General features: G+C 42.4%; 3 protein-coding genes across 4 annotated transcripts in view; all 3 read right to left on the bottom strand.

Annotated features, from left to right (window-relative positions):
* Positions 1–23,423, bottom strand: part of slc6a2 (solute carrier family 6 member 2) — a 26,120-nt gene extending 2,697 nt beyond the window's left edge. Inside the window, exons 1-14 of one of the 2 annotated variants that reach the window (XM_076286956.1) lie at positions 23,324–23,423; positions 22,389–22,877; positions 21,374–21,505; positions 20,888–21,116; positions 9,675–9,813; positions 8,776–8,910; positions 8,510–8,613; positions 6,605–6,729; positions 6,015–6,127; positions 5,372–5,500; positions 3,586–3,685; positions 2,697–2,797; positions 765–932; positions 268–339 (exon numbers count right to left, since the gene is read on the bottom strand). In XM_076286956.1, coding sequence (XP_076143071.1) covers positions 268–339; positions 765–932; positions 2,697–2,797; positions 3,586–3,685; positions 5,372–5,500; positions 6,015–6,127; positions 6,605–6,729; positions 8,510–8,613; positions 8,776–8,910; positions 9,675–9,813; positions 20,888–21,116; positions 21,374–21,505; positions 22,389–22,689 — 1,848 coding nt within the window. In that variant the 5' untranslated portion in view covers positions 22,690–22,877; positions 23,324–23,423. The remainder of the gene's footprint in view (positions 1–267; positions 340–764; positions 933–2,696; positions 2,798–3,585; positions 3,686–5,371; positions 5,501–6,014; positions 6,128–6,604; positions 6,730–8,509; positions 8,614–8,775; positions 8,911–9,674; positions 9,814–20,887; positions 21,117–21,373; positions 21,506–22,388; positions 22,878–23,323) is intronic. The other variant, XM_076286957.1, reaches the window with a different exon arrangement.
* Positions 23,424–30,864: 7,441 nt separating this feature from the next.
* lpcat2 (lysophosphatidylcholine acyltransferase 2) lies at positions 30,865–44,318 on the bottom strand. Its single transcript, XM_076286954.1, has 14 exons — positions 43,729–44,318; positions 43,199–43,341; positions 42,194–42,411; positions 41,812–41,924; positions 40,865–40,925; positions 35,596–35,654; positions 35,440–35,474; positions 34,968–35,022; positions 34,672–34,754; positions 34,088–34,213; positions 33,300–33,453; positions 32,960–33,058; positions 32,572–32,713; positions 30,865–32,168 (listed from the first exon to the last, which is right to left on the bottom strand). Exons 1-14 carry the CDS (start codon positions 43,837–43,839, stop codon positions 31,990–31,992), a joined length of 1,578 nt encoding a protein of 525 aa, XP_076143069.1. The 5' UTR covers positions 43,840–44,318; the 3' UTR covers positions 30,865–31,989.
* Positions 44,319–48,237: 3,919 nt separating this feature from the next.
* On the bottom strand, positions 48,238–60,950 carry mmp2 (matrix metallopeptidase 2). Its single transcript, XM_076286953.1, has 13 exons — positions 60,650–60,950; positions 59,997–60,223; positions 59,188–59,336; positions 58,222–58,350; positions 57,659–57,832; positions 56,936–57,109; positions 55,691–55,864; positions 55,234–55,389; positions 54,984–55,110; positions 51,444–51,580; positions 50,489–50,648; positions 50,195–50,304; positions 48,238–49,246 (listed from the first exon to the last, which is right to left on the bottom strand). The coding sequence occupies exons 1-13, from the start codon at positions 60,800–60,802 to the stop codon at positions 49,143–49,145; spliced, it is 1,974 nt and encodes a 657-aa protein (XP_076143068.1). The 5' UTR covers positions 60,803–60,950; the 3' UTR covers positions 48,238–49,142.
* Positions 60,951–72,089: the final 11,139 nt, after the last annotated feature.

Below are 72,089 nucleotides of genomic sequence, written 5' to 3'. Positions count from 1 at the left end.
CTGAATTCACCACCTTTACCCAGGATTATCTTAAAAATTCTTGTCAGAACAGGAAAACATGCATGACAACGGTATCAAAAGTGTAAGACTGAATGTACCTAATTTATATTCTTTAGCCTGAGCGTAATCTGAAACTGCAGCGCTAGTTTAAAACTAGCAAGTTTCAACGTAAAGTTTAAAACACCTTACACCTAAATTTACAGTACAATCAAACGCACACTCGACTAGTGCAACCAACTGGTGGCCATTTGATTTCATGCCTCTCACCGTAAACTGTCTGACATTCCCCTCTTTCACCAGGTGCTGTTCATGCTCTGGGGTCACACAGTAGGCTATCCTCTACAAGAACAAAAACCCATTACAGAAACAAGTTAACATGGCTGCAAAAGCAATATTGAATATGTATATGTTCGGCTCCAGTTAAAATCCAGCAGTTATTTGTGAGATTATGGCAACACGCACACACAGACACACATGCACACACACACACACACACACACAAACACACACACACACACACATACACATACACACACATAAATACAAAATCAACCAGGGAAATCTGCTTGTACAAAATGTGATATGGACCCTTTCAAGAGAGTTCCATTATCAGCATCATAGTTGGCCCCACAAGACTTCCTTTTTAACATTCCATATGTTATCTTAATGCAGAGGAAGTAGATTGGGGCCCAAATAGAACGTTCAAGCATTGTTTTTGTTTACCTTGTTGAAAGGGTCTATAAAAGTCCATAAAACATTCTTACCTCTTTGAAGCTCCCTGGAACACTAAGGAACTTATAAATGGCGTAGAGGGGTACAAACATCATAGATGACATGGCTATACTCCAGCCCACCACATTGGACCACCACGGAAATGTGTAGTCATCGTGTTTTAAGCCAGTAGATGTGACGATACTCGCAATGACCACGAACTGCAGAAGAAAATGTAAACAAAGAAAAACATTTAAACAGTTAATGTAGCCGTTTAAAATCAACATCTTTGTCAATGTATCCTTCAGACTACCACTTTGATTGAACTTCTTCCCTACTGCATTAACCTTTAATACTAATGAAATCAGGCTTGGGTATCGTTTGGGTTTTGTACGATGCCGGTGCTAAATCGATACTTTCAAAACTTTAGCGGTGCTTGAATGGGGGCTGAACCAATGCCTATGGTTGATTAAATTGCTTTTTTGATGGATAAGATGAAATTGAATATGAAATTCCATTGAGGATTAAACAAATTACAACCAATCATATGAACATATATCTGGTATAGAAAAATAAGTCCAGATGTTGTGGCCAAAATTGAATTCAAATATTCAAAAACTTGTGTGCAGTATTTGCATGTCTGGTCTACTTTCTGGGTATGCATTTATGTGGCAAGTAGTTAAGAACTACCCTAGTCCAACTTAAAAGAGCCCTGATCAAAAAGCAATTTTATGTAGTCAGTTTACATCACGTAAGTGAGATCATCTCACATGTGCAATCCCTTTCCCTTTCAGTTATTTAACCATTTAGCATACCACTTTAGCATACCACTTTAGCATACCACTTTTCAGATTGTAACAATGTATTATTTTGGACAGTGAGTGATACTACTATAGCATAGCAATTTATGTCTTGATATTGGTACTTTTGATATCATTATAATTACAGCCTTGTATTGATTGCGCTGAAGATATGTTGCAGTCTGCTGCAAACAATAGACATTTTATGGCTTAAATAAATACAGCATTAACATCTAGCAACATATTGATAAGCTAGCAAGCTAAATTAAACAGCAATACATGGGCTTCCTGGGAGCTTCCTGGATTGAGTAGGGCCATCTCAAAATTTCGCCTCAGAATTTTGACTTATTTTTAGACTGTTTTTTTTTTTTTTCAGGTGATCGAAATGGAACAATAACAATTTAGAACACCAGAGGGCAGATGAAAATAAACAGCTGAGCTCAGGATCCGCCTTGTTATTTGCCTTTCATGTTGGCACTGGTGCCATCTTGGGCACAGTACAGTCTCGGTACCCAACCCTAAATCAGATACTAAGGTTACTCCAGGAGGGCTACATCAATCCCTTGCCAGTTCCCCTTAACTTCAAAGTGAATATCAGAGGCCAACATATTTCAGTCTACTCAAGAAAACCTTAGGAATATCAAAAAGGTGAAAAAATATTTTGAGTGATGTCTAGGGATAAAATTTTCATTTTTTTGCTTTGCAAGACCTTACGTGAATCGGAAGCATGCATTAATCAGATTATGCATTATGCAGTTATCCATGTGATTTACCCCTGAGTATGTTCTGAATGAAGACCTTTGTTATGCACAAATGATAGGCATGTGTTCCTCTGCCCATCTGCTGAAGCAAGGTGCTTGCAATGCTATCAATGTGAACAATTGTACAAAATGTGCATGCTTTTTTGACATTCTATCAAACTGCCATTTGGTAGTTTTTATTAAATATATTTCTGTAAATTCATCAGAAATTGACTGTTTTTTTTGCATCTGTGCCCGTCTTTTAGAGTGTTAAATACATATACATAATGTATTTAGATACACATCGGTGCCACATTAGTGCCATGATGTCACATGTTGTTGACTCCACCTGATTTCCCCGACCATGGATTACTGTACCTCTTTACACCCCCCACCTCCCCCTCACACACACACACACCCAACACCCCCAACATCCTCTCCTCACCAGCAGAAAGGCCGGACTGACAAACTTCCAGCAGATCCTCCAGTAGAGACCTGGCTTGAAGCCCATCATGCGCTCGATATCCTCACTGAATCTGTCCACGCCTGAGGGGTAAACAAACAACAAGGGGTCCAGGCGTCATTTCCCTGAATGCCAGAGAGCCTTGGGAAAAGCACACTAAACACTTTCCAGCGTACTGTACCCTCGCTCTTGTGATTGCTCTTGTCTGTGCTTGATATCATCAGAACACTGTGTCACGACTTTCAAAAATTCTCATAAAGATCTTAAGAATCAGGACGTGCCATCATATTTTACGGAAAAACAGTCAGTTTAGTCCACTACTGTGTTTGTGTTTGTGTGTGTGTGTGTGTGTGTGTGTGTGTGTGTGTGTGTATGTGTGTGTGTGTGTGTGAGAGAAGTAGTCTGTGTGTATGCCATTGCTTTCCTGCTTGCACACATTGGCCTCCGTGTGTGCTTTCATCCAAAGGGCTTAGTTTGTGGTGAAATAAGGCGGGGGGGGGGGGGGCTTCTCCTCATCTCTCCTCTGCTCTATCAGAAATGCCAGCTGTAGCTTGGGGGCTCCGCTGTGACAGAGCCACAGGGCCGTGCGTGGGGCAAGAGCCCGGAGGGGGCCATGGAGAGGCAGGTTGGGCACCACTTGAGAGCCCAGATCAAGACCTGTGGCTGCTGGCATGAGCCATTAAAAGTCAAGGCTCTCAAGCAGCCATCTCAGCCTGCGTGTAGCTAAGTAAAAGAGACTAGGAGCGCAGAGCATAAAATGCTAGCAGTACAGTAAAGGCAGGGAATGACAATCGGGGTGGTCAGCTAGCATGATGGCATGAAACTAGGGGCTAAATATCAAACGGTGACAAAGGCAGAGGGTAGACCCTACCGTAAAACCATGAGACACCGATGGCCTCGATCAGTACTCCGAACAGGATGGAGGTCCCGGCAGCATACTTATCAAGCAGGGTGAACACGTAGATCCCTCCCTGCAGAGCAGAGAGATCTTAAAAGGCAGCAGTTCTTGGGCAACATCAATAAACAATCACATGGACCATTAACACGGAAGGGAAAACATTGGATTCTGATTACCCCGAGGTGAGGCTTTAAGGGCGAAAGTACGCCTCTGCAGCCGCAGATTTTTGTGCAGTGCAGATGTGTGCATGCATGGGTGCCTCCAAAGTATGCCAATCAAAAGAGTCAATGTGCACAAGTGTATATAGACACAGAATTACGTGGAGACCATGTCTGCAGAGATATAGTTTCCACTCAAGTGACCTGCAGGCAGGCCACTCTAGTGAACTAGTCATAGTGTCAAGTGTACTGCCTAGCAATGATTTATGGACTAAGTAAAATGTCAACATAACATATTGACGTGCTATTGAAAAACTTTTTTTTAATTTTTTTAACCACTAGGCAGGACAAGACAGTGCTGTGTGAGTTTAAGCCCTGTTAAAATGTGTTGTTTGTCCTGATGCAAAGTATTGCATAGAATCAAATTAATGCTTTAGTTCACAATATCAAACAGGACATGAAGGCATCAAGTCATCAAGTTTGCGGTCAAGCATCAAGTTTGAAATTTTGAACATTCCAAAAAGTATTTTCTGAAAGCATGTAGGGTTTACAGGTATAACATTCATAACACACAATGAAAACAGGGAATGATTTTAGAAAACCAATAAGGCCCTGAAGCTCAGACTAGGCTATACTATGAATCCGTGGGCAAAATGGATAGAGCTTGAGGCGAAGTAGATTTCTATCTTGGATATTCACAAAATTGCCTTTCCTCTCTGGCTCTATTGCTCAGTTAATACACTGACATCACGGTAGAACTGCACCGATCTGACGGTGAGTGCAGATAATTACTTCTTTCCACATTTGACCTCCTTTTTGGTGCCATCTACTGATACCACAATACTCGCTGTACTACTGAGATCTATTTACTCAGATACACTCACTTCTTACCAGTGTGATAAAAATCATACATGTAGATGTGAAAAGGACAGAGATCAGGTGTCACTGAGCTACCAACAAATCATTAAAGGAAGAAGGGTCATTACAGTGAGCTCAACACTATAGCCATATGCAGTGGGGTCTCCACACTTTTTTAAATATCTGTCTGTCTCTCCTGAACTTGCCTGGTGGAGAGAAAATCTTAAAGGGGTTTAATGGTCCTTAAGGGTGATGCATTGTACAGCAGAGCTATAGAACTTGCCTGGTGAAGAGGAAATCTTAAAGGGGTTTAATGCTCCTTGAGGGTGCAAGTGATGCATTGTGAAGCAAAGCTACAGCATATAGAGAAAGAAAACACAGTGCAAACCACCCAGTGTGTCACTCACTGATATTCCAACCCTTTTATTGGAAGGTTTCTCTTTTCCTGGAAGTAGAAATCTGGCTTGCACTGACTTAATTAGTTAGGCCTCCTAGAATGCAGAGTGTAATGTGGGGCAGGCAAATCCTACATTTGTTCAACCACATAATAGTGCTGCATTGTAGGTTACTTAAGAAACACTTCGGTGAACCATCACTCTTAGAGTTGTCTGTTGTTTGGACTATTTTGTGGTGTGTTCTGTGTTTTTTTTTTGGAAATTACCGTAAAGAAACAAAAGAGCTGACAAAATAGCTGACTAGAGATGATACACCCTGTTCCGTGGAGAGGGGGGGGGCACACTTACATTGGTAATACAGAGTAAGGCAATCAGGAAAGTTCCAAAAGCTGTGGCAAAAGTGAACAACTTGCGGTTCCTCTTAAGTATTTTGAAGTCATCGGAAAGGCCAGTGATGACTGCTTCCATGCCTCCCATCTACAAGAGACGAAGTGAACATAGGATTATTACACGCAAACACTGTCATAACACCCCACTTTTAGAGATAGTTATTTTTACGAGCACAAGTGTTAGACGTCAAGTTAGATCTGATGGCTGTGCCAAGGCTGTTTGAAATGTGCTTCTCTTGTGTGGATTTGCTCATCTTGTTTCTCCTCCATGTGCCTTGGATGTAAAAAAAGCCCCAAAGGAAAATGTTTTCTGTTCTGCTAGCTGTTGCACAATATTTCAGGGCCTGCTGCTGTTACCCTGCAGGACTTCTTACATCACTCACTAACACACACATTCTAATTCCACGAGCAGGTGTGTGTGAGAGACCAAAAAGTGTTTGTAGCCTAAGTGAGAGAATGATGGCAAAGGAAAGTCACATTTGAGTTCCACAACCTTGGCCAGTGGGGACACACACAGTATCTGAGACAACATCAAAGTAATATGGGATCAGTTGATATATTGCTAATAGCCGTTGTGATGTGTAGGCGGGAGTGAAACTTACTGAACTGTCAATGCCAAGGGTGAGGAGCATGATGAAGAATATAATGGCCCACAGGGTAGACAGGGGGAGAGTGGATATGGCCTCTGGGTAGATGATAAACACCAATCCTGGCCCTGTGGAGAGATGCACCTCAGCTTTATAAAAACAACTTAAGCAGTAAAGTCAGATAAAGCAGTAAAGTCAGCAAAGTAAAAAAAAAAACACAGAGAACGACACAGAAAGGGAAAAATAAGGTAAAACAAAACAAGGAAGAAGAATGTCTTCTATTTTTGTGTTTCAAAGGCAAATGTTTATAGTATTGTGGGGTTTGGGGGTTAGGGGAAGGGCGACACATGAAACACTTATATTATATTATTATATTTTGAGGCGAGCGCTAATCCTTTAGATTAATTTCTGCCACTGTGTTTGTCACAATCAATATCTAACAAGTCGTTGTAGGGAGAAGAACGTGGTCATTCTGGCATATGCTGGAGTGAAGGGGCACCACATCCAGTGGTGCTGGGGAGACAGTGAAGGTGGGCCAGTTGGATTAAACATTTTAAATATTACATACAGAGAATGAGATTGGGCGTCTGAATAAAAACACACACCGTCCGTGGCCACTTCTTTGATGTCCACGCCGTGTTTCTGTGCCATGTAGCCCAGCACTGAGAAGATGGCGAACCCTGAGAAGAAGCTGGTGACGCAGTTCACGGTGCTGGTCAGGAGAGCATCCCTGCGTAGAACACACAAAAGGAACACACAAATGCCCAGTAGTGTTAAGGGTAGTGTGTGCATCATTCAGGAAATAAAAATGCCAGATCACAGTATCATGGACAAGATGTTTCACGGCACAGTTGCTGAGGGAATAACAGATTGGATATATTCAACTTCATCTTTTTTTCCAGTTGTCTGACTGGATTGTAGCTTAGAGCCTGCTGTGTTGATATAAAACAGTCATAAATCAGTTTGTTTCATGTTTTTATTGAAACCTTGTCTTGGCTTGCTTCAAGCATCACATTGGATTGTCTAAAAAAAAAAGTGTGAGCGTAGTTTCTTTTTTGTTTGCAAACCCCCAGTGATTTTTTTCTGAAACCAAAGGGGAAATCAGGTTAACGAGGAGCTAGTCCTTCACCCCCTACCACGAGCCTTCACATCCAATTATAAGCACAGACTCTAGCTTCGCAGGCCGTCTCTGGATTAAGAGAGTGCAATGCCGCATTGACCTTGTCTGGCCCTGGGTGGATGTTGAAATCCATCCTCCCCGACTACTTAATGGCGCTCCTTCAGTGGCTCACTGGGGCCACTTCTGATGCACGTGACCCGAGAGGCACGTGAGTCGGGGGTTTTGACTGAAAGTGATCCGTAATTATCCAAACATTCAGCTGATTTACAGTGTCATGTGTCTATTTGGAATGTGTGGAGAAACAGTAAAAACTACAGGAGATGCTCTTCATGTTCTCTCACTCACTCTGGCCCTTTGAGAGAAGCCCGTCAGCTCTGAAACAGTTCTTTGTTTCTGTCTGTCTTTCCCAGCCGTCTCTAGGCAAAGACAATTATCTGTCCCAGTAGAGCTGTTTGTCACCAATCATATATAACCCGAAGCTATTTTCCTTTCCATATTGCAGTTTACCTGCACAGATGGCAAGACAAAAAGCACCTTTGATCATCACAAAGGACTTTCTTTGTTTTGGATACCCCACACTCCAGTGCAGGTCTTTCATTTTACGATGGATCTACACTGTAGATTCTACAGTATGCATTTGATGAACCGTGAGAGTATGTTACTGCCTGTGTTCAATTTTGCAAATTGACTGACAGTACCGGTGACCCCACAGCCAAGCTGTGCCTGAGTTCAGAGAGATTATCACTATGCTGTGCCTGCTATTTTTCACAAGCACATCTGGACTACTTAATATCCACATTAACCTGTTCAGCTTGATAAGAAACAGCAGGCCGCCCACGCTAATTACCAGTACTGAGCTGCTTCAGGAAGTATCTCGTCATGATATGCAAAGGAGAAGAGAAGAAGCGTCCCATTGTTTAAGTCAATAATGTTGCAGCTGTTTTTGGTGTTATGAAATATATAAAAGTATAAAAAAATAAATAATATAATGTAAATAGAAATAAAAATAAAATATGTACTAGAGCTCACTTATGTTTTTTAAAATAGAAGACACACATAACAACAAAGCTGGAGGTTTTTCCTTAATTTTTAGGCTACTTATCTTCATTACTTTATTGTTTGAGAGCCAAATTAAGAGATGTACCATCAGAATTTCTCAGGTTCTGAAATGGGAAATAAGGCCTCTCATTTTAGCTAGCTTCCTATGTGCAGTCCTTTGCAGTTAGCAAGGCTCAGTTGAGATACTACAAAACAATATAAAAAATGTTTCTCTTTTTTCATAAAATTATAGGTTTGGTTACCTTATTTATTTATACCAACAAGCTTCCTTACTGTGTAGTTAAAAATAGTTGATTATTTGATATACCCATGTTTACAAACAATATCTTACCTGTAACAGTTGTTGTCAAATTTGTTATAACTGGCAAATGCAATGAGAACTCCAAATCCTGCCCCCAAGGAGTAAAATATCTGAGTTGCAGCATCAATCCAGACCTACACCAGAATGAACACCAGGATAGAAGCAAAATGGTTAGTAATTCTCATTGTTTAATGTATGCCTCAACTTATTCCAAAGTCACATTTTACCATTCTATAAAATATTGTTCATATTTTACAACACTGTCCCAAAGAATTTAAGAAAAGGGAAAGTCTTACCGATGGTTTTTCTAACATCTTGAGGTCGATATGGAGGTAGCTATTGATGCCATTCATGGCCCCAGGTAGAGTAATGCCACGAATCAACAGCACAAACAGCACCACGTAGGGCATAGTGGCTGTGACATACACCACCTGGAAACAAGTATGAACAGGCATCTACTGAAAGGTAATACCATTAACCACACTGATGTACCAGTAAGCAATATTATTCAGAGGGGTAAAAATATTACAATTCTCCACTTGGATACTGAGTCAGTCATACAAGCATATCAGTATATACTTAGCCTGACATCTATATGGACAATATATAGACAGTCTTTTCACGTGTCTGGATATTTTTTACTGCTATGAGCACTCATCTTATATATAAGTATAACTATATATACTCTTTTGATCCTGTGAGGGAAATTTGGTCTCTGCATTTATCCCAATCTGTGAATTAGTGAAACACACTGCACACAGTGAACACACAGTGAGGTGAAGCACACACTAATCCCGGCGCAGTGAGCTGCCTGCAACAACAGCGGCGCTCGGGGAGCAGTGGGGGGTTGGGTGCCTTGCTCAAGGGCACTTCAGCCGTGGCCTACAGGTCAGGGTTCGAACCGGCAACCCTCCGGTTACAAGTCCGAAGTGCTAACCTTCTTGATGGTGCAGCCGGTTTAATTATTTTTTCAAACAATATTGGACTTCTCACATTAGAATCTAATGCTACAATCTCCCAATGACATGAAACAACAGCAACCCACGCCCTCCATAAGTCTGTAGCAGCACAAACCCCATGCATACTGTTCAGGGAGTTCACCTAAAGTACAAAGGAGTTTCTCCCTGAGCAACACTCTCCTCCGTGCCAAAGGCTGAATAATTTTTAATCCCCCCCCCCTCCCGTTGTACTCTACCTTTCCTGAGGACTTGACCCCCTTCCACAAGCTGAAGTAGAGGATGAAGACCACCACCACTAGGCACACAACGAGCTCCCAGCGTGGAGTTCCCAGGTCATGGATTCCTCGGCTCTGATAACTGCGAAGGACACCTCGCCTGCAGAACAAAAAACACGGGTGGTGTTAAGATTGGGTAACTGCGTTTTGTTCTTTACTGAGAACATCCAGATTTTCTTTGGAAGGACCGAACTCTGGGCCATGAAACAGGTTTACTCTACAACATGTTTTCTGTGAGTACGTTTATACAAATGGATAAGCAGCTCCATTTGAAATCAATTGGACATGCACAGATTTCACAAATTTCATATTCATCAAAATATTTTTGTCACAATTTAGGACAATGTATTATACACAAGTCAGACTACCAACCGTCATACACTTTCACACATTTATATGATTGAGTAGGTGTTAATTGCATATGTCAGGAAAATATGGATATTTATCAATATGCCAAAATATTTACTCTGGCAAGACAGAATGTTTTTGAATAATTTGTCGGCTTGAAGCACTTTTCCAGCCAAAGCAGTCTCAACAAACACCACCTAAGGCTGATAAAAGCCACCTGTTTAGTTCATATCTACAGCTTTCACAGTAACGGTGCAACTGTTGGACACTATTTTACATTATGTCTGACAGTTCTTGTGCAGGAGCTTTTTCAAACTTCTGTATGTTCTTCAGATAGAATATGTGCTATTCCCCTCAGCAAATTCAGTATAAACAAGCCATCTTTCTATTTTGTACATTTTAACAACTGAAATGCTGAAGTAATAATAAACAACAACATGATGGTATCTGTGTCTACTAATAATTTAGCCAGGGAATATTTATAACCTCATGAAATTCTTGTGGCCTATCTACCTTGCCTCCATTAAGCTCCTGTAGTGATTGAATGAAGGGTCAAAGGTTTAGTCATTTTATGGTGACATAAATTTAAGATCTTAGTGATCCTTGGGTGATAGATGGAGTCTCATCTTTCCTGCAATAAATATGGCTTCTCCTCAGTGATGTTTGCCAGGCCACTGCAGAGAATTTCAAGGCAACACCCTGCAACAACACACTGTGAGTGAACTCCCTAGACATTATCATTATATATATATAATTATAGACAACTTTTTAATACCGTGGCTCTTCACAACCACAGGCTCATCTGTTGTCTCTGGCATATACCGGTAAACATTTTAGCCTATTTTGGGGTGTTTGAGAAAAAAATGTCTTAAGCTATTATTATGTTGGATCCTCTCACACGAGTTACCTCTGTAATATCCCAACACTGAATCCGAAAGCTGAGAAAAAGAGAAAGCCTTTGTTTTTTCTGGTCCCTCAAGTTTGTCAGTGGAGTGCCTCTGCTCTGTTCAAAGTTAAGAGTCTTCCTATGATCAAATATTTCCACAATTTGGTCTGGTCATAGCAAACATCTGAATTATCTCTGGAAACATCTGTATTGTCATATGACTCTGAGTGTGCATGTCAGTAAACAGAAAACTTTCTAGAAGGTTTTGAACCCACACCAGACAGCTCATCTCTCAAATCACAGTGAAACCCACCAGCCCAGGGCTGAACAACATAAACCTCATGTTGAGAGCTCCACAGTCTCCCTCATACCACAGCCCACTGTAACAGTATATCCAGAGTCTTATCCAGAGTCTTATCCTCTTTAAAATGCGAAGCTGAGCTGTTTTGAACAGTCCCTCTCTCCAAAGCCAAGCCTTGAAACTCAACCTATTTGTTTAAGTGCAGCTGTTGAGGAAGCGTGTTACTTGACCGTCGGAGTGACACAGCCTAACATCTCCTCTCCCCATCCATTAATAGTTTCCCCATGAATGTGCCTAGCTGCGAGAGCTTAACACACCGTCTCGGTGATGGAGCGTGGTGATATAGTGGGCATTCCATTTAGATCTGATGAGCAGTGGAGTTACATAATGTTCCACGGTTCTGGAGACATTGAGCAGACTAGAAACACACACGCCATGAGATCTAAGCTTTCACACACGCCATGAGATCTAAGCTTTGGAGGAGCTGGTGGTTTAGCAGTCCAGCAGCCCCCCCCCCCCCCCCCTTCCCCGCCAAAAAAAAAGTTTTTTTTTTTTTTTTTCAACAAAAGGTTTCAGTTTCTCCCATCTTGATAATAACGTCACAGCTGTGAAGTCTAAAGGAAACGAGATAGATAACAGGCAATTGTAGATCGAGAGAACAGGAAACTCAAGGAACACTAGCCCTCCTGCCAAAAACAGATCCTTGCATCACATCATATCTTATCTGATATCTGCCCTATAAAGTGCATCCCATAGGACCTCAGTGTCACAGTGCCACAGTATGTGTCCCTCTCATCTCCCTCTACAAGAGGTCTTCTGGAGCTCCTCTTAGGTAATGTTTTGTTTGTTGTTGCTGACTGAAGCCATTATTTAAGTAATGTGTCACCATTAAAGTTCAGCCTTGATCTGAATAAGGGGGTGGAGGTGCACAGGGGCTTCATGGAAAGGCCGCACATTGCCTTTAAAATATTCTCACACTGACAGGAGAGCGATCCATTGTTATTGCAGTGTGATTTGTTTTTTAAGACACAGGTTAATGTGATCACAAGCCTGTTTGTTACACGAATTACAGACACTATCAATTTCCACAAAAGTGGCTTCTAATAGGACCAATCTTTTCTAATTCTGTACAAATGGTGATTGTAATGAAAGCCATCCATCATCCATCCACTAGCCATTCATAAAATCACACACAGATGCTTCAGCATGTAAAGAAGAACATTGTTTCTTTGTTTTAATCTCACAGAGCAGGACTTGTTTAAGTGGTCCTTGTGCAATCCCTGTGCACTGATTATATGGGCAGATTTATATTTTAACTAAGTGGTATAAGCAGCTTATTGGCTGGTAAAATTGAACTCATTTGTTCATGTTTCACTCTGCCCACGAGGCCGAAGCTGTCAGTTCGTGTTGGTTTGTAAGACTATAGGAAACCATGCCATGCCTACCAACCATGCCATGCTGAACATTTTGTTCTGAGCGTGTTGCGCCCTGATGCCTGAGATCTTAAGGGAAGTGAGAACAGTAGCTCATCACACATACTCCTAAGAACCTGCTGCAGATGATACTTGCTTATAGACCCTTTCAACAAGGTAATCAAAAACAATGCTTGAACATTCTATTTGGGCCCCAATCTACTTCCTCTGCATTAAGATAACATATGGAATGTTAAAAAGGAAGTCTTGTGGGGCCAACTATGATGCTGATAATGAAAATTCCATGAAAGGGTCTATTGAAAGGCTCCCTTCCTTAAGCATACAGCAACTTGTCATGCTTGCAGGTCTTTGTGGAAATATTAACAACTCAATTGTCCAAGGCAGCAGACAAAAGTACAAAAAAGTAACACTACAACTATAAACGTATTAGTGTGAACAATAGAGGTCCCCAAACACATTCCCCAAAAGGCTTCAGCAAAAAGACAAAGCATGACTCTGAGTGGATCCCTTTCCCTTTCTCCCTTTTTTCACCGTTTATTTGGCGAGCACCTTTACCAGGGGGGTGATAAATATGAATTACAATCTCAAATCCGCACCTGGCATTGCTCCAAGCATTGGAATAAGAGAGTGTGAGCGCTGCGTTCTGGAGGATAACACCTCCAAGAAAAAGCCTGTACCTCCAGATGGTCTCAATCAACATGGTCATTATGAATGTCAGGCTTAGGACATCTGTCTGAGAACAATACAAGCAACACGTTGCCACTTTTGATGCGTGCCTAAGTCACCGAAAAACAAAAACATATGGAATCAGACCTATTGGTGAGTCAATAATCTGTCAATAATCTCATAAAACTCTAAATCCCTTGTTGAATTAAGTATCTCAAAACTCCACATGCAGTTTTCTCCTCTTCTACCATACTTTTGGACACCACGTTCACATGTGAGGTCTGCCAGGAGGTTCAGTTAATCAACCAATTGTTTCTCCCTCACAGGCACCTGGCTGTCTATCTGACAGTCTACTCATCACATAATATGTTGCTCTTGACAGATCAGCTCCCACAGCGAAAGATTATTCCGTCGTTGTGTAGTTCTGTCCAGATAATGGGAGGAGACCCTCTGGACAGTTGCTTAGTCCAACCCTTAATCCAGATCTTCCTCAGGTCTGGGAAATAATGTTTCACACATAACCAGACGGAATAATTTTCACACACAATGCATATTCAACATGCTCTGGAAACCACTGGGGATCCCTCAGTAATATATCATTAGTAGGTAGATTGTATTCCTTTTCATGAGACACTGTGGGATAAGCTAATACTGTGGATAAACTGCTGATCACACATACGTCTTCCATAGTGATTAGAGAAGTTCTGTTGGAGTGACAGCATCCATAATTTATGAATCTATTCATGAGACTATGATTCGCTTCTATTCTCGCTGAGGGGAGTCTCCTGTGAAGATTCACAGGTGGTGGTCAAGGGAACTGGCAAGACAGCAAAGCTATAGCTGCCAACAGACTGTACATGGGCAAACTACGCTAACACACACACACACACACACATACACACACACACACACACACACAACCCAACACTCTATGAAACACTTATCTTCCATGTCTACTAAATACCAAAACAATAAGCAAATGATTCACATGAGCTATTTACTAGCTTGCAGTTCAGTGGTTTTAGACATCAGTGATTTAACCAAAACATTTACATAAAAATGGCATTCGCCATAATTGAAGTCTCCCAGACAACACTTGAGTTACATAATAAGGTACATAATAATGAAGTACTATGAAACATGAGCAGCTTGCATGCATTGCTGTAATGCATGTGTGGCTTCTTCTTAAAGCAACACCAAAGAGTTTTTTGCACCTCAAAATAATGTTTCCAAAATCGTTTCAGTGGTTCATCAACTTGTAACAGGGTGAACGGCACTCCTGCATTCGCTTTGCGGCCCTCTATCGGCTATAACCGCACTATGTAAGTTTGCCAGATTGGGTAGCGGGTCTGTAGTTCGATGGAATGAGACATAAGAAACTACAAATTTGACTTGCATCTGATGTCGCAATACATCGTACTTTCATAAATCGTGCAACATATTCTACCTTGTCTGTGGACATCGTTATTTGCAAAGCCAGTGCTGGATAAACAAATAGCGTGCTTGCGACAGAGGGAAAGTTCTTTGGTGTTGCTTTAATATACTTTTGTAAACAGCAGAATCACAACATAATGTGATTAAACTATAGGTCAGCTGTGAGCCAAACTGTGTAACTTGAGAGAATTCATGAACTCAGTCCTACACAGTTGGCAACTGTACCACGTTTTCTTCCTCTCTGTGGCCCACAGACCATAAATGCTGGGCACACGCATAGAGAAACTATTGCTTTATCATAAGCAGAAACATACACTGAAAAAACAACCATCACCAACAGCAACGGCATGTTACATAATCGATGTATTGGAAACACATTTCAAGTGCATCAACATTCCCAGTCTGTGTCTGAGAACATCAGATTGGATAGAACATGGTAATACTGGAAAATATTTTGTCCTTTATGTCCTCTTTCTCTCTCTATCTCTATCTCTCTCTCTCTTCACACACACACACACACACACACACACACACGTGACAGCACACTAATAGGGTGTTACTGTAAGCAGTACCTGTGATTTACGTTCTGTGGTTTTCAGACTTTCTAGTGAATACAAGGATGGACGTTACTTTTAAAAAAATATTGTTATCTTTAAAATAATGAATTTGAGCACTGACTACAATACTCAAATATAGACTAATTGCTTTGAAGAGTGCAGATGAAAGAGGACCAAATAAATGTTGTAAATGAGAATTAAAAGCCTAAATTAGTTATGAAGACAGATCAAACTATGTCAGGAAAATAATTGTGAAGGTATGCACACCAAATTTCAAAATCTTAACTTAAAGAAGAACTGTGCATTTTTTTTTTTTACCTTAACTGAACAGCTTCGGAGTAATTTTTTCGGGTTGAATAGTGGCTGTCTCACTTCCCCCTAGCGCCTGTGGGCAGAAAACCACCCTTGCAACTTTGAGCCGGCAGCCTCAGAGACAGAAAGTCTCGCAGCCTCGCGATGTAACAAATTGCTTTACTGCACTACACACATACACACCAGGCACCGGCTAGAACAAGGTAGCGATGGAGTTTCTCGGACGTTCGTCATGACAGAGCCAGCGGAAAGAAGCAGAAAGCGAGGAAGGAAAGAGGAAACGGCAGACTGACCGAGCGAGGAGTGTCGTAAATCATATACTCTGAAGCTGTAGGGGGAGCTCTGCAGAGAAACCTGCGAGCAAAAAGTGAGAAAACAGCGAAGAAATTGCCAAAACTGCATAGTTTTTCTTTAAGCATACCTTGAGATATTGAAATTATATTATATATATATATATTCACTAGGTGGCGCCACTCCATAAATGAGTAGAAACGAGTAAGGGCAATGCATCTCCTAGAATTCATTAAAATGTCTGAATTTTTGGCAAAAAGTTTTTAAGTTATTGCCCAAAGAAAGCTATCAGCCTACCTCTCTTCAGTGGGGGGACACAAACCTATCAGTCATGGGGGGATACAAGAATACCTTGTGCCATGTACATTGGTGAAGTACTGCAAGAAGAATGGGAGCAAACAAAAAACATAGCAGTGGTCATATAACTAAGTGGCATTGTTGGGGTAAGCAGGGCCCAGTCGCCTGGGCCCCCTGCACCTCATTAAGAGCTGCTGCTGTTGTGAGGCTGTGGAATGAATCCATCTGACTTCAGGGCTTGAGTGACACCCGCTGTGCTCTAGTGAGCCCTAGCTGCACTAGGACACTAACGGCCAGCCAGTGATATGACACTAATGAGCACGCATGAGGGGAGTCTGCGCCTGTCCTTGCAACAAGGCAGGGCGCCACTGATCGATGAACAGAGTGCGATAACCCTCCGTGGAAAATGGTGGCCGCAGCCACATGTTTTTCTAAGGCGGAGGACAAGAGATGAGATGACAAATCAGTGTGTCTACTCTGTATTGAGGGGGAGGCCCACTTCCCCCAAGGAGTGGAAGCTAGGCGGCGCGTGGGAGTTCATGCCAAGGGTACTCCTGAGGGGATTTAGGAGAGGCCAGCGTTTCGGCTGTGCAGGTTTGTTAGTCCTCTGCTTTTGGTAGCAGTGTGTCAATCATTGGTGCACAGTTGCTAACGGTGTGCCACTGAGTTGTAGTTGGAAGCTACTATGTTTATCTCTCACTCTGTTATTACTTTATAACTCTCTGAGCTCCCTAGATGTTTCCCTAAGCAAAGAAACTTTCCGTCTGGAAAGTGAAAGAGTTTTCTAGTACAGATGTAAACAGTGGAACGTTTACCAGAACACTTTGTTAGAATACAACTCAGTTCCACAAGGGTGTCCTTGGATAGTGACTAATCTAAAAACAACACATTGTCAGGAAAATAACTTTTGAACAGTTTGATTTGTTGTTACAAAATGTTTTATTATTAATCTACTGAAAATAGAAGTGAACTGTTTACTAGACACTTTTAAGTTAGCTTCACAGCCAGGGTACATTATACATCTAAGCGCTTTACTTAACTAAACACATCTATTGGTTAAGAATCTGGATGATCTAAATGTCCACCCTTTATTAGATGATACAGCTAATTCTTGACCAACCATAAGCAACAGTTCAGCGTTAATAGAATTCATAAGAACATAGGTTCTTCTTACATCATATACTAATGGGTGTACAAGCTGTAACCCTAAAAAACTCTGTAACCCTAAAAAACCCTAAAAAATCACTGACTTATCAAATGACACTGCCATCTTAGGTTTCATGAGGAAGGACAGCACAATTTCAGAGTATTATTGAGAAATTAATCGCCTGGTGTGATGATAACCATCTGGAGGTGAATATCAAAAAGACCTAGAGTTTAGCCCTATAGGACTGGTGGACGTACAGGCCTGTGGTCATCAACAACGAATCTCCCAGATCTCTCCCAGATGATGTGGTGCTTTTATTGATACTGTAAGTCACTCACTTAGAGCATGTATGTTGAAATTCTCTGTAGCAGACTGCAATCATGTCTGCAGATCTTGCAACGACTTTTTTAGATGGTGTTCAAAATGTATGTCTTTTAGTCTTTTATCGGGTGGTCTTTGTGTGCCTGAATGGTTGGTGACCTCTCTGTGCAACTGATGAATTTAAAACTAGTTTGACTACGTAGAAGATAAGAGGAGTAACACAGCATCCACCGTATCTACATGTGAACAGCACTTTGTAACTTTGTTTTGAAAAGTGCTATATAAATAAAGATTATTATTATTATTATTATTATTATTATTATTATTATTATTAAGGCTAGTCATGAAAATAATAGGCTCATTCGACTTGATGCGCAGATATGGCTAAATGTGATTCATTCTGGACTAAACTAAATGAATGCTTGCATTGTGCAAAATTCTAGCAAGGATCACATTCAGCCAGGTCTGCACAGGGTTGCATGAAGCTGAATGAGCCTAATAACTTAGCCATCCCTCAACTTGCAGCCATATACCATCTACTGCCATCAGGGAGAAGGTTTAAAACATTACATTGTCCTTTGCATAGATCTAATAAAATGTTAATCCTATACTTCAGTAAAACCTTTAAGTGGCAGCAGGTGTAATTAGGTGGAGTCCATGAGGAAACCACCAAACCTATTTTACTTATTCAATCAATGATTGCTAATTTTCCAGTTGTAATGGCTCTCTGTAATATTTCTGCATTATACTGTAAGTATTTGACATCACTGTGCTTTTGTTGTCATTTTAGTGTTTGTGTTGATGATCATGTTCTTATATATGTTTCTTGATCACTCTAAAAATGTCTTGCCTTGACTTTTCTTTTTGCTGAGTGTTTTTTTTTTTAATGTATTCAGCCTTTTTGTTTTCAGTATGTCTACAACATTGTACGTTCCCAACGTCTGAAGACTGACCGTTTCTAAAGTAATCCGTACAGAACCAAGAAGCCCGCGTGCCTCATTTGGTGTCAGCGAGTTTTTTTCCAATCATTCTTTTAAGCAGAGGAGTGAGGGAGTCTAGGGCTCAGGCCTTCACTTTTAAATAGAAAAGAACATAAACAGGATATGTAGGGCACATATACCTGTTTTAAAAGATCCCGTAACGTACAGTGGGAGGACATTTCAGCATGCCCTGTGCATAAACAGAATGTGCCTTGAATGCAGGAGAGAGGTCGGCAAGAATGTGGCACTTTTATCTCCGGCAGGACCGGCTATGACGTACCAGTCTCTGGGAGTTTTGTTTATGGCTGACGGTTTGCACATCAGCTGAGAGATAAGGCTCACGCATTGTCCTTCTTGTTTCACTGACTTCCTCAGGGCTGCAGAAGCAATCTTCACACAGACTCTGGGAGAGAGCTCCCTGACTTTGAAGTGCAAACGGGTGCCTTTTTTGGTGACTTCAAAAGCAGGAACTAAGCTTCTTTGCCTTTATGCACTAGTGCTATCGGTTATGAGTGGATTTAAAGAATATGTTGGGTGCAGCACAAAAGTTTTTAGTCATAGTGACCCAGTTAATGTGCCAACACATTGGTCATGTTTGCAGCTATGACTTCTGTTGCACATGCCTTCTATGTAACAAAGTCTACTGGACAGTTGTAAGTGAGAAGTTTTCCTCTTTTTCATTGTTCCTGTCCATAGTTAAACTTAAACTTATTAATGGCATCAACAACTCAATCTAAGATATGCCTAAAGGTGTAATAGACAGTAGAGTGGTGTTTATGGAATACTCAAACTGTGGTACTGAATGGGAAGCGATTGATGTCTCATCGAAATGAACATGCACATTATCAAAATATTTTTTATATACTCTTTTGATCCCGTGAGGGAAATTTGGTCTCTGCATTTATCCCAATCCGTGAATTAGTGAAACACACTCAGCACACAGTGAACACACACTAATCCCGGCGCAGTGAGCTGCCTGCAACAACAGCGGCGCTCGGGGAGCAGTGAGGGGTTAGGTGCCTTGCTCAAGGGCACTTCAGCCGTGCCTACTGGTCGGGTTCGAACCAGCAACCCTCTGGTTACAAGTCCGAAGCGCTAACCAGTAGGCCACGGCTGCCCCAATTACCATTTAATTACCATGCCAAGTTTTTTAGGTATTGAGTTTATGTCTTTGTGTAAAATATTGTGCCTTTGTACACCCTGAGGGAAAAAACAGGCAATTGTATTCTAATAATATATATATGTTTAGTAGTAATACATAATACATTTGTTATCAAACTCTTTCAGTGATCATTATGTGTAGATGAATCTTTGAGAATATGCACAGGCTTTCCACATCAGCATCCTCATTTTAGACAAACCAGCACATCTAGTACTGAATGAACACTGTCTCCCATGGACCCGAATCCTTGCGAATACAAATAAGTAGAAGTTAAAACAAGCAACACCGAGACAACTTCCTTTTGCTAAAAACATAAATGATACCATGCAAGAATAACAGACAGGAGGAAGAAACCAGGGAGGAAGGAGTCCTCATAATAAACTCACAATATGAAGCATCCTCAGCGGAGAGAGGACATGTGGAATCACAGGAGTGAGAAAGGGTGGTCTATATTATACATCCACAGAGAGCCCACGCTCATCTACACAATCATCCGCTCACAAATCTATTGCATTTCACTCTGGCTGACTCCCAACGGACCAAGATAGAATGAAATGCTGTCAAGCTATTTCTGGTCAAGCAGTTAGCACCCAGAATAATTCTTGCCATTGTGCTGTGCTGAAGCCCTTCACCAAATGTCAGACGTCACTGTCAAAGCGAGACAATTGGCAGTGACGACAACATATCTAAACAAGAGTAGGATGGAGGAAAGGGATGGTGTTAGCAGGTTTCGCAAGTTTACAGTGATTGGTGTTTCGGAATCTGGCGCTTGGGTCCTGAAATATATAACCTCTTGCAGGCTTTTGTTCTTTTGTATGTTTGATTGACTTGGTGTGTTTATGTGATGATTAAATCAAAGCTTTCAGGAAGAGTTCATTTTTGTAATTCAACACAATATTTAAAAATAGCAGGCAGGGGAGGATACTCCTTTTAGGAACAATCCTTTCTTTTCCTCAAGTGTACAGTGGATATTTCTTCAAAACCCTTCAATGATTTAAACAACTAGTGCATACAGGTTGTGCATACAGGTTGTACTTACTCGTAGAATTCAGCTGCCGGCGTGAGCTTGGATTTGGCGTAAGTCCCCGGGACAGAACCATTGAGGTACATTGAGTCTGTGCAGTTGGCACTGTTCCACGGATGTCCACAGTGTTGCCAAGGCAGTTCAGAGGTGCAGGATGAGAACAGATAGTATAGAGACCAGGCTATGATGACATTATAGTAGAAGCCCACATACAAGGCAATGAGGATGACAGTGTAGCCGACACCTAAAAAGACATAAAGAAACGCAATGTAGAGTTAAACTGCAGTGATACCCATGTACATATTAAGATAGGATAATACTGCACTGTTTGGCTTTCAATGGTCAAACCTAATGGTTTAGCTTTTAGTGGTACCTGCTAAATTATGCTTGTCATCACACCAGTTAATTTCTTCTGTGTAACACAACACTTCAAACCTTCTGAGGACACACTGCAAAAAAGTGCAGAGGAAGCTTTCTGGTAATGTGTGTTTAACACCTCACCTTTGAACACTGGGCAAATCTTCCACACTGTAGCGGCGCCTTGTCTGTTATACTGTCCCAGAGCGAGCTCCATGTAAAACAGAGGCATTCCGGCAATGAACAGGAAAAGAGTGTATGGGATCAAAAAGGCCCCTGGAGGGTGAATGAGGAAACAAATGATTTCAGAATTTTGCCAGACCGAGGTGCACGCACAAAAGAGGCAGAACTGCACAGTAACTGCATAACTACTGTGCTCCGCATCCCAGTAAGGGAACAAGACAAATAAAGTGACATTAAAGGTATATACACTTTATTTGCAGTGTACATTATATTTGGTCAAGTCTATCGGCATCCATATCAATTGAACATTTGGATATTCATTATATAAAGACTACAGTAAATGATTCAATACGTTTTCAATGTTTGAAGGATTTTGATTTTCAGCTGCCAATCAGTAACATCTTGAGTTGGAGACTGTCTGTGTGGAAGATTGTCAGAGAAGCAAGCCCTTTTATTCATTAAGAGGTTAAGAATTAGCACACAGTTGGAGTTAACACAAAACTAGGACATATGGTAAACATACTGATATGATAACATAGACTAACTCATATATGGCCAACTTATTTGCACCTAATGCTATGCACATTAAACTACGGTTCATTCATTGTCTGTCTTCAAACGAGCACTTAAATGTGTTCACTTTTGGTCAGGTTGGCACATAGTTATTATAGTTACTGTAGACGTCTCATTCGTTTATGTAACAGTTTCCTAACTTTGCGTGCAAATCCTCTTATCCTTTATTACACCAATATTTCTGGCGTATAAATTGTTGTTGCCACAATACCGGTACGGTGTTGTTCTTTTGACCCACATAAATAATTTGTGTGTTCAGGCTTTATTTCTACGACCATCTCATTATATAACTGGTACGCGTATTAATTACAGTTTTTTCTAGAGAATAATAGTGTTAATGCTAATAAACAGGTATTGGAACTTTTACGCAGGGTATTATCTAAATTGCATACACTCCACTCACCTCCGCCGTTTCTGTAGCACAGATAGGGGAATCTCCAAACATTGGCCAAGTCCACAGCAAAGCCAATGACCGACAAGAGAAAGTCTAATTTCTTGCCCCATGTTTCCCTGTTCACATCCCTTTCGGCGAGCGCAGATGGACAGTCACGGGGGGTTGGGGTTTCGATGATGGAGGAGTTGGTGTATTGGACCCCATTCTGATCCTTCACCAGGATTAGTTCAACTTCTTTCTTTTCCACATTGTACGGTTTCAAGGGGGCGACAGATGAGGACTTGTGCTCGGGCATGACTTGGATGTTCATCTTCTTGGCAACTTGAACCCCGGCGGCCTCGTGCTTTCACAGCCCCGAGGAAGAAGCAAAGTTGATGCGGGTGCCGCCGCCGCCGCTGCGCGCCCGGATGAAGATGATGCTAATGATGAGGAATCACTGTCTCCACTTAAGCAGTTAATTTCCTCGTGAACTGGAGTGGTGTCCGCCGCTTTCATCAGCTAAGGAGATTGATTAAGCATATTTAGATGAAACAAAAAAATCGTCATGTCATCATACAATAACTATTGGCGAAAGTCTTGTTGAATTTCCCCAAACACATCTTATTTGAAAAAAGAAAAACCGTCATAAATTGTAAATGTTTGCCCATTGAAATATATAGACTACTAAGTATCAACACGAGGTGAAAAGCAAAAGCGGAGGTTAAACAAGGTAGGCTACCCTATGCTAAAAACTTCTGAATCAGCAGCGCGTCTGTCCGCTGCAACTTTTCACGACTGTCGCCTCAGTGCGCTGCTTCAGCTCTGCTGATTAAGCTTGACGTTCAAACTTACCAGTTCTACTAAAACTAAAGAATAACATTGACAAAGCCGAGAATTAACAGAAGCACACTGGAGGTCTTGCAAGCATGGCGACATATAGCATGCCTTTAGCGCGTTGTAGTTACCACGAGTAGGAGAGAAATCCATACTTGTGAACCTGACGGTACCTCTCCATGACCCGCTTCTGTTGCTGTCCAGATGGGTGTGAGAGACTGCCCATTCTGATAGAACTTTAAGACTCGCCTTCCTAAAGGCTGGAGGCAAAGTAAATTGCGAGCATTTAAATCCACATCCTCTCCTTCCACGTGATATTTCATAATTTAACATTTTGATTTGCTTTCACCCAGAGTGCGCAGACCACTGCATCTGATAGACAGAAGCAAGTAGGAGCACAGTACTGTAGCTCTTGGCTACAGCAGTCTATGAGGCTGCTGGAATCTACGGTACAATGTCATATACACTGCTCATTTCACAAATATCTGAGATTTGGACTTCCCAAATACATGGTAGCAAAGACACAGCAAAAAGGCTATTTGTCAACATTTAATTCATCATCCAAGGGGCGCTAAAATGAAACTGGACGCAGTGCTTTGGTTTAGGGTGCACAATATTGTGCACAAATTGTCCAGCAGTAAACCACATGAAAATTCACAGGTAGGTAGGTCGCAGCGCAGTGTAAAATGCAGACTGTTGACTTAAATCAGTGCTAGCACATGTGTGCTGAAGAAGTTTAGGAAAACACAGTTATTTTTTTTCTACTTTAATTACCTGTTTCTTCTCTTCTCCTAAACAGATTGAATTATGTTTTTCTAAGAATCTGTAAAAGCATTGTGTTCTATGTGTAATCGAGTTGTGAGTCAGCTTTAGCCATAGGCAGTGATTTCTATTAGATATTGTGGATCAGTTCATCCCATTAAAGTCAATGAATGTCCTCTTAAGGCTCCCCAGTGCTTCTTTTATAAAACCTTAAAAGGCGTGCTTTGGGTGTTTTGTTGATACTTTCGTGAAGATTGAATAATAAATGTAATGTTATAACAAGGAACAAGGTTATATGGGTAATATATATTATCATTAGTGTATTTACTCCATGTGAGGCTACATTTCAGGAAGTTGCCAGGTGGACTCTGGAGGTGACCCAAACAGGGGGCCACTGGCTTCTTCAAACAAACTCCTCACCGTGCAAAAGCTTTGTATAGTGACCTACAAACAGTACATATTGCTCCTATACAGCTTGTCCACAGTAGAATGAGGTTGCCATTGTAAGTCATCAGACTATGCCCTTGTCCACTAACTACTCTGGGATTTGGGAATTTGAGGGTCTCTCAGAGGCAGTGTTCATCTAGAAGATGGATAGAGATGATGACTGCGTAATGTATCAGCCTCGCCTGAGGGGGGATGCTTGTATGACACCTTAGCTCATACCACGCGTGTTCTGCATAACCTCCAACCCAGTCTGGGCCTGGCTACCATCCCTAAACTCTTTTAGCATCTCTCACCAAGAAAGCATTTTCACATCACCGGAATTGTCTATTGCAAGGCTAGTGGCACCTTGCTGCTTTACGGAAAGAGGGTTCAAGAGTCATACTGCCACATGTGGAAACACATTATTCATATCATGTTTGAACTAAATGCGGTAGTCTACACAAGTATGTCATAACTCAACTAATCTGACATGGTGGCAGTGAGAGAATAGATGTGCATCCATTTCTGTGTGATGAGATCAAACAGGAAGTGTGTTCACCCTGTGTGACAGGAAATGAACCGTGGTAAAGGTTTCAGTGGTTCTCTTTCGATGATGCCACAGTAGTTAGTAGATCTCCATTCAATATTGTGTGTGAATTCTCCTCCAGCCCTGCAGGCTACCCTGGCTGTCGTAGCTACCCAGACGCTTCCCTCTAGCTGGCATGGACCAGCGGCGGCTCCCGATGTCCACCTCACCCCTGCCAGACTGCAGGTCCTACCCCTCCCAGACTGCAGGGCCTACCCCCTCCCTGGCAGACACTCCTCTGCTTGGGCAAGGTCTTTATCTGGATGGGCTAAGCTTAACCCTTAAAGGTGCCATGTGTAATGTCCACCAAAAAATCAATTCATACTCCACATTCCATAAAAGATTGGGGCAGTATACCTCCAGAAAGTGAATTGGTCTACCCTAAAGTAACAACCGAGACACGTGTATTGCAGTTTGGCTGGCAGTTATGTTGCCCGCATACCGCCTCCCATGGTCGAAACTGGTATTATGACACCTGTCGGGCTGTGGCTAGTAATTTAGCATGCTAATTCAGGTTGATATCTCTGCAGCACTATACCTTGTCATTTTTTTAATGACATCATCGCCCTTATTTCTTCTCATTCTTTTGATGCGTGTAGCTCATTTTTTGGATATTTTTACCTCAATTCTTACACATGGCACCTTTAAAGGTGTAGGTAAGTTCCGCAACAATTGAAGGTTGTAAAATTCTATGTTGAATTCAATGAACCCAGATATTCTTTAAAACGTTCATTTCCCAACATTCCCGTCACACCGGTGTGACGGTACTCCGTGAAAACTCTCACTATTGGCCCACGTCAGACTCACGATGGGGTCACCAGTGGAACCCCATGCAAGCTCAGCAACACTGATTTTCCTGAATGGTCTCCATCAACTTCATATCATAAATGTTACATGCCAAAGTTTAATGCCTAATACATATATTGTGAGCATTTGGATTCTATGAATTATGCATGTCAATGTGCAATAGTCACAACATTTGATAATAGTATGCTAAAAAAATAAACTGTCTAAAATGACACAAATTGCAGCCCCTTTAAGTGTACTATAGCTATATCATTGCATAATAGTTCCACCCAGAACAGCAGACATATGAGCTGCCTCTATGTGTATTGTTGCTCATCTAGAATCTCCTGCGTTTGAGAGAGTAGAGAACTCCTCTCCTTGTTGTGTATTTCTCCTCTGCGGTCATTTGTGCAGTTATAACCCAGTTGAGTATAGAGGGAAAACTGCCCAGGGGCACAGGGTCAAAAGGTTGAACATTAGATGACCTCCTAAGTGAGGACTACAAAATTTACTTAGACGTTTCCTTGACTTTCCCCTAATTATCTGTCATCCAGATCAATATCAGCTTCAGACATTGTACCATAAGACCTGCTATTGTGTGTCACAACAAAAGTGAAAGCAAGTTTCGGTGAAATGAGCCGCATTCACCTGCAGGCCACATATTAAAGTTCACTGCCTGGTTGCAAGAGGTTGGGGAAAAAAGCCTGCAGCACTGGGACTTCTGCATCGAAGCCTGAATAGACTTTACATTGTCAATAACTGACCATCCCTTCTAATTTGTTGAGAAAAACACTGTTTGTTCCAAGTACTGTAGATGGGCAGTACATCCTTTTACTCAGCACTAAATGGCAAGAGTTTGCAGACGAAAGTAAGCTAGAATATTATTGACAAATTGTCTTGTAAAACTAAGAGTTGCAAATGGTGATATAGCAGAGAGGGCTGATAAATGGGCATTCAAGGTAAACACTAACAAACATAATATATGAGACTAGGCTATTTGCAAGTTTGAGCTCACTATGCCTTGAAGCACATAATATTGTAATTGGTGAAATGTCATTATTAATTGATCTGTATCACAAAGCTGTCCAGGTCTTACATAAATGACAGGGAATGAAATAATTGGCATAGACGGCTATGACCTCTTTTGAACTTAGGACTTTACCTCTAATAATACTTCTTCAGCCCGAAGAGTTGTTTTTTGTAGTATAAATCAATAGGTGTACACATTACCAAATGTCCAACTACGCCCTTTTCAAGATACCTAGATTTTTTTTGTTTGGTCTGTTGTGCAGTCATTCATAATAGAAAAATAAACAGTTATATTTCATTTCAAATCAAATAAAACTACACTAATGCAACCACAGAACAAACAAGGACGGGTACGGATGGATGATTCTGTCAAATCAGATCCATCTCCCCAAATAAATAACAAAAGTACTGCACATGATGATGTCAACAAAAGAAAACAAAGCAAAAGAAAACATAAAAGAATTTTTTTTTAACATATCCATCTTAACATTTATAAAATATATGGTTTTACCAACATTTCTTTCAATAGTTGTTAGTGTGTATGTGAATTGTGAAATGATGGAATTTACCATAGGTTGCACAAAAGGATACATCTTTGCCAGGGAACACCCATACGAACCTTTGCTCTGCAGGTCCGTCTGGCCAAGAGGCCATTGAAACCCAATGTCCATAAAACACTGTCACTCATACAGTATACAATCACTAATCCGGTATGAATGGGTAATTCTTTGGAATTGAGTAAACAACTGCATTTAAAACCTTCGTTTACAAGATTGCTGCGCTTCTGAAACGATTTGGTAAGAGTTTAATGTACCAATTTATGTTTATTTTCACTGCTAGTTAGGCCCCTGCTGGAAGTCACAAGTCGTAAGTCAATGTACCTTGTCCAGATTCACTCTCAATTCCCATTCAGAAGGTCTGCATGCTAACCAGGCTAGATACTGTACATCCTGGTCTTGCATTTAAAGTAAAGGTATATGCAGCAATATGCCAATAGGCACCTTGTGTTGACATCATCTTAAATAATGAGAGGGGCGGCTAAACACACCTGTTGTTCCCGCTACCTGCCCAGCAAAGATTCTAGAGTGGAGCTCTGTTCTAGAATCTTTGCTGCCCAGGCTAAGCACCAACCATACTTCTGTGGTTTGGGTCGGACCATCCCACCCATGAAAATACAAGGAAAGCTTCGCTGCTGCTGTAAAATATTACCTTTAATGTTGTTGTCAACAACAAAAAAGAATGAAACATTGTTGACAAGACTGTGGGAGAGATAAATGACCCGGCCTCTGGTCGGCCTCTATTCTCTACACGCCCAGGGAGCATCTGGTTCATCCTGCTCTCATCTAGACCAACAACGGACACTCTGGGAGAGCCATCACCCATGCTGACCTGAACCCCCCCACACACACACAAACCCCCCCCCACACACACACACACACACACCACCCTCTCAAAGTACAAAGTGGGAAGTTAGGATGTGTCCCTCCCAAAGTGATGGGAAGACACACCATAACAAAGCGCTGCAGACAAAAACTGTGAAGCTAAATATTGTCTGTCTGCCACCTCAACCCTGGTCTATTATGTCCCCGTGTTGTTTTAATACTGTGAATTACACTAAACAGGATACATTTTCCCCCTCTGATGAAGAGAATAGACATGGTGTCATCCAAAGGTGTAAAGGAAGAGACGACAATGGGAAACACACACACACACACACACACACACACACACACACACACACACACACACACACACACAGAGACACACCAGGAGCCGCCTTGTTCAGATCTTCTTTGAGCAGGGTATGCTTGGCCAGCAACTGTGAGCTCACGCAATAAAATGTGTGGTATGGGCTTCCAAGTCTGTGCAAACATGCGAGCGACACATGTCGAAATATGACATGTCCTTGTCAGAGAACACACTGTCTGCCCAACACAACACAGACGGTGGCAGCTACCACAGGCTCATAAACTCATACCCCTCCACCTCACATACACACACACACACACACACATAGGCATACGCTTGCTCATGCCTTTCTTGCCAAGAAGGACTGTGTGTGTGTATGCGTGAGTGAGTGTGTGGGGGGGGAGTGGGGGGCAAAATGAAATACAAGTTTCATTACCATGTATGGCCAAAACATATCTGGAGCAGGTGGAGGTGTGACAGTGAACAGTGAAGCTACAGTGTACAGTGAGTGCATGCATAAAATCTGATAGACCTGTGTGGAATGGCTTAGGCAGTAGGCTATGGCAGCTTGAAGCAAAAACACACAGAGAGAGAAAGAGAGAGAGAGAGAGGAGAGAGAGAGAAAGAGAGGGAGGAAAAAATAAGCCATTTGTTCTATGTGTTCCACCCATGGGGAACAGCACAGGGTGTATGCTGTACTGCAACCCTCTGGCAGTGAGAACAAGAAGGCAGAAGAGAGTCAGAGGTGGAACTTGGGTGTCACTGTGATTGCAGCTATTAACTGAGCCATCAATTAGACTATAGGGCCTGTCAATGGTGACCTTTTTCTATCTCTTCTCTGATTGTCTTTTTGCGCTCCTCTGTTCCAGCTTGGTCTGTCCTACGCAGACCCTGGCGCCCGCACCTCGTTTGGTGGGAGGGAGATAAAACCAGATTAAGGCCACTGATTGCCCACAATTTGACTAGACAGGCTCACCTTCGGGCACAACTGAAATGGATACAGCAATATTGAGACCACGGCAGGAGGAGAGAGAGAGAGACAAGGAGAGGAGGAGGTTAAGGGAAAACACACATCCACACACACACACACACACACACACTCGGCGACAACAATGTGACTTAATTGATGTCATGCCACCTCATCAATTGTGATTAGAATGGAATGGGCTCTTTGCGCTTGAAAAGGTTAAAACAAATTGAACGTGGAAATCACAGCTGGTAATCACAGTCTGTACAACACCAGGCTTTTAATTAACCAGGCCTGCTGCCATCATTCATCTTCTCACGTTTAACACAAGTGGGAGGACATCGCCACTTCACAGGGGAGGGCACCATTGATTTGGAGGCAGAAATATCATACAGCCACCAGTACCTGTTACATCACAGGCTGGCTACTCCTCTTTCTATCAGTTCGTGGGATGATGAAAAGAGCTACACACTCATCATGCAGCTTACATGCTTCTTCTCCATGATGTCAATTTCATCCCGTGTCGGTCAATAATGACAATTCAATAAATAGCGCTGGCAGGCAAACATGAACGTGCATTTGCTTCATCAAGCCTCCACTCCCAATGTGGCAAGAACAAAGACCTTTGATGCCCTATTGATTTCCCTGGCATCTCCTTTCTTTTAAACCAATGGCATGGTCATTGCAGCCTTAGTGGTCAGTGTATAACGGCTGCTTATGCAGATCTCAATCGTTCCTAAATGATTAGATATTTTTCAAAAAACTAAAGACCTCTGACAGACCTCTGGCATTGCCCCTTACTGTGGTGGTCACTCTCCAGGCGCCACTTGACACACACAACCAGTTTGGGTCCAATGACCAGACCCCTCTTAGAATGTGTTGAAAACCAACACAACTTGCGTTGTTTTTAACACATCTCTGTGTCTAGATAGGGACAACACAGCTTGTGTTGTTTCCAACATGTTTGTTTTAAGAAAGCAGTCTTTCTAAAACCGCTGCATGAGACCTGACGTAAGGGAGAGCTGTTGGTGATCTGATATCCATATGTTGTTATTTACACAGACACTGAAGGCAACATAATTTCATTCCTGTTGTTTTTCTTCACTTCATTCCTTCAAAACAATGTCTTCACACCTCAATCTTTTGTAAACGCAGTTGAAAACAGTGAGGAGAGATGTTTTTGTGCTAGCTTGTTGGGGTTAATGGAGTACAATGCATTGTGTTATATGGAGAGCTGCTGCCACCTTGAGGTTGCTTTAACAGATGCACACACACTCACATACACACACACTAATTCAGGGGCAGTCTGAGGTCAACAAATAATTTCACTGCAAACTTTATCACTTGTTTCCAGGAAAGGAATTAAAAAGTTTACATGCTGTGTTACAAACAAACACAGACAAAAACACTCACACAAACAAGGGGGGGAAATTCAAAGATTTTATTGCAAAATAAGCTAAATGTGCTGTGTTAACAAAAATCATTTATAATTGGCTCCTGCATGGCTAAGTAAATAACAATGTAGATGAATTTGAAACCTGCCTCCCCCTGGAACACAGGCTTGTATGTCGGTGGTGTTGCCTTTTTGCTCACAAATTGCCCTATTTTTTCTGTAGTTGCTGGGCATTAGCCTACAAAAGCTGCAGGGATACACTGCTGCCTCAGCACCACTGTTCTTAAATAGAAATGCAAATAGAAACAGATACAAAGCAAAACCTTTGATTACTGCCGACTTTTTCGAAACAGAGTCCCTGAGCGGAGAGAGAGGAAGTGAAGAAGCCCAGCACTCCTTGTGTAATCTCTTGGGCAAGAAACTCCAGTGACTTTTTTTTCTTCGGGTAGCTGCTTGTCTTAGGAATATTTCGCAATAAAAGTACAAAAATGAATATCTATAAGGCAGCCAGTTTCCTTGCCCATATCATTAAAACAAAGCCAGTTTCCTTGCCCATATCATTAAAACAAAGCCAGTTTTAACCAAAGGCTTTGGAAGGAGATTCAAGTCAATTGTCTTTTGGGCGGTGGGGTCGAAGTCAATTACTGGTCTTAAAAAACAATTTTATTATTACCAATGTTAAAGAGATAAAAAAGAACTACAACACTGGCACAATAAGTGGTCTTAAAAACACAAAGCCCAAGACATAAAAATAAAGCGCTTCGGGGAGAAAAGGCATGATTATATTTATCTAAGTTAAATTTATTTTGATCATAGAGAGTTTTGTATGTTCCAGTTTCATGTTAAAGCACTGATCGCTAAAACAGCTGAAATCAGTTATTACTTTGAGAATTAACTCCCAGTTAAGATCAAGATATGATGACCTTTTTCTAGACTTATTTATGAAGGGGCAGCTTATCTTTCTACACAAAAGCCTTTTCTCCTAAGGCAGATTTAAAAAAGGGGGTTCCATAAATCTGGCTGACTTCTTTACAACAGACCGGTACCTTTTCACATACCAACTCAGCCATAGCTCTAGTTTGTTCTGACAGTTCAGTACAGTTCAGTTCAGTTCAGTGCATTAGAGAAGGGCCAAGTCTTTCCAGAGCAGACTCCTTTTTCAATCGTCTTTCTTGTCGGAGGTGCTCTCCTCCTGGCTGTCGTCTGAGCGTGCGCAGGCATAAGAGCTCAGGAAGTCCTGGTCCTCCCCCTTGAGGGCTTGGTAGCGCTGCAGCTCCAGGTAGGTGGTAAACAGTTTGGCATATTGTGGGTGCGTCAGGGCGAAGGTCCGGAACTCAGCTGCACGGAGACACAGAGAATTACTATGAGAACCCAGTAGGAGGCAGAGTGTATACAGCTCTGGAAAATATTAAGAGACCACTGCACATTTTTCTGATGTTATCCTACGGTTGCTGAGTGACATTCAAAATTAAAAGAGCACTGCAAATTTGAATATGAACATAAACTCATTTGAATGTCACTCAGCAACCGTAGGATGACATCAGAAAAATGTGCAGTGGTCTCTTACTTTTTTCCCAGAGCTGTACATATACATACAACAGCTCTGGAAAAAAATATGTCATCCTACGGTTGTTGAGTGACATTCAAATGAGTTGACAGTCATATTCAAAATTAAGAGATCACTGCAAATTTAAATATGACTGTCAACTCATTTGAGTGTACTAATATAAACTGCACTCACAATAGGTAATGTGGCCAGACCCATCTGCATCGATGTCTTTGAAGAGTTTGGTGACATTGAGATCACATACGCCCAAAGCAGAGCGTAGCATATGAGCAAATTCCTCTCGACTGATGCTTTGGTCATCATCAGTGTCAAAGAGCTGATGAGGGAACAAGATGAAAATTACTGTGACATAAATGATACTGTACATTCAGCAATGATCTAACTTCTCTATTATGTAAACAATATCTGTGCAAGCGGAAATAAAGACCTATAAACCCATTAACATCCTGTCTGACTCATTACCACAACACCTCCTCAGGCATACGGCATACTAACAAGGAAATGGTTCACGTACTAAACTGGACAGTAGTTTTCCACATTATGTATGCAGTGCTGTTTGTACCTGAAAAGCCATTTGAATAACCTCTTCTGTGTTGGCAGGTCGGCATAAAACAGTAACACCAATGACATACTCTCTAAAGTCAATGGTACCGTCCCCATCCTGCAAAAAGCAGACCGATAAATATTAGAATGTGACTTATCTTATGAAGAGGATGAGACATTAAGGTTTTTTTTTTTTTTCATCTGGCAAACTTACTGACCAACCAAACAATATATCACAAACACATCAAAACCACAAATATTTGTATACAAAAATTATAAAAATACAAAACAGATATCAGACAAACACACAACCAATTACCATCTCTCTCATAAACACATCCAAACAGAGATGCACATACCCTGTCAAAGAGATTGAACAGTTCTTGGAGGACAGGAGTAACAGGAATCTTGAGGTAGTTTGCAAACTCCTCGATCTTAATGCGACCGCCCTTGCAGGAGTTGGCAATGGCGGCGAAGCTTTCAAGTTCTTTCTGGATGTTGTCCCATTTCAGGCTATCAGAGACCAAGAGAGGAGAAAGAACACCTTTCAAATGAAAATCACATGAGATGAATCACCATTAGCAGATGATACCTGGATCTTGAGCCAACAGCGCTTGCATCAGATCTGGACAACACAGGACCTTAACTAACAAAGTAGCTTTATTTAAAATTGGCCTCAGTTTTACAAATATACTGTTGAAGAGCATATATTGTTGTTGAAGCATTTGAAAAATGGTGCATGTTGATCTAGGTCAGTAAGCGACTCCTATTGATCTTGCTCACAAAACTTGGGCACAGATTGATTGCCAGCAATGATGAACAAGAGAAAAAAAGCTGTGATGCTAGTGCAACTGATGGACCAGACTGAGTTGTGTAGAAACCTGTACAGCTACCAAACATTCCCTAATTAACGGAAATGATTGTTCGTGAGTACTGCTCTATTGATATTTTTTTAAGATTGTTGGAATGTTTTGCTTGTAGGCTTGATTGAACAAATATCTCAGAGATAAAGGCAATATTAATGCTTTGAAATGTCCATATGCTCACTACATGATCCATCTTGACTTGGCCAAATATGTAGTAACCCTCATGGATAACAGCTACAGTGAGCTGGTGTACTGTGATCCACGGTTGTGTTCAGCCTTACTCCAACTTCCTGCTGATCTTGGTGAACTCCACGAGGCCAGCCTCCATAGGAAGGGTCAGTTCCCCAGCAGAGATCATGAGCCTGCAGTCCTCAAAGGTGTGGTCCGTCACCGGGACACCCAGGGCTCTGCAAAGGTGCACAAGCACATGAGTGCACCGTTTGCTTGTTTTTGCAGCAGTTCATAAAGTTATTCCTAATTAATGTTCATAAAGGCATTCTTTTCTATATGCAATGTGAGCATCTGTGGTGATAGATTCTGAGGTAACTCTTTGTGCATCCTTTATGTTCATTTTCTGCACTGCGTTTGTAAGTGTAGCAGCATGCCTTTGCCTTTGCGAAAACAAGCCAAGACACTTCAAAAAATAAATCGATACCCACAGTATATGAACCACACAAAAGTACATATATATATACACAATATGCACTAATGGACATATTGCACATGCATCCTTGCACACTATGCGTGCATTTTATATGTGCATGTAAAGCTCATGCATTCCTGTGCACTATGCAAGTGCTAAGTATGTGCATGTTATATGTAACAGAGGAACCAAGAGAAAAGAGGAATAAAGATGATGCTTTACTCGGCCATGACTCCTCGCACTTTCTGTGCAAAAAGATAGGGGCTTTTCTTCTCAGCCTCAGTGGGGATTTGAGTGGGCAGGAACTATAAAATAAAAGTCACACATGTCAGAGGTCCTCCCATAGAACAACACTCTTGCAACATTCATGGCCAGTCACATGACATGTATAGCAGTCACTTCCACGTGCCAAAGCAAGAGTTGCAGAAATAAAGAAGCAGGGGTTGGGGGTAGGGGTACTCTGTGTGTGTGTGTGTGTGTGTGTGTGTGTGTGTGGTGGGGGGGATGTGGTGGCCAACCTCAATCTCCACCGTTGTGTAGAGCTGACACAGAGTCAGAAGAAGCAGAGTTCCCCTGCAACACACACGCGCAATTACTGAACACCATCTCTACTAACATCTCTCACTCCTTTTCTCTCTCACTCATTCTCTCTCTCTCTCTTTCACACACATGCCCACACACACACTCACTCACCTCACCACACCCACAGAGAGCTGCTTTTATACACAGAACATGGTAGATCTAATAATACTGAACTTCATTTAGCAACTTCCTGCACCCCTCTTGCACCTAGAGGGCTAAATGCTGGACTAATCCCTCAGCCTTGCAACAGTATTTCACAAACAAGCTTGAGAACAGTTCAACAGTTTGGTAAAAGTATTTTTGGACAGGAATATCAAACACAAACATACAGTTTTGCAAGGTAACATAGATATTTTAAGAGTTTGTTTGGTAGATGTTTAGCTATCAAGCAAAAAATAAAGTACATACGAACTTGGGCCTTGCCATGTCCAAGTCACATTGTCCTTTGGGGAGAATATATACAGTCATTAATCAGCTATCAACAGCTGTGCTATAAATACAGATGCTTTATTGCTTGTTTTTTAATTTAACAGGTTGGTATTTAAGTTAGCCGGTGGTACTGACCAGTTTATTGGGGTATCTGAGGATCACAGGTTGTACTGGGACACCAGGGATGAAGGCACCTGGGAAAGAAAGTGTATATGATTATTAAAAGAAATAATCATATACACATTATACTTTCTCTCTCTCTCTCACACACACACACGGTTTCATGACTACTGATTTTTACTGGTTGACGGTTTTCATAATAGTTGTCGACTAGTCGTTACGGTGACCGGTACAGTGCTGTTGCTAACATTACTGCTAGCGCTAGCTGTTGGTTGCAACTTGCAGGTAACAGACATGTTCTTGTTGTACTTTAGTTATGCACAACGTAACAGACACACAGAGAGACAGAGTTCTTTATCTACCAAACAAATGCAAATGTGAATGCAAAAAAGCTGAGTGATGAGATGGCATCGAAACAGTAAGCAACTGACATTTGAAAACAAAATTGTCTGATGGGATCTGACTTGTGCTTACATGCTTGCAAATGTTTGTGTCCACTAAATAACGGTGCCATAAGGGAGAGGTCAATTTGGGACACTATTTACAGCCTGGTGCCTCTGCTTTTGTCCACTTCTGCTGACCACATAACCAAACCTGCCACATGAGCGAGGGGGAGAGAGAGAGGAGCCCTCACAAAACACCATGAACTAAAAAAAGAGAGGTCACTCTCTTCCTAACACATAACTGGCAAATTTGTATGGTGGAGCTTTGTTTTTGAGTTATGACATCTACACTGCACAGTCACAAAACAGACACTAAGGCTACAACTCTACATATTGCTAAGTTTGGAGGGAGCTTGTTTGGATAGGTGTTGAAGCAGATTATGAAATTATGCTTAAAGAATACTTAGCATATTGCTATAGAATACTCATGAAATTTGATTTTCAGCTCATCTAATAAGCAAGCTAAGTACATACATAACTAGCACACTTATGCGAAGGCATACTACTACTACTACTACTACTACTACTACCACCAAAGAAAGAACTCATAACCAATGGTACATGGTAGTGTTGCACGGTGTATCGATACTAAAAAGGTATCACGATGCCTTCACGCAAAAAACGATACGATTTCAGACGTTTTTAGAATCGATACTTTATTAAAATAATAAAGTTCTGTGTCTGTGTGAACTGCTGCTCTCACTGCTCCTTGCACGCATCTAGGCAAGTGGGCGTGTCAAGCAGGCAGCTCTGAGTGAGTGAGTGCGCAGCCAACGTCAACATAGTTCTTTGCCGACAGTTCTAGGCCTTGTGGATAAAACAAAAGCTGCAGTGAAATCTGCAACTATTTCGGATACATCGCGAATAGTGAAGGCAAGCCATCAGGTACACAGAGGCCCGTTTGTAAAATATGTTTCAAAATAATTTAAAAGCAGTAGGCTACGCATGGAACTTGGCTAAACACCTCGCAGACATATCCCAACATTTTTAAAGAGTTCAAAGAACGACAGGTTAACGAATATGCTATAGAAAACACGACTACATGGTTAGTGCCAAGTTCTTCTCTTATGTTTTAGTCTAGCCTAAGTGAAACGAGTATGGTTCTCTGGGATAAAGCGAACCTTCCTCCATCAATGAATTTTGACGAGACAACGAGCTGTAGGCTAATCATTTTGACGAGACATAACGAGCTGTAATCATGGGGTGCTAACGTGATAAAAACGCAATGTTCACGCCATAATAACATTACCATAACTTGTAAACGATCTATTTCATGTTCGGTCAGTACTACTGGTAATATTTGTCATGGCATGTAGACCGCTAATGAAAGCCCACAGCATACCACCAAAGCGTGTTGAGTCCTAATAATAATAGCGGCTTATTGTTACAGTACGTGGTAGCAAATCATATTATCAAAGAAATAGACGTAATGTAGGAATGCACACAGATATATTGCAACAGGTAATGGTGTAGGCCAGGGGTATTCAATTAATCTTCAGCGAGGTCCAGTTACGGAAAATTTCCTCAAGCAAAGGTCCGGAGCATCATAATGTTTAGGCTATGTATATGTATATGTATAATATATATACAGGGGCGGTGCAAGAGGGGTGGCTCCGGGTGGCACAGGCCACCCTTGAGATTCGATTGGCCACCCCAGGTGCCACCCCAAATCCTAGTCTACGATTGGCCATTAACATGGTGTAAAGCGGGACTTTCTTGATGCACTTGCAGCAGTGTGAAGTGTCAGACGTCAGAAATGTAAGTGGCCAACACACTTGCCTTTATTGGCCTCACAATTGAACTGCGGAACAAAAGGTTTCCCCGATCAGGAAATACTCCTTAATACGCAACTTTGTGTAGGCTTAACAGAGGTAGCCTAAAAATCGTGCCTATGACGATGACAGCTTTAAAAAAAAAAAAAACATTTATTTCACTTGTCTCGCTGGATTGAAGGCAGAATGTGGGCTGTTGCGCAAATAGATGAATGAGGGTCGGGAGATTCCGTTAACAAAGACCTAAAGTTTTGCTAACATTTTCTTCATTATTATCGTAAAATATGTCTCCATGCAGGGCAGGGCTGGTTCTAACCTAGGCTAGGCTACTATATTTGGGTGGGCTGGTAGAAATTTTGGGTGGGCAAAGCTGTCAAATTGGATCAAAACTAACATAAACACAAAACAAACACAAAACAATCAGTACTACCTAGCTTGAGTTGCTGCAGCCAATAGCCAGGGATAGGCAGTATGTCTGATACATGTATGTAAAATACAAAATAGTATGTTGTCATTTTTATTTTATTTAGTTGGAAAAAAATGGCATCATATTTTGTATCAAAATACTTTATAGGTTTGTAGTTTAAAAATAGTGCCAAATTATTTTGGTAAAACCAATAACCTACTTTTGGTGATGTGATTTGACCAGAGTTGTTGTGATCAGAATATTGAGATTCAGGCAGATAAGTTTCTTGAGAACTTTTAGTCATCCAATTCAAACACATGGAAGTCATCCAATTCAAACACATGGAACCGGTTATGTGGTTGCCCCGCAACAAGTTACCCCACGTGAAAATTTAATTAATAATTTGCCCAGACTTGTTGTGATCATAATATTGAGATTCAGGAAGATGAAATTGCTCACATACACAATACACTCCTTCATACCAACCTCAAGTTTCTTGAGAAAATAAACAAATAGACAAAAAAGCAGGTCAAATTATTGTAACAGCTACAACAATAGATGGCAATAGAGTGGGGGAAATGTCTTGGATGAGTATATTTTGTATATCTTCATTTACAGTAATATAATAAAATTGATTATATTTTAATGTCCCCATGATGGAATTTGTTTTATAACAGCATAGCCCAGTGACAGACAACTTAGATAATTAACTTTAATATGTTTGTATTAAATTTTATTCAAATACAAAGACATTTTATGTGAGAGTAAGGTATTTGTGTTTTTTTGTCCTTCAATTTATGAGTATGGTGTTTGCATCTGGTTTCCCCAATGTTTTTGTGCTAATTTCACATCTTGAGCCTGTTTCTGTTTATCTGGATGTTTTGCCTCATGCCACCCTTGAATCAGTGCCTCACTAGTGCCACCCTTGTTAAAAATGTCTAGAATCGCCACTGTGTATATATAATATTAGGATAGATGGATGGAGCCTAGTTGTAGATAGATAGATAGATAGATAGATACTTTATTGATCCCCAAGGGGAAATTCAAGAAGATTGTAGGCCTAGGCCTAATGTTTAATGTGAAATAAAATAAAGTAGCCTAAAAGGCAACATTCGAAATGAGGAGAAATAAGGCAAGATGAGAGTGATTGGGGAGAAAAACTGAGTAGCCTTGGCTATTTTTAAGATCTTAACGTGAACTTAAAATAAAATTTGAGCTGAGACAAGGCTGGTTCCTTGAACCCATTAATCAACAAGTTTAATTTAATTTTTGTAGTTTTTTTTATGTTGACCCGAAATCCTGGAAACCCAGGAACATCACGTTGTTGGGCAGTGAATGCATGTCGGCTTAACTAGATTGTGGTGGATCAATCATATTGCCTTCTTAAATCGTAAAATATTCTGTGGTCTCAGTTCACTGTTGAATGGGCCTAGCCTACCCTATGCTTGCTCAATATGCTTTGTCTAGTAGAGGTGCTTCAAATTGGCGCTTTTAAAAATCGCCTGTCTCAGAATAGAAGAGGTCCAGGGCAATTCTGCGCAAAACTGTCACATCCATATTTAGCCTAGTTGGCGTTACGGACGTGACAGTTTTGCGTGGTATTGCCCCCGTATCGTTATATAAAGCTCTGTTCTCGCTGTCTAGCTTCCTCCTCTTTGAGCAATCGATGATTTGAAAATAACTTACTTATCGTTAACTTAGATATCCATCTGATTCTCGTCCCGTCTCCTCTCCTCGCTCGTTTCAGGCTATCAGTCTCTTCCCCATAGTAGGCTACTTTACTCACTGACTCGACTTTATCAGAATTCACAGATTTAACTGGCTGAGTAGCAGCAAGCGAAATGATTGTTCCTGAAGCTCCTGAAGTAAATGCTGTTATCCTAACCAACGAAACATTTAGCGCAGCTTTGAAATCTTACGTGAAAATCTAAATTAGGCTATTATGGTCTGGGTCCGGATAGGATCACGTCACGGTCCGGACTCGGACCGCGGTCCGCCATTTGGTGATCCCTGGTGTAGGCCTATCTGACGAAGACCTGAGTGGTTGGAACGTCGTACTTGTACACTGGGCGCAAAGAAGACTATCCTCACATTTTCCCCTTCGCAACTGTCAAAGAAATCCCATGAACACGGGAAGGCCTAGGGTAGCCTATACTGTACATCAGATGGCCTAAAGATTAGGCCTCTGCATAGCATTCAGTGATTTGCATGCAGTAATTTTAACACTGACCTAGATCTAGCCTAGTTTGGCTATTTAAAGCTACTTTATTGCCAAAACACAACACAATGTAAATGAACTATAACAAACAATAAAGGACTTAATCACACAAAGTAGGCCTACTATTTTACTGACTATAAAAAAAAAAAAAAATGATGTAGGAAGTTTAGAAGTTTAGAATCCAGAATTGACCTGCACACTACAAAAGTGCACCGAATTCAACACAAATGACTCCATACACTTGGAGGAGGTATGAGTCCTTTCTTCTCCAGATATCTTAGGATTTCAGCGTAGTATCGTTTTAGTATCGAGCATCGTGATATTTATGGCAGGTATCGTATCGAAGTCATAATTTTGGTATCGTGACAACACTAGCACATGGACAAAACAGCTGTGAGCCATGGATGTAAATTCAAAGACAGTTATAAGTGTACAATCTGCCCACCTTGTTTGAATGAGATAAGACAGGATCGATTGGTACACGTTCCCTCAGGGAAGATCAACACCTAAAATGAACATATCTGTCAGCACAATGCTACATATATACAGAACACTAGTAAACTAGTGAACTCTTCAGCCATTTCATCAAGTGGTCCTACAAACAGACACTTGTTATTGTACAAAAAAGCTAGTTTCAGGATGGGAGAATGAGGAAGGAAAACACTTTAAAATGGCAGTCTAGCAAATGAACTATTCTGTGTTAGCATGTAGCATGTAGGAGTATAGAGTAGGCGTTGTGCTACAGAAGTCAGACAGGATGTTAAAAATGGGTTTATAGATCGCAATATATAAATATTTCCCCTGACGCAGATATCTTTCACATGTATACAGAAATAAGATCATTGCTGAATGTACCATTGAGGAAGGAAACTGCAGTGTATAATATCCTGCAAGTAAAACGCAACTGGCTGTATGGGCGGCAACTTAACCAAGTAATACGTAGTGTGCCCTGATCTCATTTGGGTGACCTACACCTTAATACATTTGCACCAATTATAAGCCTGCTCCAATAGGTCCTTTTATGCATTATGTATTCTGGGCATGGGGTTTATCAACTGTTCTGACCTGGATGTATTCACAGTGCCCTCCAGAATTATTGGCACCCCTGGTAAAGTTGACTTTTGGTGATTTATGGTAATCTCCCAAATGAAAACAATAAGGAATAATCCAACCTTGAAAGGAGGCATTAATTCTGGAGGACAGTATATGCAGCCAACAATCTTTTAAAATATATTGTGCATGACAATTATGGAATGTCCATTTCAAAACATATAGCAAGAATGAGATAATGCTACGTTGGGGAAGTCAAGTCTGATTTCTGAGAGAATGATCTTCTTTGGAACAGACTACCGCAAACATACAAAAGAGGGGAGACATGTGAAAACCACAGACCTGAGGCCAGACTCCTCCTGACGTGGACCTGCTCTCAATCTCCTTTATGGTGTTCTTACGAGAGTCTGGATCTTTACGAGAGACCAGCACAGGCTGCAGACAACGCAGAAACCCTGTTCTCGCACACAAACACACACACACACACACACTTTTTAATGGCTCAGTCAAAATGACTGAAAAAAACATCCTTACTATGAGAAACCGGTTCAAATACTTTACACAAGTAAGCAGCTCAACGGTCATGTTGTGAAATACCTCACAGCTTTTATGAACCCACTGACTCAACCTGCCTTCCATGATGGAGAATGCAGACAACATTCCTCCTAAACACGCCATATTTCTCCTCAAACTATAACACAAAACCAATCCAGCTCCAACTCACTGCCAAATATTGGCGTGGACAGGGTCTCTGAGCGGGAAATTGTACAAGGGAGTCCAGCGATGATGCACACAATGGCGTCGAAGAAGCTGGAGTGTGGTGCAACGGCCAAGATGGGCGCCTCGCCGCTATCTGCCTGTTTGCCTTTCACCACCCACCGAAAGCCCAGGCCGAAGAAGTACATCCGGCCCAGAGCGGCTATCACCGTCCGGCACACAAACCTGCGGAGTGAGTGAGTGCTCACAGTCAAAGGTCATAAAACCACCTGAAGAACTTCTACGGCTAATGGCCTCCTTACACCAAACAACTTTGACAAGATTTGGGAAAGATTCTTGAAAGATTGGAGTCTTTCGAGTAAAGTTTGAAAGGGGGGCATTAGTTAAAAGACTACAATCTTTCAAGAATCTATCCCAAATCCTGTCAAAGTTGTTTGGTGTAAGGTGGCCATACAATGACATTTCTCCTGACTCTGGGTGTGGTGTTCCTTATTTACACTACTGAGATCATGTGGGACAGCTTTATCATTACTTTGTGTGTTGCTGAGCTCATTTTGGGTGTTGCCGCATTAGTTGATAAGATATCCTTAGGTGTGTGAGTGAGTAGCAGTTAATTTCCTTCCTCATCACATTTAACAATAAGGACTGATGGCATGCTGTGGAGGAAACACGTTATGCTTTATAACTTGTGGTTCATCAGCCCATCTGTGAATCTTATCTCTCTCCACTTTTCTGTTTCAGCTAAGACTGACATTTTATCACTGAAAAACAAATTGACTACTCGTGAATCACAAATTTGAATCCAGTGAATGAATGATTCATTCAGTATAATCAGTCAATCTGCAGGCAAGGACAGTTGGTAGTCTCAGGTTGCCTGATAGTAGATAGATAGATAGATAGATAGATAGATATCCCCTTTGATCCCCAAGGGGAAATTCAAGAGTATCTTGAATTATCGGTATTTATCGATCTATTTATAGTATCTGTGTTAGTAAGAGTACTCAATGTTTACCTTCTCCATCCTTTCATGGGCTCTACTGCTCCTTTGAGGGGCATTCTGAAAGTGACTAGAGTAGCCAAAGGCCATGTTACCAGGCACACCAAGATCAGCCAGACAGACCGAAGTGGCAGCAGCACCAGCCCCAGGAGTGCACACTAAAGAGAGAAAACACAGTGGTTTTAGGCAGAGCAGAGCAAACCCACCAAACACCACTCACATGGTTGGGCTACTTTACATTCCCATATGGTCTGAAGCCTCTCCCTCCATAGCCATTCACACTAATGAACGTACTACTAGAGCAGCTGCTGCTCGATAAAAAAAACCACTTTCCTTTCACTAAATCCAAACCCGTAGAGGGATTTAGAGAGGTTGCACAGTTGAGTTCATTGTTACTGTTTCAAAACGAGTGAGTATTACAGGATCAGATTAGGTCGATGGCTATGGGCAACGTCAGCAGTAGTTAACAGAGGGCAATTCATTATCAACCTTCTGGTTAGAGCGAATAACATGGCAGTTCTGCATTGAATTGAAGTGATACTCACTTTAATTTTTTCGGCCTTGGTTATTTTCTGTTCTAGGACAAACGGATTGAGGACCGCTGGAAGAAGAAGTGACTGTTGCCTCGGCAGAGCGAACACTCTCTGCGGCGGCATCCTTACAGGGTTAACTTCGGTTCAAAGAGGTTAGAGATGATGACAGCGGATGTCTTCCTCAAAGGCCAGAACACATTTTGCTACTATCCACATCTTAAATGCGCGCATCCGCGCAATGGCGCATCGCGAAACTTGCGCATTTCCTAGTTGTGCATAGCTAGCGTCAAACAGATCGGAGGGAAATAGGAGTAGTGTAGCACTCCTAGCCCCTCCTCTCGAATCTAATCCTATTCTGAGATGCAGTGACAAATCAAGTGGAACTGAGGACGTCCTTATGAACACAGTTATGTGTAAAGGCCGCTGGTATTGAAATCCTAATTAGCCTAAATAACGGCCCGGTGTTTGGAATAACTAAAAAACAGTATGGCAATGCACCCTAAGAGTTCTTGTGATTTCGCCTCAGAAAATCAGTGTTGCTACCCAAAACGGATAATAACTGTCCCGATTTCTCTCGTGCGCCCCCTATGAAACTACTCGTCCTCCACTCTAAAAATGGCGACGGGTAAATATGGAATCAAACATATACTGATAGGCTCATAGGATAGGCTACATTTCGAGTCATGTCCAAGGGCATTGGTGACGTATGGTCATATCCGTGCATGCTCAGTATTCCCGATCGGATCAGGCACGGTTACAGTATTTCACCACAGGATGTCACTGTAAGTGTAGCGGATCTCTCCAACTCCTCCACAAAGGACGTAGACGCTCACACCAATGCGTTAACTGCTTTTTTATTTAAGGGGTTTGCAGCTCCTGTCGTCAACCAACATGTACACACAAACAGGGAGGCACGGGATAAAGTCAGATCAAGCCCTGCCTTACTCAGCATTTACATCCTCTCAGAAGAAAAATAAAAGAACAATACATAACAAGCCTAATTACCTGTCGACAACCAACATGTACACACAAACGGAGGCACGGGATAAAGTCAGATCAAGCCCTACAATAAGACAAAAAACAATACGTTCCCGTTCCCCCATATAATGTTGGTAGATAGGCAATACGCCGTTCGCTAAGTATTTTTCACTTTTAAATTGCGTTCTCAGCGCACGCCGCGTCTCCAACGGCATCTCTCTCCAACGTATATAATCTAATTTATGGTTTAAACATAAGCTACCCTAAGATAAATTGTCCCGACATTACAAAACCCCATTAAGAAAGACAACAAACAGTATACAATTAATTCATAACAGTAGGCCTATACAATTAATTCATAACAGCAAATTGAATACTCTTGACGTTACTTAGTAGCCTAGGCTATAGTTTATAGATAGATAGATATACTTTAATTATCCCACAGGGAAATTCAGTTGTTTCAGCAGCCTTAAGAACATACAGCAAGCACACACACGCACACATATAGTCCACATACATTACATTACAACAAGAAATTACTTTCACCCACAAGACATAGCATATGGTAGCTGTCAAGGTACCATACACATCCAAGTAGGCTACCAAAGTGTAACTGCCTAATAACACATAAATCAAGACAATTGCCTCCATATTAGATATAAAAGATTAGGCCTAAAATATAAGTTGTCTCTCTCTACTTAAAGGAGAGTCATTGTAAAGTGCTATTGCTGTGGGTAAGAAGGTTTTCTTATATCTGTCCTTACTGCAACTGAGTCGGCGAAACCGCCAACTAAAAACACTTTGTTGTTTTGCCAGTGTACTGTGTAGGGGATGTGATGCAACATCCTCCTTTTCACCACCAATTCTAGAGGCTCTAGAGTAGTCCCCAGCATAGAGCCTGCTTTCCTAATCAGCTCGTTCAGTCTGTTAGAGTCACTGGTCCTGATACTGCTACCCCAGCAGATGACAGCAAAGAAAATTGCACTTGCTACCACAGACTGATAAAACATTTGTAACATCTTAGTGCACACATTAAAAGACTAAAGCTTCCTCAAGAAATAGAGCCTGCTTTTCTTTTACTGTCTATGGCTTTGACCCTTCTTGTAGACAGCCTCAGTGTTATGCTTCCAGTCCAGTTTATTGTCTATGTGAACCCCCAGATATTTATAGTTCTCCACCACCTCCACCTCTTCGGTTTGGTTTAGTCCTGTTCCTGCTTAAGTCCATGTCACGTGTGTGAATATTTTGGTTGTTTAGGAACTATTTTTCTGTGCTTTTATTTGTGTGCTGTGTCAATTCACATGTGTGTTCTTGTGTGCTGTGTATTACCCTTCCCTGGTGCTCCCAATGTTGACTGATAATGAGGGATAATGGACCCATAACTTTCCACCAATCCTGGCGGGTGGCTGGTTAAATGAGATTTGGGACAGGTGTGTTGGGGGAGGGTGCTTTCCTACTTTATCCCCTGACCAGGGATGCTCAAGGGACGCGACAGCATCGAGTTGATGGGTGTAGCAGGGTGATTCTCCAGCTGTGGTCCGAAAAGTACCATAGTTGGAGAGTCACCCAGCACCAACAGCGGCAGAGAAACTCCAGGGTGATAGCATCGTTCCCTTCACGTTGATCCTGGATGAGAGGCCGCGATCGGAATATCCGGCTGCTGTACTAGAGAGTCGAGCGTTCGTCACATCTCTGGGCCTCAGACTATGTCTGTGCCCGGTTTAGGCGGCTGGGACCTCTACCGACGGAGGACGAACCATACGGAAGGACGGTAGGCTACCCTGCTGTTCCGCTTGCCGCCTGCTCTGCTGGCCGCTTGCTTGCCTACTCCGTTGGGGGACGGAACTCCTGCTTGCTCTACTGGCCGCCTGCTTGCCTACTCCGTTGGGGGACGGAACTCCTGCTTGCTCTGCTTGCCTCTTACTACTACTCCTGCCGCTGTGTCTGTTGCTGCCACGCTATGCTAGTTGTGGGTGTTTGAAGTTTGGCCGCTAGCTTGTAACTGCTAGCCGTGGTCAACCTGACCGTCAGCTGTTTGGGAAACGGGATCGTTTGCTCTACGCTTCACTGTGCTGGTGCGGTGGCCGGAAGGAGTACAGCGCTCCTAGTGGCTAGACGCGGTTTTGACTCTTGATTGTTTTACTTGAAGACTGTTTTAGGAATTTGTGACTGCCATCCTGACATGAATGGGATTATAATCCACTTGTGATGTTTTAATATCTTCTGCCTAGAACATAACTGATTAATAAATTGAACAAAATAATATTAAATCCTTGTCTTGGTATCCTTCGCCTGCCCACCACATTCCCTGCTGTTGATTAAATTGTTTGCCTGGTCACGGGTAAACCAAGCCGATAGACCCGCGTGACATCCACCACCATCTCTTTGGTCTTGGCCACATTCAAGAGCAGGTGGTTGCTACCACACCACTCCACAAAGCGATCCACCGTCCTGTACTCTGTTTCTACCCCCCCCCCCCCACCTTAACACACCCCACCAATGCAGAGTCATCTGAGAACTTCTGCAGATGGCAAGACCCAGAGTTGTATTGGAAGTCAGAGGTGTAGAGTGTGAAAAGGAAAGGGGATAGCACAGTCCCCTGAGGTGCTCCTGTACTACTGACCACCCGCTCAGACACACAGCCCCCCAGCCGAACAAACTGTGGCCTATCTGAGAGGTAGTCCATAATCCAGGAAGTGATGGTGGTGGCCAGCTGCATCCTCTGCATCTTCTCCCCCAGCAGCCTAGGCTGGATGGTGTTAAATGCACTGGAGAAATCAAAAAACATGATTCTCACAGTGCCGCCTGCTCTATTCAGGTGAGAGTGGACTCTCTGGAGCAGGTAGATGATGGCATCCTCCACTCCCACCTTGGGACAGTAGGCAAACTGTAGGGGGTCCAGGGAGGGGTTCACCAGTGGTCTCAGATTGCCCAAAACTAGTCTCTCCAGCACCTTCATGACATGTAATGTCAAGGCAACTGGTCTATTTCGTTGAGGGCTGATGGAGATTAACAACGTTAGGCTAATATCTTACGGGACTCAATACAGTTTAAAAACAGTGTATCTACATATATTACATGTTTTTATCCAACAATACAAAAGAAAATCATGTATATTTTGTGTATATTTATCTAGTATTTATCAATTATTATCATATTCAATATGATATTGGTCGGAGCGTAGTCGCTATACATACCTGCCTCACTCAGCATAAACATCAACTGAGGAGGCAGTAAACATTCCGGTTGTTATGGTAACCGGAACGGTCAATGTGTCAAATATTAATCATCAACACTATTCAGTTATTAATTAAATAAAAAAGTAGGCCTACTAACAAATAAATATGCAAATAAATAAAAGGTAGATTTGCTGAAACAGTTTCTCACCATTACATAAGATCTAGACTACTCTCATATTTGAGAAAACAGATTTGGAAATTGAACATACTTTCAATCCCTCCTCAGCCATATAATGTTTTTAACCCCCAGTGAAATTAAAGGAATGATCTTGAAACAACAAATTCAATACAGTAGGTGGACGGATAAGATTCTTCATCTTTATTTTTTTCCAACAACGTATAGAGACAAAGTGCACAAAGCAAATACAACTTACAAATTAAAAACAAACTGTACTGTCAACTCCAGAGTAAAAAGACAAAAAAGTAATTATACAAAACGATTATTTCAACTAAAAACATTTCATGGTACTTCCTTGTCATGACTCCATCATGCACCAGACCCTATACAATCCTCAGGCAACCCGTGCCGTGAATCTACCAGCACCATGATTATACATCTAGAAGAAGAATATTACGGACTGACTTGACAGTAATTTGGTCTCCATGTGTACAAAACACATTTATATAAAAAAGTGCTTGCCTTTAAGTAATCATTGTGAAATATTTACGTGTCAAATGTTACTACACAAATATGGTTATCCATTTTGTGAAGAATACAAGAACCATTTTTACAAGGTTGTATGTTCAAAAACTGATACCTTTTGAACTGTCATAATCAGATACCTTACAGTAAAGCACCATCCGATTTGTATGTAATGGGGACATACCTGATGTCTCTGAATACTTGATGTGGAAATAGTTTATCATTCAGGATTGGGGAACTTCAGATCAAAATTATTCACCTTCAACATTACAAAAAAACAGCAAATATCACACAGTAATATAAAAAGACTTTTATGGTTCATCCAGTTTGCCTATGTTCAGCTTGCAAAGAGGGTTCAAAGATTTATCACTACTGTGACTTGGCCTTCCGGCAGGCTGGGTGGCAGGTTATATTAGTTGATTGGTAGTTACAGTCTTGCAAGTGCGGGGGGGTTGTTGGTGGGCGAGATCGCCATGGTAACATGGTTTGTGATGACGGTGGACTGCACTACGGGCCAGGGTCAAAGGTCATCACAGAATGCCAGTGGCTTAATGTCCAACAATCACTCAGCAGCGCAGCCAGTCTGCTTTGACCTCGCCCACTTTGGTTATCTTCAGACTGCTGTCATCCATCTTGAGATAGTAGGAATCTTTGAAAAAGTAGCTGTGACCTGCCAAAACAGAGACCACAGGCAGACATCAATGCACATGATACTGTATCCCCCCCAAAAAAAAAATCATTTTCTTTTAATTTCTGACTCTGATCTCTTTGTCTCCTACAGTTTGGGTTTTAAGTAGAAGGAGAAGAAAAGGTTGCTTACTCTGTTCAACTGTCTTGCAGAACTATTCCAAGACAGACCAACTCCTTTAGTAATTACTTTGTTTTTCTGTTATTATTGGTTTGTGTACCCAGGTAGTGTAGACTGTGGAAAGGTCCTACTGTAGCCTACTGCTGAAAACAATAATCAGGCCGGGCCACAGATCCAGCTCTAACAGCTGCTTGGGGGATAGGTCAACAGTTAGCAGTGAAGTTACTTTAGTGATGAGGCACTGACTGGCTAGCCTTCCCAAAAGCTATTTCACTAAATGTTTAATGTGTGTGTGTGTGTGTGTGATGAGGTTGATAGAATGGTGTTTGGGCTTTATGAAACCTGGGAGGTTTCGTATGGTCCCTGTGGACTCACATAGACCTTTGCACATCTCAAGCACAAATGTACAAACATAGCTCTGCCACATTCTCCTTTTCTCTAATCTCTTTGTCTTTCTCTCTCTCTCTCTCTCTCTCTTCATCCCTTCATCCTCTATTTCTCAACCTTTTTGTTTTTTAGTCTGCCGATGAACGGATGGACAGGCCCATGCAGGAAAAATGACCTCAGTCCTTGCAGGGTTATGGTGTCTGTGGGCCTTTCTGCCGTGTTGTTGGAGGCGCAGTGCCAGCTGTAATGGGGCCCGCCTGGAGCTGCTGCCAGGAATGCTCAGCCAGGCTCCAGCCAGACGGCTCCCCCTGATGGGACCAGGAGAAGCTCAGACTGCAACAACAAGCAGCTTCTTGCTGGGCTCCAGTCAGCTATAGGTTAGGCTAGGCTAGGCTAAGCTAAGCTAAGGCTAGGCATGCTTACCATTCTGGTTCAGGCTGAAGGCTGCATCTATGTTGTCTGGGATGCCGTTCCAAGCATCTGCGATCTGCTTGGGGAAGCCAGGATCCATCTTCTTCTTGGCCTCGTTGAACCTGGAAAATTAAATGCAAAATGTGTTGCCATATGCATTGACAGGGAACATTATGAAATTTGCTTGATCACTTCATTATGCCTTCTTCAGCCAAGGGTGCAACATGTGAGATAAAATATATATTTTTGTAGAACAGTGGGTGAATGATAACTTTCTCAATATTGGTTCTTTGACTCAAGTCATACCTCCAGAACCTGCTTCCAGCAAACAGGTAGGTCTTCTTGCTCTTACTAAAGGAGAAGGCTGCATCTACGTTGTGTACGTCTGATGGCAGGCCGATGGAGGAGAGGGTCTTGGGATAACCTCTCTCTAATGTGCTGCCTGAGAAGATGTAAATCTCATTCCCTGGAAGCAGAACACAGAATCAGTCAGCACAACAAGAATAGGAAATGGTCATTAGACCTCACACACAACCTGTGGGTGTTCACCTCTGAACAATGATGGATTTGTGATTCAGTAAACATTCACAGTCAGTGTACCTCCTTTGACTTGTACCAAACCTTGGCTAATATGACAGCACATCAAAATTTCCACTGGGGCCCTAGGAATCATTTAAATTATGACCAAATGAAAATAGTTTTTCACTAAAAATGAACCAGAGAAAAAACAACTGTATCATCAATTCTGACTACTCCAAGTAGGCAACATGAAAAATGTGACCTCATTGCATGATAATTTGAAGGGAGAACTTGAATGAAAAAAAAAGACCAGACATGCTTGTCAAATAAATCTCCTTGGTGAAAAAACAGACAGAGCTTTGCTTTCAATATCTGTTGAGAAGAACCTTGCCTGAGACCCATGGAAATCTGTTTAAGGGAGCATGCACGGAGGCATGCCACGCATGGCATTTATTAGCACACGCCACAAATATATCAAATGTCTGAAGCAGGGTGAAAAACCACATTCTAATGGTAAAACCAGGTCATTCACTTGTGGTTCGGAGATTGCGGCACTGATTTATATTTCAGTCAGCTTCCAGTAAAAGGAAATGTATTATGGAAATTTCAACCATACACTTATAAGCAATTTTTTGCGTAAGGGGAAACGTGATGGTGCGAGTTATATTGGCATGGAGGTAACGTGATTTGAGGTTTTTACGGTGGTGTAGTCGAACTGGGTCAGCTTTAGCCTATACTGTACCTGCAAAGAACACAGTCTTCTCCTCCAGTGGATTCTCATAGGCGGCGTCTATCTTCTCTGGAAGCTCACTCCAGAATGTGGCCACCAACATCGGGCCCGTGGGCTTGGACATGAAGTTGGCAGACCTGAAAAGGAACCTGGAAAAGGTAGAGAGATAGAGAGAGAGAGAGAGTGAGTGAGTGGGTGAATGAGAGAGAAGAGGGGCCAGAAAGGTGAGTAAGGAGAGATGCAGGAACGGAGGAGGGGAGGAGGATGAGGAGGAGGAAAAAAGAGAGTGTCAGAAGTATCAGATGAGGAAAAAAGGGAGAAGAGACAGAGAAGAAGAGAGCAAGGAGGATATAAGGGAAAAAGAAAGAGTGAAAGAAATAGAGGAAGAGAGCAAAAGGAGAGAAGCGAAGCAATAGACAGAGGATCTCGACAGGCCACAATGGCGTGATTCATGGGAGCATCTGGTTCTCGTTATGGCTGAAGGTGCCGACGCCAGCGGAACAAGCCTGCACTTGCCCGGATTTCCAATATGAAGCACAGCCACTGCTACAGCAACAGCAACAGCAGCACCAGCGCTCACTTCCCCCTGCTCCTTTCCACTGACCTATTTTTCTAAAAGCCAAAATAGTTTTGCGAGTCTCTGCAGCCACTTCATGCGATGCTAGATTGGGATTTTTCAGGAAGAGTTTGTTTTGATAGCCTACATTTCTGTGACATTGCCATTAAACAAATATTTAACTGTCCACGACCTGTCAGCTAACCTCAGCTCTCTCAACTACATGTCAACTGAAACAAACCATAACCTACCCCTAACCCTGACCTTAAACAAACCCCACATCGTGTTCTGACCACTCCTCACTGACAGTTTATGCAAAAGTGGGTTTTCAAAATACCCGTACCCAAAAGTGTCCCATAATGCCAATTCCCTTTATCTTGTATCCTGTAGCCTGTTCCTGCCTTTGATGTCCACCTTAGCCTTTTCTTTCCAATGCAGGGCAGACAGCTTCACACAATTCAAGACTTCAGCTAGATTGTTTTATGAAAGTCAAAAATTGTTTGTCTGTAACATACTCTTTTATGCTTTCTTTTTTCATTTCCATTTAATATTTCAACTGTTTGTTTCCAGTTTATATTTTAAACATATTTTTTGCAAAGATAAACTTTGTGCTTTAAATGCTTTACCTTATCTATCAATGGTGCAGCTGCTGAACACTCCCTTAGGGTCACTTGAAAAACTACAGAATTTCAAGGTCTCTTTTCTCTTTGACTTGTTGCCAACCACAATACTGTATAACTTCTCCTCAGCAGTGCTTTAACCTAAGCTAACCTACACGAATAAAGCAAGGGAACTGGCGTTGGAACAATCATTGTTCCTTCTGAACTGCCGAGATCAGAGGAGCAGTTCCAAGACACCACACCCAACGATTTCCCGGAACTGCTAAGTATGAGTGAAGCCTGTACTCATCTTTTTCCTATTTGCTTGCCAATGAAAACATGCATGGGCAGCACAAAGACCAGGGACCTTGGGCAGTGTGGAATGACTAGTGTGAAATGTTAAGACCTGACAACTTGCTTTTACTGTTTCTTCACCTGAGAGTGTAAATGGGTATGAAGTCAGGTGACAGCATTTTTTTTTCTAGTTTTTCTTTTTAAAAAAGTGATCATACCCAATTCCATTAGTAGTGCAGAAAAATATCCCCCATCCAATGAGTTAAACATCTGTAGTTGTCGGAGCCAGCTGTGAATGTCTGAACTCCAGAGTCATTTTTCCACTCTGAAAGCTGAGACTTTCTCCAAGTAGGCCTGTGGATACAGAGCATCAGGCAGAGCTGTGTTTTTATCTTAACTCTTTTTTGCGGTGGAATTTCCATTCCCATGTCAGTCTTGCTTGAGCCACTTCCAACTCAAAATCGTCATCAGAGATGGTTGTTTCGATGGCACTGAGCTTCTGTAGGAAATTACTTTCCAACTTCATCAAATGTCAACCAGAGCATTTTATTTTTTTATTTTTTTTAAAAAGCTCTTAACTTCACATCTGAATAAAGCATCACATCAACCCAGCATTAGGCACATTTAGACATAACAGCATTATCAGGGATGGGGAAGGCTAACTACTTATAAACTACACAGCAGCCCAGTAGCTGAAATAACACAAACAGTATTTACACAGCAGTGGCTCTGGCACTGACTCACTGTCTGTTTCCAGTCGGAATGACGCAGGGCGCATACGTATCCTGCCCTATACCTGACGTACACTCACTGCTTAGGTCTGGCCATGCGCCGTTGATGGGATGATGAATAGCGAACCACTGAACGAGAAGTCCTAATTCTGACTTAAAGCAGGATTTGTCTGCAGAGCTTGTGGGTGGTTCGTCTCTGCCCCTGAGCGTACGATTGAAAAGAGTTGCTGGTCTTTGGTATGAGAGCAGCTCTTTGAGTCCAAGTCCCACAGAATTGTTTGTTTTGGATGTGATTCCAAAATGGCTGCCACAGATCTTACAGTATGCTCACCTCAAAAGTAGGGAAGGCCAATGCTGGCAAATAGAGCCAGGGACTGAGGCATATAGAGATGGCTTTTAGGAGCAGAGGCTGAAGTCTGCCTCTCTCTGTTTGCATGTGTATGTGTGTGAGTGAGAGTGTGTGTGTGTGTGTGTGTGTGTGTGTGTGTGTGTGTGACTGTGTGTGTGTGTGTGTGTGTATGTGTGTATGTACTCATGCATATGTGGGAGGTTAGGCAGGATACCAGTTTATTTGGGTTAACGGCTCCCCCAAAGGTCTGTCTTAGACAGGGTTCAGCTGTTGTGGTAAATTGTGTATGCATTGTGCAGCTGGGAATAACAAAGAGTCCTGCAGAGTTGAAGCAGAAACGCTGCCGCTGCAAAGCCTAGGGGTCTGAGTCACTGCAAATTCAGAGCACTTCAAGCCTCTAGAAGCAATAGGTCCACAGCAAACGTAGACTGGTGGAGGGGTTTCTACGGTCAGTAATAACACACTGTCTCTACCCAGTCTACTGTACACTCACGCGACAGATTTAATAGATTAACTACACTGGCTTAAACGTATTCCATATGAAAGGCCATTTTCAGTAACATCCTGGATTTAATAAAACATCTAGAGCTGCAACTGACAATTATTTTCATTATCGATTAATCTGTTGATTAATCCTTATTTAAACCTGGCTGCACCTGGCTGTTTTTGTTGCCATTTTTGGAGCCTGAGCTGTCTAGAGAGACCGCGTTTTTTACAGTGTATTCAGGTGACAAGCAGCTAGCAGATAGTGAAGAGATGTTTACTGTATATGACAAAATGTTATGCTTTGAAACCGCGTAACATCGCTTAGAGCACCTTTAAGAAATGCTATTCTTACTAGTTTTAGTTTTTTTTTTAGCACTATGACATAAACCATAATGTTGATAAAATGCAAATGCAAATGAAACTGTGGCTTTAGACTGAATATTTCACTGTGGTTTGCCACAAAGAAACAAAAATGGAGCTTGGCAACTCACTCTCTATCACATATGCTGTATATACCATATGTTTGCGTTAATGTACCTGTCCTTGAAGAAGAATGTCTCTCCCCGAATTTGGGCCACAGCATCGAAGATAATGGGCTCATTGCAGATGTCCATAGGAGTCACTGGGCCCTGAGTAGGTGGAAGGGGTTTGTCTGTAGAAGCGCCTGCATAGAAAAAGAAAATACAAGACTTAGTAAGGAAAACAGAGATGGGTACTGCGCCAATAGAGTGACTCTACTACTGCACAGATGAGAGACACTGAGGAGTCTGTGGTCTCCATGGCTCACCATAAAGCTCCTGGATGCCGCGGATGTCGTCGTTGGAGAGCCTGAAGTTCTTGGTGTAGGTGTACACGGGAGCCATCAGGGCGCCTGGGTCCTGGGAGTGCTCCAAGCCCAGAGCATGGCCAAACTCATGGGCCGCCACCAGGAACAGACTGTAGCCTGGAGCCACATATTGGACAGAGAGTTAGCATTCTGATCTATGGACACAGCGTGAGCATTAAGCAATATCATGACCAATGAATTCAGAGCCAAAGGAACAAAAGCTATGCTATTGACACTACCCTCATCCATAGATTGTGAACCACCAGTGGACAAGGCTGCTAATCCACTGATGGATAACTACAAACACCAAAAGAAACCACCAAAAGCTGCAGCAATACAAATGACTTTAACACAGTTATTTTTTCCCTAAGGCAACTAACTACTCAGGACCCAGAGGTGTGTGACATTACTGTAGTACCTTGGTCAGGGCAGAAACCCCATTTACGGTCATCATCGAAGCTCTTGGTGACGGCACACCACATCTTGCCATCACTGCGTCCAGAGGTAGTGCAGGAGTCGTAGCTGTTGCCCAGGAAGATGAAGGGGAACACGCAGGGAGCTCCCTCTGAGTTCCCTCCCACCGTGGACATGGCTGCAACAACACCGGTTGTACATTGTGAAATAGGACAGTTCTCCGAAACAACTTTTTTTTACTTTTTGAATTGCCACACAGATTTTCCAGGCCAGACGCTCCTTCCTCAGCATGCACTGGTGATCTAATCAGCAGCAACAGAAAATGGAATTCCAAATAACATTTCTTCATCCTTCCTCTAGCTTGATTAAAGGGAGTATGTCTCCGAGACCAAAAGGATAAGCCGTGGGAGGCATACAGTACATAGCAACTATGATAGGAAGCAACAGTGCATTTGGGACAACTGCACAAAAACAAATCGCAGTAGACTTGGGCTCTGGATCTGCTGAGACTCTGTGGAGTCAGTCGGGTACGAAACCGAAGCAGAAAAATGTCTGTGGTCGTGATGACACATATTCCTGTATTCTAAAAGATATCTACCACAAATGCTGACAAACATCTTGGCCATACAGTATGTTTATCCTTTTGATTATTTGCTTTGGGGCAATCCTGCAACACACACACACACACACACACACACACACACACACACACACACAGAGTAATACACAAAGTACCCTGCTGCAGGACTGCATTCCCAGTGAATTAAAACCAGATGAAAAGCCTTCTTTACCCGCTCCACTAAGCCAGCCCCCCTGACACAATGGAAAATAAACTCGGCCAGTGCACAGTAAAAACTTTTACAGCCATCAGCGAGACTACCACAAAAATTGAAACCACAGTTTTGGAATGTTCTTGTCTGCAAAAAAAAATGCAGAAATTGTGCTGCAGATATACTCATCACATAACAGCTAAAATAAAGATGAATCAACACAAACATGTCTTAAACACTTTGTGCTTTCAAAAAGAACTAGTAGTCGACTGTTATACTCATGCATTCCTGAAGCACAGCAACACCGTGAGAAAGCCAACAGTCCAGCACAAGGATAATCATGGATCTCTGTTATTCCATGGTCTGAGGTAAAAACAAAATAGACTGTTCTCTGCTCACAATGTCAACAATGGTGATGAGGATGAATTGATAGTTTGAAGCTGTATTTTGTATGTTGGGAAGGTTTGGTGGTCACTTACCGGTTTCGGGACAGAACCCATACTTCTTGTCACGGTCGTAGTCCTCTGTGGTGGCACACCAACGGTAGCCATCATCACGACCTTGGGTGGTGCAACCGTCATATGAATCCCCCTGAAACGTGAAGGGGAACTTGCAGGGGGACCCGTCAGCATTTCCACCCAGTGTAAACAGCACTGCGGCACAAATCACACAAGCCAGTGAGAATGTAGAATAATATATTGGCTGAGTTGCACTGATGTAGACTAAAAAAGCAGAATATACTCTTTACTGGTATATAATATACTGTTCCACTGTAATGTCTGATGCCAACATACATGTACCTTGAGGTGTATAGCAGTTTGAAAGACTTAAGCATCTATATGTGTGTACCTATTTGTGTATAAAGCAGTTTTAAAGAATTGGTTCTGTGTTTGAATTGAGTTTGAGTTGTTGTGGTACACAACCCTATGTAAGGATACTGTGTATAACTTAAATTTAAATCACACAGATCACACACCAACTGTGTGGTTTGATTAGTAAATTGAAGACAATTGTGCTTGGTTGTTGTCTGAGTGTCTGATGGGTGCATTAACAATACATAAGATATACCAAAACACCAGTACCAAGGACAGCTACCAAAACAAACAGGGTGCAAACATCTTCCTCAGCTCCAACCACTGAATTGTGAATACATAGTGGTTTATCATAACAATCCTAAGTGACGTGAGAAATAGAGCACTCACACTCATGAGGACAGAAGCCATATTTTTTATCGTCATCAAAGTTGTATGTGGTGGAGCACCAGAGGAAGCCATCGTCACGGCCCTGTGAGGTGCAGCTGTCGTACTCCACGCCCATGAAGAGGAAAGGGAACTTGCAGAATTCACCCTCCGCATTTCCAAACTTCACCTTCACCACTGTGAAAAATGCACATCACATTAGAAAGTGAAGAACGACTAGCCACAGAACACAAATACACTCAAAAAAGGTGATTGATTCTGTTGTGCAATATTATTTCAACATATCGAGTGTTATTGCTTGGAGCTATCCTTTGAAAAAAAAAAAAAAAGGCTGGCTCAATAATAAGGCTTGACCCTGACTCATCATTGCCGTACAATACAAATCAGGGAAATTCCCCTTATATTGAGACGAAAAACAGAACAGGACCCAGTGTTCAACCACATGGAGTAATTGCTCAGATCACTTGCAGATTCCTGGCTTGTTTTGCATGAGATCTCAACCATTACTTCCTCCCTCAAAACACTGAATTTAAAAAAGAAGAAGAAGGAGAGCTGAACTTTTGTACCTTGGCCTTCGCCCAGCGTCCACTGCTCATCATCGTCAAAGTGGGAGTCGCCCCCAATGCCTGGGCCTGGAGCGAAGGCATGGGCCAGGAGGCCATCTTTTCCATCGAAGGGGTAGCCGTCACCATGCTCTGGAGACAACGCAAGGCAAGACAAGGTTACTTATATAGCTCATTTCATACAGAGAGGCCATTTCCTTTACATAAATAAAAGCAAAAAAGAACAGATAAAAACAAGATATAAAAGTATTATTAAAAGCAAGGGAAGTGCGCAAAGTAGAATAAATGCATGAATTAGAAAACATTAAAGTGTTTAAAGTGGAGTTAACACTTAGATTAGAGGTATGAAACAGACACAACATTCTCACACCATCATTTATACCTTTGTGAATAACAGACACAAACAGTCAAATCTGCTACTTCCCTTGCTCCCAAAGATTTATACGCCTGTCAACACTGCTGTGGGCGCATTACGGGAACCAGCATTTATGCACGTCCACTAATCTGACTTCATCGTGGGCAGGTCCACGTAATTTAGGATACACCGCAAGAGATGCTTTCTTCTGACTCACTGTCCTGGCTCGCGGGAGCCGAGTCTAACTGCTCTCCGTGCAGACACCTACTTTGTGCCTGGACATTCCATCGACCTCCTAAATGCTGACCCCATAAAAACAGGTTTGGTTGAAGCAAGATCAGGGTGCGAACACTTTGAGAGTAATTGTGTGTTGTTCCTGACCCACTGCTGGGCAGATTTGGGCTGTGTTCTCACCACAGGATGCATGGGCTGCCATGAAGCTGTCAGCTGTGTGGGCTCCACTAAATTGTGGGAGCCGTTATGGGCTATGATGGGTTCAGCGGAGATTATCATCATTCTGCCAACTAAAATCTGATGATTTATTTTATTTTACTTTTATATATATTTTTTAAATGAAGTTGCGTGTGGAAAGAACTGAGACAGATGTTCCGTACCATTGCGGCCAAAGTTGATCATGATGTCAGCCTCTCCGTCCATGATCCTGCTGAAAGTGAGTGGAGTTACGTCACTCCATACTTTGAAGGCACGGAAGAAGGCATCGTCGATCGTCTCCTCATCCAGATCAGGACTGTGGCCAAGAATTCTGTGGGAGAGGAAAGAAAAATAATAATCTGCTTTAATGAAGCATTACTTAAACCTTACTAAGGGCTCCAGTAATTCAGCAGGTAGATTGAAGAAGTGGTGACATCAAGGTTTTAGTATGTGTGTGAGTACAATTCTCTAATTCCCTTAAGGAAATACTCAGTTCAGTTGTAAAGCACATTCTGCACTGCTCTTTGGCTGACCTGACTGGTCACACCTCATTTGTATCTTTTTGAGGTTGTTATTGAGGTTGGTCAAGCCTACTTCCCAGCTTCTTAACCACCATTTAAAAACAAGGGTCTAAAAAGGGCTATGTTGTTTGTCTTTGGGCCTGGAACCACCTCATACATAGATTTAAAAAAATCAACCATTTCATGCTGGGCAGTGATTGTCTTATTAGCATGTTCCATGCTCAAGTTGTTGATGGAGGTGGTAACCATCTCACAAAATAAACAACAGGGGGCGAAGGATGTTGGCTTCTTAGACCAGCACTTGGAGAAAATGTGTACGCATACACATACAGAAACACACACACACACACAGAGAGAGAGAGAGAGAGAGAGAGAGAGAGAGAGAGAAAGAGAGAGAGAACGAGAGGGAAAGGGAGAGAGAGAGAGAGAGAGAGAGAGAGAGAGAGAGAGGAGGGGCCATGTTTTTTCACCTGTATGTTATGTCCTTCTTGCCCCACACAGGCTTCCTATGGAAGAAATTGTAATTGGCCACATCTGGCACTCCACAGCGGGGCTTTTTCATGATCTCCACAGTCTTATGGTCGATCTCCCCTGTTTCTTGCAGGGAGAAGAACTTCTGCATTTTCTTCAACGTGTCTTTAAGGACCATGAGGTTACATCTGTCTTGTGGGCACCCATAAAACTTATTCAGATAGTGCTGTTGATTGGAGAGAAGGAAAGGGACAAAATGGGAACTTGGCTTTACCAAAAGTACAAGCAATTTTCTGCTCCAACCAAACTATCTCCCAAAACTTATGTGAAAGGTCTTATCTGGTTTCAGTAACTTTATAAGCACAACAAATGAAACACAGCTCAGACATTATTAATGAATTTGGTAGTTTTGCTGAAGGGGATCAAACTAAGCAAATAAATAACAGTTTATAAATGCCAATGATAAAAGCCATCAGTAAACTGGACAAAGAATAATCATAGCCTATTATTTTATATTTCGCAGGCAAACGATTTTATACACATGCACCGTCACATAAAAAAGGTTTGTTTAACATATCAACTGAAATAAAACAGTTTATTCTGGCCATAACTTAACTGAACACAACAAACTACAACACTCTTGAACTCTTACCAGCGCAACTTCTTTGTCCGTTCGGGGACTCTCATCTCCAGGAAACTTGATAATAGGCGAGGGAGCTGCTGAAGTTCTCATTAAGACAATGCACTGTATCAAAAACACTTTCAGGATCAAATGCCTGGAGCTGAAAAACTTATAAAACCCCATGTTTACCCCTATAGAGACAAAACGAATAGGTAGTTTTGGGCTTTGCGCCGTGCACACAGGGTAATATTCCTTTCAGCCTCCACTGCTATTTGACTTTCCTTAGCGGCACATCCTGCTGCCCCCAACCCGATAGAATCAGTTCTGCTTGCATACGCAGTTTTGTGATGCTGCTTGGAGTGGATTCGCACAGAGTGCGCAGTCTCCAGACTGGGAATTTTGGGGGAATGAAATAGGAGACGACTCCAACGGGCAGTGGGAATGTGCATTTTTTTTTTCTCTTCAGGAAAGTCTAAATATTAAATAAATAGTCTTACTTTGTACTCTAAGGGTAAAATCAGCCGTGACTAGTCATTACAATTAACCTTCAAGGTTTGTTGCCTATTTTTAAAATGTATTTATTTATTTATTATTCCTAAACCATCGGTTGTGACCACTGTTGAACTGGTCCCAACACGAAACGAGGCTAAAAGATGCCCTCTGGTGATAGTTGAGGGATGTGTAAAAACACACTCTTTAAATGATGTTGGAAAAAAGAAGGGCGATCACGTGACGATGACATGCAACAGATTGTTTTTCCTCTTGGCTGAATTTGGGAATAGGAACGGCAAGAAGTAGTTTTGACTTTCGAGATAGCGGTAGGCAAAATGCTGTCCAAGCCAAAGGCTTCAACGTATGGGTATGTACAGTAGCTTATGTCTTCCCCTCCCTCCCCGCCCCTCCCTCGAACGTGGTTAGACTTAAGTCTATTTGATAACACTGAAGAAAACGACGCATTTACAGTAACTCTTAAACAACGACACCCTTACAGAACAGACAATTATGATAGTGCAATTAGCAGGTTTGAGGAAGCAAAGGCCACTTAAATCTAGTGCATAATGTGGTCTACGAGATTTAGCATAGGCTATGGAATAACCTAAAATATGAAAGTATTTGACCTGGAAATCTTCCACCCATTAAACCACATGATTTTGTGCTGTTATTAATGTACTGTTCGAAGACTACTAGTAATTAATAGTGAGTGTGTTTTGGAGAAACATTGCAGGCCTACATGTTGCATTTAGGCCAAACCGGAAAATGGCTTTACATCTCTTCGTGGTTTAGGCGTGAAAGGTCGACCCCTGGTGGTAGTGAATATGTAGTAGGCCTATACGACAGTTCTGGATGGGGACAAAAATAAATCTGATTTGTCCTTTTATATATTCACAATATTGAACGACAATAGTTCTTGCATATCTCGTAGCCTAAAACAGGTCATATGCATGCCGTAACGGGAATAAATCAAATGTAAGACAATTAAAGCTGTTGATTTTGCAAGGTGAACGCCAGTAAGAATGCTTGTGCCTAAACTCGGTTTTGCAAGTCTGCCTAATACATCACCACCACAATATGAATGACATTTCAAATGTGTAAATTACATTGTTTTTGTTTTTTTGATTAGATCTAGGTCATTATGTGATATCCTTGTAAATAACCTATTTAATCGCAACGGGAATAACGATAGGCCTAACACAAACACCTTTTTAACGACGATAACGTGTGCATTTATAACCGTGTGCTCGTTGTCTCCGGTTGGCCTAATTGGATTCACTCACAGACAGGCCCCCTCTATTTGAAGTCGGTGAGTCTTCGGTGTGAGTGAAAGTAACAGTGCCCTCCCGTGGCAGCATTAAGCCCTGCGCTCTTTGATGGGTTCTTAGAGGAGCTCCCTGAGCTTGAGCAGGCCTGCAGATTGCCCCTGGATTTCTTTTAACTCCTTTTGACATCTCTTTTTTCTCCAGCGGAGGATTAATCTCGACAGTGTATTGACGTGGACTCTTTATAAGAGAAAGCCAAAGGACTTAGTGGAGTGTTCTGACAGACGAATAGCTCTTGAACAGGATTTTTGCGGCATATCTCACCGACCAATTTCCCTGCATTGAGCCAGAGAACAGTTAATTTTTCATAGCCCGCTGTTTGCAGCCTCAGAGTAAATGTAACATCCATTTGCTTACAATATCCTGGTCTTGTCACTTTGGAGTAAGGCTTTATTTCATGCTCTGATACATGCTGCCATCTCCCCCATCTGACAGAGAACAATCTCCCATCAGTCAGAGAGAAGCCTGGCTGGCGATTAAAAGAGCATCCGCTTTTCTCCCATATAGAAAATGCTTAGATGTGTAAGCTTGGTTTGGTGGGGTTGGGTAGGGGGGTCGTGGGGGGACTAAGTGAATGCCTTTGTGCATATGAATGCAAATTTGCCTGCGAAAACAGGCATAAGGAGATTGAGATGATAAACTTTGATTTGCATGTAAATTGTTTCTTTTATTCTGCATTTGTTGACTGCCAGGTCCCCTTTAGATTGAGGCAGCCTGAGCTTTCACTTGGGTCTTTGCCTCAGAGTATGTGTAGCCTATGTATGTACTTGTATACGGGTGGAGGAATACGTGTGTTGGTGTGTTTTTGTGTGTGTGTTTAGAGAGAGGGAGTTTCATTGCACACTAGCAGTGCTTGTTTAGATAGAGAGTTCAGTCTTTCACGCTACAACATGCATTGAGTAAGGAAGTGTATATGTTGGTGCTTGGTCTGTGCATGCATTAGGATATGTGGCTGAGAAAGCTGCATGCGTTTGTCACTGACAACACCATGTATTAACAGGAAAACATACATTTGACAGATGTCACCATCTGACTACAAGCCATTGCCAGATTCTGTTCATGTGCCATGTAATTAAAAGCCAGAACAAGTTGCCATCCTCTCAGCTATTCTCAGTGTCACTTCAGTGCTGGGAATTGACCAGGCAGGGAATGAAGGCCCAGTCCTCTTGCCTAAGTCCAGCTGGCCCTAGAACAGGATAGGCAGTCTTAAGCCTGGTTCAGAAGGATGGACTTGCTCTGATGTCCGATCTCCATATTGGCCCATAGAATATTCATTGGAAGTGGTCAGATGTTATGTTAAATCAATAGTGAGTCAGTTCTCTACATGTTTCCTTTATGATCATGAATGACAAGTATGGTCACATCTGGATTGTCGTGGCCTTCTTGGGCAGCTGTGGAGAAGATCCAGCTGGATAGAAGAAAGGGGGGGGGGTACATAAAGTCTGAAGTCTGACATGATCATTATGCAAAACCCTCTAAGCAAAGTTTGAGAGGGGCTTTGATTAATAATAATGACACAACTGTTTGGGTTGGGAATCAAAGCGGCTCTTTAATGTGCAGCTTTAGTCAAATACTGTGGTGGGGAGTAAACAGGCAAGAATTAAAATACCCCTAAGATGCTAGGAAAGGCTGGACATCACAATTCTGCATTGGTATGCAGTAGGTTATGTTGTTTTAAGTAAAAGTTAATTTCGCTAAGTACTCTGTTACAACAAAGCATGACATATAATATCACTCTGATAGAAATGTTCAGATACATTATTGAACATAAATCCATTATCTTTGTCATCCTTTATTTATGAGTGCATTAGGCAGCATGGTGACTAACACTACAGGGTAATTATTGTTCCATAGTCTGTCACTGTTCTGTCATCGGATGCAACTACTGAGGCGAGAGACAATGAATGAATCAGAGCTTTGAGGATGTATGAATTATTTTTATTTAATGTCTTTTTTCCTTCACTCCAGTCTCTCTGTTTCTCTTTTACGGCGGCTTGTAAACACTGATGAAATAACGCGCTCCATTATGTGCTGAGAGCGCGTGAATGTCTCCCGTGGCCCTCCTCCGTCTCAATAATAGGTCAACAGCTGTATTTAAAAAATTAATCAAATTTCTTGGCAGTCGCAAAGGTTAGCCGACGCGCTCGGAGATGCAAGTGGAACCTCAGATCAGCGGAAAAATCTCAGAGGAAATGTGAAGTGCCGCCTTTGATGAGAGCAGCATGTAAATGATTTGTGTGTGTTTATGGGACACGCGTCTCGGTGTGTGCAGCTCTGTAGTGTCGCGCGCTCCGTTCCGTGGCAGGAGTCTGAAAAAGCTCAAGCTTCCAGTTCAAGGCCGCCCACAGCAATCTGAGTAAAGACCAACGTTGTCTCAATGAGATTAGTTTGATCAATTGATCAAGGGGTTAGCATCCAAAGTCGCTGGAAGACGAATTAGTCGAACAGAAAGTCAAAATATAGGCTACTCTCCTCGACATGGCAGCCTCTGGATACTCAGGTTCGATGACATTGATGTTATTTCAACAGCCAATTAGGCTACTATAGAACATGTAAAAGAGAGTGACCTCAGGGATTATATCCACGGATAGGCCTAGCGTGAATTGTTTTTAATTACTGTAAAATATACTCACCGATATTTATACCTACTAATCTCCCCCATGCCACCATTTTACATTTGTGTAGGCCTATTCGTTTTTCTGTAGGCTAGCTCTCTGACACATGTTTCTACTGTGTCACTGCAATAAACCTCACTCAGTAAACATTTAAAATCAGTTTAGGTTTCTTTTGCACCTCTTTTTTTGTGTGTATGTGTGTGTGTGTGTGTGTACTATGAGGGGGTCAATCTCCATATCAGAAACAGAAGAAGCACCACTTTCTGCTATGACTACTGCATCCTGATTCAGTCATGCAGAGGCTCAGTTTTTAGGCCACTGAAGATGTACTGGAGATTATATGGAATTGGGCAGTAATTTGTCATCAATGAACGAGGCGATCAGTGTCTGTTACTCTGGCTCCCAGAGCTCAGTGTATAAGTAATTCAGAAGCTTTCCCACTGAAAGTGTTAAACCAGAATTTGGGAAAGTTTGTTGAAATCATGTCAACCATGGGTCCCAAGCTTATTCTGCTCTTGCAAGTTGCCAGAGTGCCTCTGATGGGTTGTCAGATGTGTGGAAGTGGAGTTTGTGTCCTTCACATGAAAAGCTCCTCTCTTTCCCTTTCTCTCTCTCTCTCTCTCTCTCTCTCCAGTGAAGAAGCAGTGCCCCTGGGCTCTCGTCGCCTGTCTGTGGAGGAAAAGTGAGGATTTTCGGGGTCCAGTCCCTGGGAGTGCAAATCCCTCTCCGAACATGACGGGGTGGAGATGCTCTCTCCCCGGGGGACCAGCGCTCCTCGCCCGCGGCCCTACCTGCACTGGCACTAATGTATTCAAACCTGTGTGCGGCGTCTTAATAACATGTTGTGCGTGTGCTTAGTGACAAGATTACCTCATCAGTGCCCGCCAGTGAGGGAGCCGCGCCCGCCTGTCTCTCATAGCCGGGGCGTTCAACATGTCTCCCTTCTCAGCGGCGAGCTTCCTTGATTCACGGAAATTGTAATACATCCAGGTAAGCACGCTTAATCTGCTTTGGGGTGTGCGGTGGAGAGCACGCAGTGTTTGATTTGATTTGATGTGTATCTGTGGCACAGACGCTCAACATCAAACAGCAAATTTCAACAGCTGGCCTCAATATGAGTTTTGACATGTTTTTTTCTCCCCCCCTCCTCATTGTGCTTATGTTGACTGCTCTCATCCAAAGTAGTTCAAACAAATCCATCCCGCCCCCTTTTCACCTCCTCGAACCTGCTTCCTGGAAATAAATAATACCTTTAAAAGCTCAATATGCTGCTGTTATGCTTTTTTACCTCCTCTGTCACAAATTCCAGACAAAAGTGAATTTCCTGCACCCTGTCAATAACAATCTGAGTGCTGGGCCAGCGAGTGTAGAGGTGTGATTTAATAAAGCTGTGACACTTGCCCCCCTCCTGTTTAACCCCCCACCCCTGTTCTGTGTCAGTACAAGGGGGTGTTCAGTTTCACACAGTCCTCAGATGAGAATTTACACACACACACACACACACACACACCTCCCAACACTAAACACATCCACCACACAGCATGGCCAATGTCCACTGTTTGCAACCATGCCAGACAATTGCATCCACATCATGCAACTCTGAAGTGGTGTGTCTGTTTTTGAGTGCAGTGTTGGTAGAGCCGCCCCGTGCAGCTTGAACACCACCAGGTTGTGTGGTGTGTGTTGGGTGGGAGTTTTGGGTTTTGTGTACATGATGGCAGGGTTTTCCGTTTGGGACAGCAGGGGTGCCGCCTCTTATTCCTGGTGTGTGTGATCTGAGCCCAACCTGAAGATTCCAGTTCCCCTTAACGCACCCCCGTGGCACGCCACCTCTCCCAGCAAGTCATGTTTTCAGGATATTGAGAAAGACCTTTGTCAGGAAAGGGGAAAGGGGAGGCCCGGTGGTCCTCGGGGAAATGGTCATATCACTGCTTTTAATTACTGCTTTACCTTTGGCTAAAGTAACGCTGAAGCCAATATAAGTGCCACGATGTCTGACAGGTGACTGTTTAGGTTTTGTTACGAATATGTGTGTGTGTGTGTGTGTGTGTGTGTGCATGCATGTGAATGATGTTGAACACGTGTCAGAAAATATAATTTTGTGCAACAGAATTTTCACATTGATCATTTTTCACATATTCTGGTTCAAGGTGCAAAGATTTCGGTGTAAGTGTGTGATTGTGTCCTGATTTTTTTCTTAAAAAAGAATTTGTGTGTCAGGCAGGGCCAGCATCTGTTGTAGTGGCCATGCAGGAATGTGACAGCGAATGAATCAACTCGGCAGCCAGCCTGGGCTATTAATATGCAAACAGAATAGACGGCTTAAATTTAATTTATATAATATTCCCAGAAGAATCATTATTATTCCGAGGATCTTGCCAGCAACATTTGGCCTATCAAGAAATTAACTTTGTCTCCTTGCTAAGTACACCAATACATCAAGCCGTAATCTCTGCAATAGATGAATCATATTTCATATTATACAAGACGAATGTATTCATATTTCAGATTTTTCTAATTTTTCCTGTCTGACCATCTGTACGTATTAAGTCTTACTAAGATTAATCCTGTGATCCTATTCGAGCAGGAGGCAGGTGTTTTTCCTAATACAAGTAAGAGTAAATAAGAGTGAGTATCAAGACATAATCCCTCGCATTATTTCTCATATTTCCGCAACATATCAGGGACACTGATTTCCCCGTCTAATGGCTATGCCAGATTCACTTTTATGATCGTTGTGTATTTGTGTGTGTGTGTGTGTGTGTGTGTGTGTGTGTGTGTGTTAGAAAGATTAGAGTGTGATGGTGGGGGGTGGGGGTGAATGCCCAGAAATTTCATATGTGCAGCATTGTGAATATCACTGGTGTATGAAATTGCTATGTATGTTGGCGGATCAGAGTGCTAAATCATTTAAGATGTGGGCCTATAGGGGGGATCCGGCTTAGAGTATCTGGAAGCAAGGCTGCAGCAACAGCAGAGGTGTTAGCGATGCAGGCATGTTTTGCTTTGCTGAGGAAAGGTCATCCTCCTGAATTGTTACCAGTGACCCACATTCCCATCCTAATACCAAAACTGCCTGTAATTATTTTTTTTCTAAGCGAATTCTATTTGCTCTCCTTGTAACGGAATTGCTGGGACCAGGTGTTGAATGTAAGGTGTCAGTATTACTGTACAAGGCTTACCTGACGGCTGGTGATGTGTTATCGGTCAATAGATCTATCACTTTTACAACCTCTCCTCTTAATTTCACTTGTGTTGTACACTTGTCTTTCCTAAGGCGTTGCAATGGGGCGCAGAGCAGACGCACAGAGACAGATAGCTGGAGAGAGCTAATGATCCCTCTGTCAGACAGGGCTCACTCCACTTAATCTCTCTGTTCTCTCTTGGCGTGATCAAAGGCGCACTAACGCGGGCCCCCGATCGATCCGCAGTGCAGCCCTGCATATATGCACTTATGGTATGTCACTGACGTAGAGACATTTTCTTTTTCTTTTTTTTTTTTTAAATCTATCTTTTGTACTGCTGTAACACAGCTCAGGACTGGGGTAAGTCGTGCTCAATCAATGATTTTCTGTCACGGATAGGACTAACTGTTCCAGTGACTTTGTGTGTGTTATTGGACTGGCTGGTTAATAGGAACAGTGAGGATCTTGTCAAGGACAGGGAAGGGCTCAGCCTGTCCTTGATATATGTCTTTATTTTCAAACACTAACATTTGAATAGAATTATGTCAAGCTGTAGTATAACTATGTTAAATACATCATATTTGGGAAACTATTATGGTTACAGTAGATGCACCATCAAATCATTTTGTAAGCTGCTGCCCCTTTCATGGAATGTCTACGTTTTCCCCTATCTGGTGGGTAATTTAAATTGTATTATATGTATGTGTGCTATATTTCATAACTGGAAGCACATTTATGTACCTAAAGGGATGTGTCTTGAATAGGCAGTGTTAAAAAAAGAATGTGTGATTGCTGATATCTGGTGTGGCCCAGGATGTAGCTGCTCATGTGTATGCTATGCTGGTGTTGCTGGAAGACGGCCTGCGTGAACTCTCCCGGTGTCGCAGCAGCACTGCACGTTTATTAGGCCCGGTGCTGGGAAAATGAAAATGAATTCGTCTGGCTGCGTTGCTCCGTGGGGGCTCATCCGGGCTTGGGCTCAGGTCAGCCCCCCACATAGCTAGCGTATGCAAAGTAATTCATCCTGGGCATTATCCCAATAATGATATATTTCAGGGATTATGAATGGGGATTTTTCTTGCGATGCCGCTCTAAATGTTATTTAGGAAGTGGTTTCGCGTCGGTTTTGCCCTTTAATCCCGTCGACGGATACACCGCCACCCGGTGTGGAAAATGTATTCGAAATAGTGGAGAGCAATTTGCGGCGTATAATCACCTGACCGATCATTACGCATCGGGAAAATGGCCCACCTTTAGTCTCATTTGGCAACCAGGACGGGAATGGCTCATGAATAACAAAGGCCTGTTGAAATTACAAAGAAATCCAACACATTATATTTCTTTTTTTGCACTTTGACAACAATTGATTATGACACATTATGATATTATGGTCTTCATATAGTTAAAATGTACTTATACTGTACATGCAAGCAAGTTGCATGGATTTGATAAAAAAATCAGCTTTCCTCCATTGCTCCAAAGCACCATTGTGCATTGTCAGATATTTTGGTCATTCATATCAACAGGAAAAGAGCTTTGGCATGCAAGATGGATTAGTTATTTCTTTAAGATGTGCATCTCCTGTGTGTGTGTGTGTGTGTGTGTGTGTGTGTGTGTGTGTTTGTGTGTGTGTCTCCATTTTGGGCACCGCGAAGCCAATAAGTGGCAGAACAGTGGGCGCGTTTGTGTGTTGACAGCGCTCTTCAGGCTTCTAATTGATGACTAGTGGGTGCATTTCGGAAACAAGAAAATACACTTGGGGGTATCTGCCAGTGCTCCCCTTCCCACCCCACCCCGCTGCCTCTCTCGCTCTCTCTCTCTCTCAGGTTTCCTCCTTTGAAGTGGTGGAAGGGGAGGCTTAGTGGTGGTGCTCAGCGTTGCTCTGCGTGAGGGATCCGTGGCGTGCCCACCCGCTTTCCTTCCTCCCTCGATTCCTCTCCAGGACCCCAGTGGCATCTACAAAGGCAACAGTTTGCATCTGAAGAGTGGAAATATCCCGCTGACCCCCTCCCCACGTCCCTCCCTCATTTCGTCCCTTCTTCCTCCTCACTTCTTTGCCAAATGAGTGCAAGGTCTTGCACACTTGAGACTTTGGCGTGGGCCCTAAATGGATGCAGTGTCATTTAGTTTCTCCACATTTTTTTTTATTTTTTGTACTTGTTTTTCTTCCTTTGAAACTGCCCTGGTGAAAGCTCGGAGCGGCGTGTCAGGGTAGTTTCCCCTGAATAATTTTTAGCAGTGAGAGGCCTGTCTGAGCGCCCCCTCTCTCACACCCCGTCAGGCACACCCCCACAGCCCCAGTCCAGCCCGGGCCTGGCCTTCATTACGCATGTGATTGGTTGCACATGGAGGGCCACAGAGAGCGGCCTGTGTGTCTCAGCTCACGCGAAAAGGTGTGCGGAGGAAATTACCGAAGTCCTCTTGTCGTAAGCCGAGTCCCGCGGGGCGATTTCCTGTGCCGGCTTTGCACGCGTGGCCCGGCGTCAGGCCCGTGGCAGAGGAAATAAGGCAGATCTGTAGGGAAGCCAGAGGGATTGGGCATGGCAGCCAGTCAGTCAGCACGCACACATGTGAGCTCTCTCTCTCTCTCTCGCAAGTGCACACATGAATGTAAGTGCATGGACATTCAAAAAAGACATGGTAGTCCACTGAAATACACACACACACACACACACACACACACACACACACACACACACACATGAATGTAAACACACATCAAACCATAGTGTGACATTTAGTCCATACACACACTCGTCCACAGGGGGCCTCTGAGGAACCTGATACTGAGGGCCCAAGCCCATGGCCAGGCCCCAGAGCCACAGGCTGGGCCTGCTGGGATACCTCTGGGTTCTGGGTCTGCCCCCGTGGGATCTTGGGTTGTGGGGATCACATATCTCTCTCTACCAAATCTGACATTCCTCTACACATGTCTGCTCCCATGTAGACGTTCCTGGGCCTGCATGCTGCTTGTATTATAGGGGATTACCCAAGGAAACCATGTAATGTAGTGTCAAAATGTCAAGTGATAGCTACATTTTTTTTCTCCGAAAAAGGATGCGTTAAATTGCTCCAACATTGGCAAATAAGGTGGTGAATCATATTCCTTCACTACAAGACTTTTTTGCTACACTGATGCAGGATGAGGATAAAATGGAGGCGGTATGTGGCTGGATGTGTCTCTGTGCTGTCCTGTCTGTTTGCTTGTGTATGTGTGTCGACATGTGTGTGTCTGTGTCTGTGTGTGTGTCTGTGTATGTGCCGTGTGCCCAGGGCACAGATGAAAAGTTTTTTTTCCCTCGTTTTTTTTGGACGTGTAACCCCGCTCCCCCTGCCGGTAATCACCCCGGAGCCCTGTAATCCCCCGGCGCATGCAGATGCCGCCAGGGAAATATTACTGTTCCTAATATTAATCTGCTCTCAAATGCCTTTCAGTGCCTGAGATGAGGCGTCCTTGCACTCCATGTTCCTGTGGGAATTAAGTGTACTACAAGGGATTCATCGAGAGGTAGATATGCCCCCACCCACCACCACCACCCTCCTCCTTCCTAGTCAGGGATCAAGTCACACTTGGAGGTGGCATCGGTGCTTTAAGGAACACCCGCGCTCACACATACACACGCATGCACACGACGCGGTCCCGTATCCCCATATTTTCATAAACACGCCACATGAAAGGGAAGTCGGTGCATGTCGGCGTAGGAAGACAAAAATCCGTGTGTGCCACGCGCTGCCGTTGTTGGCGTTGCCACGCAGTGAATGCTGTCAGATGGGAGCGTGATGAAGGTTAAAGCTGCTTTAAGGCGCTGTGTTTCCGCAGCTGTGATGCTCGCCTCGCCACCCCCCCCCCCCC

This window comes from Alosa pseudoharengus, unplaced genomic scaffold, assembly GCF_046254945.1.
Source record: "Alosa pseudoharengus isolate Yale_2024_CS ecotype anadromous, Long Island Sound unplaced genomic scaffold, YU_APseudo_1.1 YU_APseudo_1.1_scf_16, whole genome shotgun sequence".
NCBI lineage: Eukaryota > Metazoa > Chordata > Actinopteri > Clupeiformes > Clupeidae > Alosa > Alosa pseudoharengus.
Note: the sequence above shows the minus strand (reverse complement) of the source record. Positions and strands in the feature narration are given on the sequence as shown.

What these genes read in the sequence shown, in the direction of transcription:
- lpcat2 (XM_076286954.1), bottom strand. Translation starts at nt 43,839, where the DNA reads ATGCCGCCGCAGAGAGTGTTCGCTCTGCCGAGGCAACAGTCACTTCTT. An exon ending in CCAAGGCCGAAAAAATTAAA is followed by an intron (nt 43,342 to 43,728) that starts GTGAGTATCACT and finishes TTCTCTCTTTAG; the next exon opens with TGTGCACTCCTGGGGCTGGT. An exon ending in ACATGGCAAGGCCCAAGTTC is followed by an intron (nt 35,023 to 35,439) that starts GTATGTACTTTA and finishes TGTGTGTTGCAG; the next exon opens with GGGAACTCTGCTTCTTCTGA.
- mmp2 (XM_076286953.1), bottom strand. Translation starts at nt 60,802, where the DNA reads ATGGGGTTTTATAAGTTTTTCAGCTCCAGGCATTTGATCCTGAAAGTG. An exon ending in TGGGTTCTGTCCCGAAACCG is followed by an intron (nt 55,865 to 56,935) that starts GTAAGTGACCAC and finishes GTGTTGTTGCAG; the next exon opens with CCATGTCCACGGTGGGAGGG. An exon ending in ACATTCTTCTTCAAGGACAG is followed by an intron (nt 51,581 to 54,983) that starts GTACATTAACGC and finishes TACCTTTTCCAG; the next exon opens with GTTCCTTTTCAGGTCTGCCA.